This window comes from Phascolarctos cinereus, unplaced genomic scaffold, assembly GCF_003287225.1.
Source record: "Phascolarctos cinereus isolate Bilbo 61053 unplaced genomic scaffold, phaCin_HiC Scaffold_7;HRSCAF=346, whole genome shotgun sequence".
NCBI lineage: Eukaryota > Metazoa > Chordata > Mammalia > Diprotodontia > Phascolarctidae > Phascolarctos > Phascolarctos cinereus.
Genome location: NW_027556180.1, coordinates 124,000,213 through 124,072,301, shown reverse-complemented (window position 1 = coordinate 124,072,301; position 72,089 = coordinate 124,000,213). Strand labels below are relative to the sequence as shown.

General features: G+C 40.4%; 2 protein-coding genes across 2 annotated transcripts; both read left to right on the top strand.

Annotated features, from left to right (window-relative positions):
* The first annotated feature begins 12,232 nt into the window (after nt 1-12,232).
* On the top strand, nt 12,233-58,218 carry OBI1 (ORC ubiquitin ligase 1). The gene is made up of 6 exons (XM_020973304.2): nt 12,233-12,696; nt 23,151-23,286; nt 25,567-25,658; nt 27,993-28,235; nt 35,776-35,864; nt 55,378-58,218. Exons 1-6 carry the CDS (start codon nt 12,625-12,627, stop codon nt 56,921-56,923), a joined length of 2,178 nt encoding a protein of 725 aa, XP_020828963.1. The 5' UTR covers nt 12,233-12,624; the 3' UTR covers nt 56,924-58,218.
* Nucleotides 58,219-69,239: 11,021 nt separating this feature from the next.
* On the top strand, nt 69,240-71,395 carry POU4F1 (POU class 4 homeobox 1). The gene is given in 3 exon segments (XM_020973303.2): nt 69,240-69,583; nt 70,264-70,920; nt 70,922-71,395. Coding segments are annotated over 3 exon segments (1,248 nt in total). The 5' UTR covers nt 69,240-69,460; the 3' UTR covers nt 71,390-71,395.
* Nucleotides 71,396-72,089: the final 694 nt, after the last annotated feature.

Here is a 72,089-nt window from a genome sequence, read left to right as displayed (position 1 = left end):
AATTTCTCTGAATTTGTAATCTGTAAATGGTGATAGTAATACTTGTGCTACTTATCTCATAAAGTTGCTTTTAGGGAAATTTTATAAATGTCAAACACTATATGACTAGGTTTAAGTAGCAGAGCCCAGATTTAAACTCATATCCTCTGGCTCCAAATCAATTCAGTCATTCGTAACAACCATCCACTAAGGACCTATCATGAACAAAATACTGCCATATACATGAACTATACAATAACTAATGCAGAATAGAATAGGATGAAGTAGAATGGAATGGGATAGGATGGGATGGCAGATGAGATGGGATGGGATGGGATGGAACAAAATAGAATAGAATTGCTGCTATGTGAGATTTCAGGCAGAAAAAAATCATATGAGTTGAGAGAAAGGAGAAAGGGAGATTAGTGAAGATTCCATAGGGAAAGTTACTTTCGGGCTGCATTTCAACATGCAGAGATTGGGTAGGAAGGGGGCCACATAAAGCAAATAGTATAAATAAAGGTGAGGTAGTAGCAAAGGAATGAGTGTGTACAAAAGTTGGGGAATGACATAATTTGGCTGTTCAGAGTATAATTAATGCAGCTAGGGAGGAGAAATTTGAAATAGGTCTGAACAGATAGTAAAGGGCTTTGAATACCAGCAAAATGAATTCTTCATTTATTTAGTAAACAATAGGGAGCTATTTGAAGGTTCAGCCAAGTGACATAGTCATATCTGTGCATAATGAAGATGAATGTGGAAGCAAGCATGAATTGGAGTGGGGGGAAAAGAAGAGTTTGAATGTCATTGTAATCATCTAGGCCAGTGGTGTCAAACTCAAATAGAAATGGGAATCGCTAATCCACTCATAAGGATCCCTACAGGCCATATATTGACTTAGTTTAAAAATGTAATGTTATCTATGTTTCATTGTAATTTTCATTTATTTTGTTAAATATTTCCCAGTTACATTTTAATCTGGTTCAGGCAGCAGCAGGGAGTACATGTGGCCCCTTCCCATTTGACACCTTTCACGTAGGCAGGGAGTAAAAAGGACCTGTGTCCGTGTAGTAGCAATGACCACAGGGACAAAAGGGGATTGGTACTAGTTATTTTAAGTATATGGAATCCAGAAGGTCCATTTGTCAATACAGTATAGTACAACACAGGACAGAGAATGTGGCTGGGAACAGATTGCAGAGGGACGAGGAATCATCTTGCACTATGTAGGCAAGATTAACCTGAGAGGAAGGATAGTATAATGGAAAGAAAGAGCCTGGATTCAGAGTGAGGAAGAGAGCTCAAATCCCAGCTCCATCATTTCTATAGGAGGCCCTTGCCAATACTCTGACTTCCTGACACCCACTCTTGCTTCACTGTAAAGGGATAAAAGTCAGCACTAAGGGCAGAAAAGAAAGAACAGAGATGTTGAGACAACAGGGGGTAGGTTAACAGCACAGACATGCTGATATTTCTATTGCTGATTCCTAGGACCCTTCAAGCAGCATCCACTTCCAAAGGATGGGTGCCTTGGATCAGCCAGACTGATACAAGGCAGAGTCTGATTCCCTGGATAGGAGCTCCTGTGTCGAGAGTGTGCTCTGGCTCAGTCTCCCAGATCCAGGGTTGCTACATCTGCCCCTCAAGGGTCTAGGATACTCTCTTCACCACTACCTTTCTTTTTGGGCCTTGCTGGCTCCATTTCCTTCCCTGCTTCCTCTTAGGGGCCAGTGATTAGCAACTCAGTACCATTTCACCTTTTACCATCAATTACTTTTCATAAAAGGATATTTACTTAAAAGATACAGCAAGAACAAATGTATAAACATTTTCCCCAATATCTCCCCCTTAATCTCTTTAAGGAAGAAGCTCAAAACTTAGTTTAGTTCCTACATGGCATTAGTTCCACTAAGTCTGTGGCCCAAGGTGGCATCTCTGCCAGATTAGTTCTTGTCTCAGGACCCCTGTAAGTCACTCCCAAAGATTACCCCTTGCTCCCTGGGGCACTGATGTCTCTCTTGCAAAGGAAGCAAAAAGAATATAGGAACTCTTAACATCTATCCATATTTTCAACTGCTAGAGAAAAGCACTTTTTTGTCTACTGTAATTCATACAGAGTTGATGTTCAACTAGGTTTTCATTTATTTGGTAAAAATATGAAAGGGTCTTTTAATTTTTTCATTTCAATATTCTGGACCATATTAAAATTTTCAAACTTTTGTGAAACATTAAAAAAAGGTCCCAAAGATCACTCTTTGCTTCTTGGGGCAGTGATGCCTCACTGACTCTAGAATATAGATTGTAGAAAGCCTGGATGCCAGAGGGCCTTTCTGACCTTTTGAACTCACAAGATCAGAGGATCTAATCTCCTTCACCGAAAAGGGAAAAGAACAAATGAAGAAGCCAACTCCTGATGCCCATTCATCGGGTCAAATGGTCTCCCTTCAAAAGGGAGATGGTCCCATTACTTCTCCTCTCACAGCATTGTCTCTCACTAGAAGCCAAAGAGTAGAGTCCCCAAATGAAGCAAAGAAGAGGTGACTGAGATTATAAGGTCTTTTTGAATGCCTCTGCTTCCAGTGAAAGAGCCTCTTCTTCAATATGTGGCTAACCTACCAGAACCAGTTACAGAACGTCCATATATGCTGCCTAATCTCTCCAAGAGTCTTCCATTCCCCATAATCATAACTCTCCTGGAAGCAAGCTCCCTAACTTCTTCCACAGGAGAGACACCCTGTGCACATGCTGGACCCCCATTACATTTGCAATCCTGTTTGCCCATGAAGATTACCCAATGCTTCTATACTGTTCTCTAAGCCTTGTTTAAACAAGAGTGATTATCCGCCTGCTTTAAGAGGAAATGAGAAGTCTAATACAACACACAGCGTTGGAGCTTACTCTTCCCCAATCCCATGTGCAGCCAACGGGAACCAGATTCCATACATGAAAGAAGTTGTTTTTATTTTTCTTTTTTGTCTGGATTGTGGGAAAGAATAAAATTTGGTACTTTGTAATAGATGAAATTTTTTAAGTTTACTATGTTTTTTCGTAATATAACTTAGCTATTTGTTCAACTGTGCCCTTTAATAAACTGACTACTGAAACAAGACTAGTCTAGAAAGCAAAGGGTCAGGGTACGTGGATGAGAGTAGAACAATATCAGTAATAGTTCCATGGGGGGGGCAGGGAACAATTAGCAGAACACTGGGTGATTGACAGCCACCTGCCTTAGGATCCTGACTATTAAACAACACTGATTCATGTCTAACTTGTGAGACCTCAGGTGTGATTTCTCTGATTATCTCTTTCTTTCTCAGTAGAATATAAGCTGCTTAAGAACAGGAACTGTTTTGATGTGTATATTTGTTTGCCCAACTTGGTGAAGTGGATAGAGTACTGAGCCTGGAATCAGAAAGACCTGAGTTCAAATCCAACCTCCAACCCCTTATTAGTTGTACAACCCTGAGCAAGCAACTTAAGCTTTCTACCTCAGTTTCTCGCCTGTGAAATGAGTATGATAATAATTACTATCTCCCAGGGTTGTTGTAAGGACCAAATGAAATAATATTTGTAAAGCATTTAGTGTCTGGCACATAGGAATAAATTTTTGCTCTGTTCTCCCACCTAACATTTCACAGTGCACAGTACAGAATAAACACTTAATAAACATAATAAACACTTATTGATTTTGCAAAATGAGCGGGTTAGACTTAATGGTGTCAAACTCCCTGCAGGTCATATATTGACTTGGTTTTAAAGATTAAACTCATCAGGGGCAGATAGGTGGCGCAGTGGATAGAGCACTGGCCCTGAAGTCAGGAGGACCTAACACGTGACATTTACTAGCTATGTGACCCTGGGCAAGTCACTTAACCCCAATTGCCCCCCCCAAAAAAAGATAATCTCATCCATGTTTCATTGTATTGTTACTTATTTAGCTAGCTAAATATTTCCCAATTACATTTTAATCAAGTTTTGTGGGAAATAGTTGAATTAACAGGCAGATGATTCCTCCAGCACTTCTTCCAAAGTGGCCAAGGATGAAGGCCTAATGTATCAGCCTTAAAGACTTAGCCCCAAAGCCACCTTCCAGGGGGGTCTTTCCCAATTCCCATAGGTGCTAGAAACATTCCCTCTAAGATTACCTTCCATCCACTCTGTACAGATCTTGTATGTACATGTTGTCTTATTAGATTACAAGCTACTTGAAGGCAACAACTGTTTTTTTTTCCCTTATCTTTATATCCCCAGTGTCTGTCATATAGTGCTTGCCCCAGTGTCATATAGTTAGTGTTTATCAAATGCCTGTTGACTGGCTGAATATCTGGTAGTGAGAGTCAAGGGGGACATGTATAGTTCAAAGAAAAACCTAGCTGCATCTGGAAATGAGGCAAGGCTTCAGCACCTGCTGAATTTGACTCTGAATTACTCCCTGTGTTGTTGTCAGTATGATATTTGAAGGGCTTCATAAGGGTCTGAATTGGTCTGGGGTCACAACTTGTGTTGCTCCAAAACCTATATATAACATGCCCTATAATTATGGAAATAATAATGATGAAAAAGCTGTGGTTGAATTTAGAGCTTTTTTCATAAAATACGATGCATGAAACATCAAAGCCAGTGAATATGCAAACATATTCAGATCACCACCACTAAAAAAAAAAAATCTTCACTTAGCCCTGCCACCCCATTGGTCTGTAATCTTTCATTTTCCTACTTTTCACTGACTAACTTTCAGAAAGGGCCTTGGTTTGCACTTCCTTAACACCCGCTCACTTCTATACACCTTGTGATTTGGTTTCTAACCACATCATTCTACTGCAACTGCCCTCATATGTCATGTCCTAATATTGAAATCCAATGGACTTTTCTCAGTTCTCATCCTCCTTGAAAGTTTGCTTTTGCCTCCCTTCTCCTTTGGCTTCCATGACGATCATCTTTCCTGACTCGGAGATGGGAAAACAAGAGCTGAACTACTCCCTCAGACGCTTCCTGGCTTTGTGCCCCTGTCTCTTAGTCTGTTTCCTCATATACAATGTGAGGATAATAATAGTGCCTACCTTACAGTTTTGTGAGGACCAAATGAGATGATCCATGCAAAGTGCTTTACAAACCTTAAGCCAATTTGCAAATACCAGCTATTATTAGTCATTGTTATTATTTGTCCAATTGCTCTTTCTCCATGTCTTTGGCTCATCATTTGTCTCTGTTCCATTAGTGTAGATTTCCCCAAGCCTCTACTGAAGGCCCTTTTTTCTTGTCCTTTTACACTCTCCTCCTCAGTGAACTGATCTGCTCTCATGTGTCTAACTATCTCTCTTCAGATAACTTTGGGCTCTTGAAGGCCCTACATCCTCTGGCAAGCCCGAGGCTGGGAAAAGCACTGACTGGAGTCAGAGGTCCTTGATTCAAATCCTGCACCTAGTTAATTGAAGGATCAGGCCTACAACCTCAGGCTGATACACTTTTTGCGACACCAGTACCAGAAAAATTCCTTCATTCAGCAGACACACAAACCCTGCAGAAAAGAGGAGCTGAGGGAGGGAATCTCAGAAACCAAAAGGGAATTTGTTGTGTAAGCATTTGTAGCTGTGATATCACACAAAGATCCCATTTTACTACAAGACCTCTCAGAAACCTGAGATCACTGGTCAGATCACCAGCATCCTGATAGTCTATGAGGCCAAATATGATGGTGCCAGGCTGGTTACCGGCACATTCTGGGGGGCAGCTGATAAAAGTTCCCGGTTCATCGTTTGAGGGAACTGCCTTGTTCCTGCTTTCCTTAAGAGCCCCAGCTCTCTCCCACTAAGCCACTACAATGGCATAGTCTGGCAAATATAATTGCTTGGCAGGTGTGACTTTAGCCAAGTTTTTTTTTTTTAATATGGAGCTCGACAGTTTCCCTCTTGTCAACTTCAGTGAATTTGTTGACATAAAAGACTTAAGTGTGACTGCTTATCATAGAATCACTGGGTACATATAATCATACTGTGTGATTCTCCAAAATTAAAGCATGCAAGTGACAAAACAGTCCACGAAATATAACATCTAGTGTAAACACAGTTGGGATTATAGGTAAAATACTAGAAATGTTACCCACATGACCCAAAATTGTATTCATATACCCCAGACATAAACTTTGTACCAAATATATTTTTTTCAACCTGCATATGCAAGACTGCTGCATAGACTTGGACTGCTAAATGAACTGAACAAGGTACAAGAATCTCATTGCATTATGTTAAAATTATTGTTTCATAATAGGTGGGCCCTGCCCACTTGACTTGGGTTTCCATGCCAGCATGATTCAAACCCCCAAGTGAACAACTCATGTCAAAGCTACTGCATGAGTTCATTGTATCCAGGGCAACTGAACTGCTTTTGTTGACTCAGTCTGATAGTGCCATTTCACGTCTCTCATGATCATAATGCCCCCAACGTATCAGCTTAGCATTTCCCTAGAACTTTGATTGACACATTGGTGAATTTGTCTCCCCCTGCTGTCACCTTGACTTTGGATTATCTTTGGTGAATTGGAGGAAGCCAGCAAATGGCCATAAGCCCTGACACCAGGTATCCTAGGATTTTTAAACTTCTTAGATATAGCATAAAACAAATATATGGAAGTGACTAAACTGTAAATCACAGAGTGGAGGGGAAAAACAAACAAACAAACAAACAAACAAACCCAAAAGATTTGAACCCCCTGTTTAAAGAAAAAAAACTTTCCCAGGAATTTTTAGTATACTGCCTATTTCCTACCTACCCTGTCTGCGTTTATTTTGGAACAAATTGTTAACACCACCTTCTGAACCAATTAATTTCCACAGTTCTTGGTGATAACATTTTCATATTTGACTAAACTACTTAAGCTCATGCTAATTTGAGGAATGACTAATTCAACCTCATTAGAATTGCCCCTTTCTGTACCCAGCCCCACTCTCAAACCCTATTTCCACTGACGGACATATCAATTTTCACTATTTCTCACAAGTTTTCTCATCTTACTTTTGTGACTTCATTCTGTCATAGAATTAATTTGTCTTTGTCTTGTAGTATGACAATACCTTCTCAATTCAATTGAACCAGCCCTTATTAAGCTATGATCATAAGGTATACTATGCTAGACATAAGGTATACAAAGACAAAATTTTAAATAATGCCTGCCCTCAGGAAGCTTATATTCTATCTCGAGGAAAATATGATATTTAAACATATAAATGAATGCAATATAATTTAAGGAAGGAGAGGGGTTTTTTTTTTTTGCTGTTGTTGTTGTTTGTTTTTTGGTGAGGCTGTTGGAGTTAAGTGACTTGCCCAGTCACACAGCTAATGCTTGTTATGTGTCTGAGGTCATATTTGAACTCAAGTCCTCCTGACTCGAGGGCCAGTGCTCTATCTACTGTGCTTCCTAGCTGCCCCGGGAGGGCTTTTTTTTCTTTTAAGTTTTCGTGAGCTCTCAGTTTTCTTTACCCCTGCCTCTTCAATCTGATACAAAAAAAAAATTAATTTATTTGGATGAAGCAAAAGTTCTGTAGCCATTTCTGAGTAGAAGGTTAAAGAAAATACCTTTAAAGACCTCTTGCAGTCTGACCTTCTCTTCCTGTTCTAAAATGACCATTCAGGTCATTTTTTTTTAAATTAAATTCCACTTTTGCAGTGTCTAATTGTTTATAACCTTTGACTCAGAGATTCTATTGCTAGGCCTATACCCCAAGGAGGTTGTTGACAAAAAGAATTCTATATATGCCAAAATATTTATAGCAACACTTTCATTTATTTATTGGTAATGGCAAAAAAACTAGAAACAAAATGTATACCTATCTACTGCGGAATGGTTAAATAAATCCTGGTACATTGGAATATTGTGGAATTGTAAAGAAATAACAAATACAGAGAAGAATGGAAAGATGTGAACTGATGCAAAGTCAAATAAGCTGAGGTGGGTAAGTAATATATACAATGACAGCATTGTAAATGGAAGAACAACAAAATCACTCAAATTAAATACTGCAAAAATTACAGACAACAAGGTTGGCCTTAAAGGAAAAAAATGTAGAGAGGTAGAAGAGAAGATTGTTGATAGGAAACATTGAATATTGTGTTACAAAGACTAAAATAATGTAAAGAAAAACAATAAAAAAGTTAATACTATATATGAGGTATATCTGATGAAAAAGTAATATTATATCCTGGCTCCACAACCTTCTATCAGACTCTCTTATTCATTCAATAATGATAAAGATGATACTGATAACATTAATTGCAATTCATTTCTATAACGTTTTAAATGGGACAGGTAGGTGGTGAAGTGGATGGAACATTGGACTTAGAACCAGAAAGACATTTTTCTGAGTTCAAATCCGGCCTCAGACACTTATTAGCTGTCTGACCGTAGGCAAGTCACTTAACCCCGTTTTGCCTCAGTTTCTTCATCTATAAAATAAGCCAGAGAAGGAAATGACAAACTCCAGAATTCCTGCCAAGAAAACCCCAAATGGGGTCACAGACAGTAGTCCACAACTGAAAAACCACCTAACAAAAACATAACGCTTTAAAATACACAAAGACGGTAGTTATGGTTGGAGCTTCTATAAAGGACTGAGCCCCAATTAATACAAAGACAATAATGCACTGCAGTTGACCTCCAGGTGTTTACAATCTAATAACCACACCCCTAGGTAACTACTAAATGGCCTGAACAGTTTTTGGTTTTTTGTTGTTTCCTTGTTTACCAGGTATGCATCCTATTAACAAATAAACCTATTAATTGTTAACTCTGTTACAAAAACCTTCAATTGTTTATTCAACATTAGCAATTGTTCAGGTATTCAGCCCAGTATTTAGTTTACAAAGCCAATTTAGCTAAATTTCCTTAGCTTTTTCCTTTCTTTTAGCCAATTCTTTACTCCTTTGCTGTTTGGGTTTTTTTGTTTGTTTGTTTGTTTTGTTAAATTAGTCAACCAGTCATATCAGACTCTTTGCTAACCACTGGGGATGTGTATACACACACACACACACACACACACACACACACACACACATTGTTGTTTATCCTTCATTTTTTTTTTGAAGAGGACCAATGACAACAGGGCGATGATTTGGGTCCGGTGTGATTTAGAGTTAAGTAAGGCACAATTGCACAAAACTGTCATCTTCACTCTCTTCCAGGGTCATTGAAATCCAGTGGCAAGACAAAAGTCAAGATGACTGGCAGTGGCCCAGGATGCCGTGGATTACCTTGGTGTATTCAGGGCCTGCTTCAGCACCTTTCATGGCCTTGGAATAAATTATTCACATTCACCCATTCCTCGAGAAAAGTCTTTGCATGCTTGGAGCAGACATCCCGCTATCTCACCCAAGTGTCTGAGGCCTGTTGGTTATCCTCAACCTGGTTTAGCTACCTGCCTAGAAAGTTTACCTGATGCTACAGCTTCTTGAATCCACAGGTGAGAGCTGAGTGCCAGGTAGACACCAAAGGTGGAGGAGCAGCCCTGGAAAGGGCTCAGCAAGCCCTCACACAAGAGGTGCTAGTCCTCTTTGCACACTCCATACAGAAGAGTCAGACATGACTGCACAACAGCATGGCTTTCCTCTATAAACAGAGGAAAAAGTACAAACAGCCCCAATCCACAAAGAGCTTACATTCTAATGGAGAAGACAACACATACCTAAATCTTTATCTATGAGATAAATGCCGAGGAAGATAGTCTTCCTCTTAAAGCAAGTCTGGGATTGTAGATGGTGGAGATTAAGAGGGAGAGTATTCCAGGGGGGCCTGTGAGAGGATCTGCTAGAAAGCCCACGTGGATTGACCATACTGTGATTTGTTAAGCAGAAAGGCTACCCCTTCATCAGATACCAGAGTGAAGACAGTAATAGTGGCTGGGTGGGGAAGTGTGGGAGTGGGTGAAGAGGGGTAGAGGGGAGGAGTGACAGAAGGATATGAGATGAAGAGGAGTGAAGAAGATGGAGCTCTTCTCCAAGGTTTTGTCAGTGATGAGTTTCAGTCCTCAACTGAGAGGGTGGGAGGCTTGAAGAGAAAAGGGATTTGGGACAAGCAATTAAGGTAGAGTTTGTAGGACTGTAACTGCCATGAGGGCCTAGGTGAGATTACCTAGCACACATTTGTGGTGGACCAAGTCATTATTCATTATTTCTTCCTGTAAATGAAAAATTATTTTCCCCAAAGTCACTCATAGAATAAATAAAACAAAACAAACAAAAATCTTACATGAAATTAAAGAAAACATAACATAAACATAATTGCTATCAACGATTCATGCAACTATACCTGTTATTTGCCAACTGATAAAAGGGAAGACCATGTCCATTGAGTTTAACAAGCTAGCACCAATGTTGATCATTGTAATTATTATTTTGTCCATGTAGAATGTTATCTTCTTTTATAGAATTGAAATCTGTATATATTGTTATTTAGCTCTGCTTTTTTTTACCCTGAATTGCTTTTATCTCCCCATATTTCTTTATATTCTTCATATTTGTCACACCTCAATAATATTGTATTCGTTCAGACATGATTTATTTAGCCATTCTCAATATCTAAAAAATCTAAATATTAAAAGAAATGGCAATTAAAAATTAAATGAAAATGGAAGGTTATATAGTTTTCATAAGTACGGATGGAGCGGGAGAGAAAGGAATTTCAATTAGTCACTGTTATCAATGAAATAAGAAAAGGTAAAATAGAAAGCCCTATGTAAATAACAATAGAAAGTTTTCACACAAATAAAAGTGATACATATAGACCAGGAAGGAACAACATAGATTGGAAAAATCGTCGCATTAAACAACTCTGATAAAAAAGCTGACATCCCAGATCTATAGGGAATTTGACACATAACAGGGCTATTCTCTCCTAAGAGGCAGCTTCTCAGAAAGGCTGGAGGGCAGGTCTGTAAGCCATGAAGACCAAGGGACCTCTGACACCAGGAAAGTCACTTTATTTCTTATTGCTCCAGGCAAGTCTCTAAAACAACTGCTTAAATTGCAAAGCAATTGGCAATCTTCTCTGGTAGTAGGCATTACCTCAGAGGGGGTTCCCTCCACCAGCAAAATCATAGGTTTCAATCAAATACCACTCTTCCCACCACCCCAAAAAGAACTATTCTCAAACTCAGGTCTTCCTGACTTCACATCCAGCACTCAAGGTCCACTCTGTCACTTAATTGTAAACACACTCCTATCACTTTAAAGTTTGCAAAGCATTTTATTAATATTAACTCATTAAATCCCCTAAGGAACCCTGGAAGGAAGGTGCTATTTTAGCCCCATTTTACAGATGAGGAAACTGAGACAAACAGATTAAGTGACTTGGCCAGGGTCGTACACCAAGTAAATACTGGAAGCTGTATTTGAAATCAGGTCTCCCTGGAAGACAAGTGTTTTATATTATCATGGACTGACTTGAGATAGGCAAGTGCTAGGAAAATTTGAAGTAATTACAATTACGATTGACATTTATTGGATCAATTTAACAATCTGTAGGACTTCTTTCAGATGGGCATTGGAATCAGAACATATAAACTTCACAGATGATCTTGGGAACAGGTCAAAGCACGAAAGAGGTTTTTGCTTTTTGCTCATTTCTTACAATAATCCTTCCTACTACAGAGAAAGGCATAGACTGACATTTAATTGATTTGAGGGCCTATGAATCTCTCACCCCGGCATCTCACCCACTGTTAATTAGTTGCCTTTTCACACTTCTATGTGTGTGCAGATGACATTAAGCATCCAACAGCCCTTAAGACTCCGGACACTCCTGGTAGTAAGCAGTAGCCACGAGAAAGGTTGCAAAACCAAACCAACCAAACAAAAACCCTGAAGGAACCACTGTTGGAAGAACTCCCTGAATTCCTCCAGATCACCATGCATTAAGCAACTGAGAGCCTTTGGACTTTGGCCACTCCAAGGAGTAACTCGTTAGATCTCGGAAGAATTAGTCTTGGAAGAGCTCTCTCTAGGTCACCACAGAAGTGAAAGTGCTTATTGTTTAAGCTGGGGGGGGGCGCGCCGCAATTTTCAACCCTTTCCCTTCCTGCCCCACTTCAATAAATACTTATTAAGTGCCTACTACGCGCTAGGCAGTCCTAAAGAAGGGAGGAGGCAGGCATAGGAAAGGGCTTCATTCAGATTAAAACAGGAAGAAAAGTTTTCTCTTCACCTTCTGACCACCCTCAAGGGTTTATTTCCTGAGGGAAGGAGGATGCTAAAGCTTTAGCTTCTTTTAGGCTGTTAAAATCCTGTCACTCACTTTCTCTCTTCTCACTTCTCTCCCTTTCAATCTTCTCTGTAAGCTGGTGGCGTCTCCCCCACGTTCTTTACTTCTTCAGTCCCCTTCCCCCATCCCCCTGGATCTTTATCGCCTTTACATTTTCCCGGGATGGGGGGAAGGGTAGCGCGGGAAACTCCATCTCCCTCTCCTCCCTCATCCCCCCTCCCTTCTCCCGCCGGTTCCACGTTTCAAAAGCGCGTTTCGGTTCCTCGCTTGGAGAAGGCATTGGCCCCGAAGAGCCGCCGTAGCCCGAACCTTCCAGCGCTCGGGAGCCGCGGCGGCTGGAGCTCGCGGCTCGCCGCGGGCGGTGGGACTTCCGTGTTGGCTGGCTTCTAAACGCGGCCATGGCTCAGAACGTTCAGAACGTTACATTGTCTCTCACGCTGCCCATCACGTGCCACATTTGCTTGGGGAAGGTAATGGAAAGGAGGCTGTGCGGCCCGCGGACGCTCCGCGGGGGGGGGAACCTTGCTGGCGCTGGCCGGGATTTTCGCGTAGGGCAGCGGAGTTGGGGGAAATGGGGAGCCGAGCCTATGCCTACCAGCGGCGGATTTTCCGTAAGGGGATGTTTTGTGGTTATGAAGAAGAAAAGGGGGATCTGTTTGGGGGAGGCAGGGAGGGAGAACTGTGGGGGCTCTGGAATACGGGGGCCCCGGGATTGCGGACGCTGGTGGGGGGAGAGAGCGGGGGGAGCAGGCAGCGTGCTTTGCACCCTCCCGGGCCGGGTTCGCGTGGGCGGCAGCTTGTGGGGAGCCACCGAGTGCGCGGGAGGGGGGAGGCTGCAAAATGTGGTCCGCCCGGTGCAAATTCCCGGCGTGGGCGCGCGCCTGGACCGGGATTGGAGCTCGGGCTAATCAAAATGCTAATGAACGTCCGAGTGCCCGAGATAACAATGGTCAGTTGACTTCCCCCTCGACCCTTTTTTCCTCCTGGGCTGGAGGCATGGGTTTTTAACTTGGTTTTTTCTTTTCTTTTATAATTAAGGATGGATTTTGGTTGAAACAGGCCATCCAGAATAAATAAAACGAGCCCCCTAAATGGTGTACATAATCACAAGCCTAGTCCAAAATGTGAAGGAGGCTCTCTCTACTCCAGACTTGTAGATGTAAAAGGTGCAGTAAATGCACTTGTGAAACAAGGTAGAGAAAACTGTTGTGATCAGTAAGTTTTAATTTTTTTCTTAAAAAAAGTCACCTCATTTTCATATTTCTTTTCCCCTTCCGTGTTCCTCTTAAAAATTTTAAGGGCCCTATAAGCCAAATATTTATTGAGTGCTTACTGTGTACAAGGCACCACAAGTTCATGTCAGTGATTTGCAGTTCTATCTTTTTCCCCCACTCCCCAAAACCAAATAAAGACTTTATGAAACTACAGTTTAAATCACAAAGGTAGGCAATGCAAGCTTACTGACTTTTAAGTCATACAGTTATCGAATACTTACTGTGTACCAAGCACCAGTTCACGTCAGTGATTTGCACGTGTCTTTTACCCCACTCATTACCCCCAAATACAGACTTTGTGAAACTAGTTTAAACCAGAAAGTTAGACGGTGCAAGCTCACTGTCAGATTTTTTAAAGGCCATTTAAGTCATATATTTATTGAGCGCTTACTCTGTGCAAGGCACTAATTCAGGTCAATAATTTGCAGGTTTTTCATGTATCATTCCTCCCCCCCAATACAGACTTAGTGAAACTGCATTTCAAACCTCAAAATTAGGCCATGCAAGCTCACTGTCAAATTTTAAAGACCATTAAGTCATATATTTATTGAGTGCTTACTATGTGTAAAGTACCAGTTCATGTGGGTGATTTGCACGCCTATCTTTTCCCCTCCCACTCCCACATGCAGAATTTTTGAAATTACAGCTTAAACGACAGGCCATGCAAACTCACTGTCAAATTTGTAAATGCCATTTAAGCCATATAAATATAGAATGCGTGTTATGTGCAGTGCACCAGTTCATGTTGGTGATTTGTAGGTCTTTCATGTATCATTTCACCTGCCACTTCCCTCCCCTCAAATACAGACTTAGTGAAACTTCAGTTTGGAACTCACAGTTAGGCCATGCAAGCTTACTGTCAACCCAGCTTTTGGTGCTGTTCTCCTCCCCCAGATCAGTATTTCCAGAAAATCCTCTTTTTATGAGAGTTTAAGAAGTCACCTTTTGTAAAGGCTTGAGAAGTCCTCACTTCTGCTGTTAAAGATTGTCATTCATTATTAATTAGGTTAATTAAAGTCTTTAACTCTTTCATTCAGGGAACTATGATGCAAACATGTTTGTAGAGGGCTTTATGCTTTCACAAAAATGCATTTATCTTGTCAGTTTGGTCCTCACTACATCCCTTGAAGTACGATAGGGCAGGTATTTATATATCCATTCTTTAAATGAGGAAACTTTGACCCAGAGAAGTTATATAACTTCTTCAAAGTCACCCAGTTAGTGAGTGATACTACCACTGACTTGAGTCACCTTGGAATGAGTATGTGAGAAGCGCATCTAAGGCTTTTGACACTAAAGAAGGCCCCATACCGTTTAAAGGTCGTAAAAGTAGTCATAATGCAATTTCCTTACAACTGGAATTCAGGTTTAGCTGACACAACATGGGAAATACCATTTCCTTAATTTTTCATGATGTTATATCATTTTTACTCATTAGGCTGTTTTGCAGACGTGCTGAAAAACTTGCTTGTGGGCCTGTTAAGCAGGGAGCATCTGTGTGGGAGCCAGTCTCCTAATGATACCTGACTGCAGAAGCCCAGACATTGGCTTTTGCATCTTTAGTGAACTCAGATTCCCAGTTACTCTGCTGAGAACCTGTATTTTTAGTATAATTTTTTTATTAGATTTCGCTTTCAAAACAATAACAAACCAACCCTTGGTCATAGGCGTTTTCCTGTTTGTCTTTCCTGAGGAAAGTCAGGCAATAAGCATTTATTGAGTGCCTACTGTATGCCAGACACTGTGTTAAGTTCTAGGGATACAAAAAAAAGGGGCAAAAGATAGTTCCTGTCTTCAGGAGCTCACGAACTAATGGGGAAGTCCACACGTTTTTGTAACAAACATGCTACATGCAGGATAAATTGGAAATAATTAACAGAAGGAAGGCACTAGAATTAAAAGGGACTGAAGCTTTTTGTAGAAAATGGGATTTTAGTTGCGACTGGAAGAAAGCCAGAAAAAAGCTGGCTGGGCAGATGATAAAGTGGTTGGGTTTCCAAGGCAGCACAGCTTAAAACCTAAAAGCAGTCCTTCTTCCGTTATTGCTTTTCTGGACCTTAGTTAATATTGAGAGCCTGAACTTCAGAGTTGCATCCGGGTGAATTTAGATGCATTAGAACGTTCAGTCCGTGTATCCAGAGTCCTCCTAGCATAGAATCTTGGAGTTAGAAGGTGTCTCAAAGGTAATCCAGTCTCATGATAATAATAATGCACATTTATATAGCACTTTAAGGTTTATTGAACATTTTACATTATTTTGATTCTCACAGCTTGATGAGGTAGGTGCTTCTATATCTATTTTATAGATGAGAGAATGGAGGCCAAGAGAGGATAAGTTACTTGCCCGAGGTGACGTAGGTCATAAGTAGGAGAAGTGGGACCTGAATCTGAAACTTGATTTCAAAGCCAGCACTCTTTTGAAATCAGTATATACTGTGCTTTAAATGGCTAGATAGAAGCCACTCCACCCCTCTCTTAGTCCTGTGATTTCCTCTCCTTCCCCCCCCCCCCCATGATACTACTAGTCCAGTGGGTTCTGGAGTATCTATCACAGTTGTGCAGCCACCAAGCAAGTCTGGCCTCTACTACTTAGCAAACATTTGTTAATTGCCAGACACTGAGTTGAGCCCTGGAGATACAAAAAGAAGCAAAAGACAGCCCCTTCGGCATCAGGGAGCTTATGTTCCAATGGTTATCCTAACCTCAAAGAATTAACTATATTCCTCCCACCCTCCTTTTTACGTTGAAGTAATCAGGTAAATTGAGGTTGCTGCCTATGTGATGTGATCCTGACAGAGGTATCTGGCTATCTCCATATCAGCAGAATATCTCCATCGCCAGCGACACCCCAACACTCTTTTTTGAAATATCTGCAATTATCACATCCTTGGACTATACTCTAAAAGCTACTATACTGACTCTAGGTCTCTCTCTCTCTCTCTCTCTCTCTCTCTCTCTCTTTTAAAGGCAAACATTGTTATCTTAAAGCATGGAGATTTAGCATTATTTCTAGGCCTCTTCTATTACCATAGAACTACTTGTCACTTGGAAGGCATGACGTTGAAAACTTGCCCCTAAAGAGATACCAAATAGGTAAATTTCAATGAAGTGAAAAGAGAAGTCGAAAGAAATTTGGATTGATTTAGCATGTCTTGGTTCATATCTAGAATTTTGTTTGAAAGGCCTGTAAATGAATTCAGACAGTTTATTACGGCATTACTATAGTTAGCGTCATTGAACGTTTATTTAGTAACAGTTCTTCATATTTTTTAAACACTTGGATATGTTTGTTGTTTTTTGCATAGATGAGAGGAGTATAGCTTCTCTGGCAGGTGTTAGCTAAGAATTCTAATCAGTCTTAACTTAGGCTACCAAGTTCATTACCTGTTGGTAAAAATGATTAGTAGCCTCATGGCCAGTATCCAAATGTCACTTCATTCTCTTCTTTTCTCTTACTGTTATGAGAGCTATTCTACCAAACAGTTGCTAATTACCAGGAATTTTCCCCTTTCTAATGGAGGCCAATGATGTTATCTCTTTGCATAAGCTTTGGGCTTCTCAGGATAAGAATTAGAGTATATTTTGAGCTGTTGTCCTTTCATAGATGGCTTAGAGTATCAGAATTAGAATCCTAGAATCTTGTAGATTAGAGTGCCACAAACTAAACTCTTCCTTCAGATGTGGTCTTGCCTATGAAGAGTACAGTGAGCTGTTATCTCCTTTGACACTGTCATTATCATTATTATTATTATTATTTTGCTTTTTGGTGAGGCGATCAGAGTCAAGTGACTTGCCAAGGTCACACAGCTAGTAAATGGCAAGTGTCTGAGGCTGGATTTGAATTGAGGTCCTCCTGACTCCAAGGCTGGAGCTCTATCCTCTTTGCCACCTACCTACTCCGACATTATGTTTTTATTAATCCAGTCCATGAACGAATTAGCCTTTTGAACATTGTTATTGTTGAAAATAATTTATACTCTTAGTTCCAAAAGGTTTGAAGAATTTTTATCATAATAATATTCTTGATGATAAAAGGAAGATCACATTAGTAATGTTAGTAAAACAATTAGTAAAATTGAGAAACTGAAACAAAGAAGGCTTCAGTAATTTACTTGGTTATTACTCAGTTGTGAATTATATGCCTCCAAGTCTCTATAACAAAGTTCCTACTGCTGAATGAAGTGCTTTTTTTTTCAAAACAAAAGCAACTCGTATTCAAGCTGTACTGAAAGTTTATTTTGAAAAATAGGCAAATTCATGAGAATAAAGTATTAAGAACCAGATAACAGTCATTTTGGAAGTGTTAAATCCTTTTTCTTTCTGAAAAGTTCTTCATATGTCTTTTGGGAAAACTTAAAATGTGATATTTGATCAAAAACAATAAAATGAATATTTTCCAGTGTAGAGGTCAGCACAAATACACATAACAAGAGTACATGATAGGGTACAGGTAAGGTACAGTCAAAGTGCTGTGAGAGTTTTGGGAAAGGATCATTTCCAGTCAATGAAACAGTGAGATAGACAGGGAACCTATATGAAGGAAGTACTGAAGGAAGAGTAGCAAGGGTATTGTAGGCATAAAGAATGACATGAACAGTGTACAGAGATGAGATAGCAAAGGTGAAACAGACTGTAATCTGCTTTGATAGGAACAGAGACTACCTAACAAGATGAAAAAATGTGGGCTAGGTGATTATACAATTAGTTTCAGAACTGCTTAAACATTCAGACCCAAAGGATAGTTGTTAATGGTTCTCTGTCAGCTGGGAAGGTGAACTTTGTTAGAGTGACCCAGGGATCTGAGCTCGGCCTTGCGTTGTTTAACATTTGTTTTTAGTGGCTTGGATAAAGCTGTATAGGACGTCCTAATCAGATTTGAAGAGGATATGCTGCCAAGGAGGCCTGGCTAACACACTGGATGATTGAGCCAGGATCCAAAAAAGTCTTGCCCAGGCTGGAACATTGGGCGAAATCTGATAACATTAAATTCAATAGGGATAAATGTTAAAGTCTTATAGTTGGGTTTAGAATATTGACTCATAAATACAAGATGGGGAGAGATAGACAGCCTAAAAAGAGAAGCAGCTGGGCAGAATGAGTAAGAATGCTAGACTTGGAGTCAGAAAGATCAGAGTTCAGATCCCATCCCAGATACTAGTGTATGACCCTGGGGGCAAATCACTTAAGCCCTTTAAGCCTCAGTTTCCTCACCTAAAAGTTGGGGATGGTGATGATAGCACCTACCTCCCAGTTGTTATGAAGATCAAAAGAGAAGACTTCTGTAAAGTGCTTTGAAAACCTTAAAGTGCCTAATGAATATCAGACATTATCATTATTATTTTTAAAGTGCTAGGATTATAATGGATTCAGTATAAGTCACGGGTATGACAGCTAAAAAGCTTAGGTGATCTTGGGTGACATTAAGAGAGGCATAGCTTCTAGGAAAAAAGAGGTGATAGTCCTGTTGAACTGGGTTTACTTCCCACCACATTTGAGTTCTTAAGCAGTAGAGTTGGAATATTATTGTTTTTCTTAATAATAATTTTTTAGCAGAACAAATTTCCATAGGCCATTTCTGAAAATCTGTGTCTCTTTGAATTTTAATCAGCCCTCTCATTTTACAGATGAAGAAACTGAGGAAGAGTCAAGATTATGAGCCCAGGTCCCAATTTTATTATCTCTGATCACCCTAAAGATAATCAGAGCTGTGTATCAGGATTAGTCATCAGGAGGATTATTGCTCTGGAGATTAGATAAGAACACTGGAAAGGGGGTAGAGAAACCAGGCTGAAAGCTGCTATAGGAGTCTAAGGGAGAGGTATTGACGACTTGGGTCTCTGTTTGGGGGGGATTCTAAAGGTGACCTATTTGAGAGATTGCAGAGGAATAATAGATTCTATGGGGGAGAAATCAGAGATTATCCTGGGGGAAAAAATGGTGGCACCATTCAAAGAGATAGGAAAGTCAGAAGGAGTTACTGGTTTGAGAGTAAAAGCAATTTTGATTTTGTATATATTGGGCATAAGGTACTGGTGGAACATCCAGGAAGAGATACACAGTAGGCAGTTCGAAATTCTCATCTGCAGTTCAGGGCTGAAGTGGGGTTCATTGATGAAATTTTGAACCCTTAGGAGTGGATGGCATGCAGACAATGAAAAGTATTGCCTCTCCCTTCAGAATGGCACTGATGTGTTTAAGAGGTGATTATGGATTCTTTTTTTTTTCAAATTTTCAAAACTCCCAAATTTTATGAAAATTACTTTTAAATGGAAATTTTTGGCTAACTTATTTCAGGAACTTTAGATATTTCTCATTCCTGAGTTTGTACTCTTTTAAACTGTGTTTAGCAGTATAGCAGAATAAATGCATGATACAGAACATTAAGATAATGAGTAGTAGCAGTAGTGGTAGCAGTAGGTGTGCATCATTCCTTCCATCGTTAAATATGTAAATAACCTTTCACAACCATAGCAGTCTTTCTGCCTCTGTCTATTTTATGCTGATTTGACAGGTTAAGTGGAATGACTTAGACTTCATCACTGATTTAGCCATAGAAGTAACCTCTTTCAGACTGAGAATTCTTTTAAGATGTACCTCAGGCCCATGCTTAATAGAGACAGTGAGATTCAGTAGAAAAGAGAATGTGGAATCAGAGAACCTGGTTGCATATTCCATCACTGCTACCATGTGACCGTAGTCAGGTCCCCTCTCTGCGACTCAGTTTTCTTAGCTGTAAAATGGGGGTAGGAGGTTAGGTGAACTAGATGGCCTTTAAGGCCCCGTTCAGAGCACTGAGTTTGGAATCAAAACAAAGCAACCCCTTCAAACAAAAACCAAAACCTGTGCTGTATGTGTCTCTTTAAAGGGAAATTCTCTCTCCGAAGCAGTAGAAAGAAGACAATTCCTTTCTTATCTCATTTTCCCCAGGCCTGGACAATTAGAGGAGCTACTTTTGTTAGGATTATGATTTTAATGAGGAAACCCCAGATCTACCACTTGCCAAGCAATCCTTTCTGCTTTCTCTTTCTTTTGTGTTAACGGATTTGACTAAAACATTGTTACTTGAAGGTCAGAACCTCTTTCTTTTTTAAAGTAGCTGGGTAAACGGCCCTGAAAGGAGCCACATTCCAGTCTTTGGAATGTTTGTCTCCAAAGTCTGCGTGCTGTCTGTTAGGAGAGAACTTACAGCTTTAAGAATGCATTCACCTGCAAAAGAGCAGGGCATGGTTTGTGATTTCCTTATAAAATACGGGCGTGTAGCCAAGGGCAGGGCAGATGAACAGAAGCTTCTGGTTTTTTCTCTTGTGACAGGGAAATGGGTTCAGGTGCCAGGTGCTAAGGAAAAGAGGAAAGAAGCCTTGTACTTGAAAACTTTTGTCCTGGTCCTTATAGTTCCTTTTTCTCTCTTTTCCACTTTCTTTCCTCTGCTAATTTCCCATTTATTTAGGTAGTTTTCTAGTTTTCATGAGTTTGCTTTATGTATTGGAGATCTCTCTGTATGTGGATCATAAAAGTGGTGGGAAGGTTGTTTGTTGAGCAGTAATTAAATACCTCCTCTGTGTAGGGCACTGTGCTAGGCTTTAGGTAGACAAAGACCCAAAAGAAAAGGAAATATCCCCCACCCCACCCCCAAGGAGCTTTGGGCCCCAGGCCAAGCAGAACAAGTCTAAGCCCTTCTCCACAAGACAGCCTTTCAGACTCTTGACCAACTACCTAAGTCTTCTCTCCAAGCTCAGAGATTCAGACTCAGTAAAATTCCCCATAGCTTACAAATCACAGGACTCCCTTTCTATTTACTTATCCATTGCACTTGTCTGAGTAACTGAGTTCAGGTGATGGCAGTCATTTACTAGAAAGAGCCTCCTGAGTTGATTACTTATGTGATTACTAATTCCGATTACTTCTCTGACTTTGGACAAGTGACTTGGCTGTGGACTGAATTTTCTCAGCTGTAAAATTAGGAAATTGGACTAGACAGTTTCTAAAATATCTTCCTGCTCTAGCTCCAAATCCTATGAGTCTGTGTTCTTATTACTCCTGTGCATATTTTAAGAATATAAAGATCACAGGGTTTGGAAAAGACCTTAGAGATCTAGTTTATCATCTCCCTTCCCTTTCATTTTACAGATGAAGAAATTGAGGCTTAGGTAGTTTATTTGCCCAAAGCCATACAGAGAGTTAAAAAAAAAAGAGGTATCAGTCGATCAGTAAGCATTTATTAAGCGCCTGTTGTGCGCTAAGGATACAAAGAAAGGCAAAAGACAATCCCTGTTTTCTTGGAGCTCACAGACTAATGGGGGAGATTGTATGCAAACAAGTATATCCAAACAAGCTATATAAATGATGCAGTGAAAGTAATCAGCAGAAGGAAAGCACTGCCATTTAATGGGGAACAGAAGAAGCATCTCATGGAAGGTGAGATTTTAACTGGGATTTGAAGGAAACTAGAGAAGTCAAAAAGGTAGAGGTGAGAGAAAGCATTCCAGGCATGGGGGCATCCAGTGAAAATGCCTGCAGTCTGGACATGAGTGCCCTGTTTGAGGAACAAGAAGGAAGCCAGTATCGCTGGATTGAAGAGGATGTGGTGGGGTCTGAGGTGTCAGAAGATTAGAATTGGAAAGGCAGGTTAGGAAAGCCTCTGAATGCCAAATAGAAGATTTTATATTTGATCCTGGAGGCAATGTGTCAGAGAATAGAAGGGATGATAACAGCTGAAAATGTTCCAAAGGCAAAATCAACAGGACTTGATTACAGATTGGAATTGGGGGGAGGGAAGGTGAGAGTGAAGAGTTGAGGATGATAGAGTTGATGAACAGTTGAGCTTGTGAGCCTGGGTGACTGGGAAGATTGTGGTGGAAAGTCTAGAGAAATGAGGCTTTGGGGAGGAAAGATAATGAGTTCATTTTTAGACAGTTTGAGTTGAAGATTTGTCTACAGAACATCTAGTTTAGAATGTCTAATGTAATTTGAAGATGCGAGTCGGGAAGGTTAGGGCTAGACAAACAAATCTGAGACTTATCAGGATAGAGACGATAATAGAACCATGGGAGCTAATAAGATCACCGAGTTAAGTCAAATAACATAGAGAAGAGGTATGATTTGAACTCCATTGACACTCAGCCCTAAACTCTTTCTAGCATATCTCACTTGAGGAGTAAATTGTATCTTTTTAATGTGGAATGTGGCATTCTAGGTTCAGAGAGGCATTTAATGATTTGGGTATCACCTAGATCATATTAACATTTAGAAAATTGTATTTCTAATTCATATTGTTTCACACTCATTAATTCTGTAGCATATGGTTGGAAATCAGAATTGGAAATGAATTTTACTAAAGAGGAAATGGCTTTAGATAATGTTACGTATCAGTGAACAAAGAGCCACAGGCCTTATTGGCCACAGCTTTAGCCACAGAGCAAAGCTTGCAGATTGTCTGGTGGTTTCAGTCAATTTCATGTATGTAAAGAACAGCATGGTCAGTAGAAAGAGCTTCTGTATAATTCCTGAGCAGCAGCAGTGCTTGTGCTTGGACAAAAAAGTCATTTGAATAGTTCAAAACCAAATGGGGGTTTGAATGAATGAATGGAATTTGAATTGTGATTATACTTCTGACCTTAGAAATTAAAGCGATGTAACCTTTTTTTTTAAAGGTCCGCCATCCTGTCATATGCATCAACAATCATGTGTTCTGTTCTATTTGTATCGATGTATGGTTGAAGAACAATAGCCAGTGCCCCGCTTGCCGTGTCCCCATCACCCCTGAAAATCCCTGCAAGGAGATCATTGGTAAGGGCACTATATACTTGCATATACGCACATATACATATATACACATATCTATATACGTGCACATGTACAATTAAATTTTGGTTACACGTATTTTGGCTGGTGACTAAAGTGAGTAAGTTGCGGCAATGTTTTCCAGATATGGATGATTTATTCATCATTGTTGAATATCACAGGATCAACAAACATTTACTGAATACTCCTCACATATGCTAGCACTGTGGGTGATAATAGGGAATGGATATTTGATTTTAATAGTATAGGGCACTGCCGGGTGAAGAAACTTCCTTTGCCAATACAAGTCAGCACCTTCTCTGTCACTTACGGTGTTAGAGGGTTGCCTGGAGAACTGAGAAGTTAAGTGACTTGCCCAGGGTCACACAGCAAATATGTGACAGAGAGGGGACCTCAACCCAGCTCTTCTGGCTCTAAGTCCAGCTTTCTATTCCCTATACATTATTGCCTCTTATGTGTAATAATAATGGCTAATAGTTTTAGGTTTGCAAAGTGTAAAAGATAAGTTATCTTTGCAAAAGTGTGTTATCTCATTCAATCCAAAATGTTTGTAAGACAAAGCTTCTTCCCCCAAGGAATTTATGCTGTGCTTGAAGGAAAAGTGACAAAACTAGTTGTGTGTGATAAGGAAGACCTTAAAAAAAAAAGAGTTTAGTAGTTTAATAGTAGGTACAGAAAGTATTCATAGAGGAAGTAGCATTTGGTTATTCCAGGAAGAAAAAAATAGTATCGAACACAAAAAAAATGTTCAGGGAATAGTAAATAACTCCTTTTAAAGGAAATATCAGTTAAAACTCTGAAGGTAAGTATTGTCTGTGTGGTGGACTAAGGAAATTTGACTTTATTATATTTTAGGTATTGAGGAACCATTGAGAGTAATGACAAAGGGGATTCTTTTGTCATTAAAAGAAATGCACTGCTTTTAAACCAGGAGAAACGGAGACATCATTATTGGGCTCCATGGTTTTTTGTTTGTTTTTCTTACCTCAGTTTGTTGCCTATGATGAACAAATTGTGATTCTACCTCTCTTGAATAAAGTGACCTTTGAAAGGTAAAATAATTCCAGTATAGTCTTTCTAGAATTTTGTACAAATTCAGAGTAGTTTATTTCACCTTTTATATTATATAAATTATCTTATATCATAGTGTATTATCTCAGGGGAATGTTTAATTAGTACTAATAGGTCTTTGGTTATAAAGGAACCGGAGGCAGCAGGTGTTATGGAGTAAAACTTCCCTAAATAAAAGAAGTCTTCGTTTTCTTTACCATGACATAGAAAATAGCAGGACAGAATAGAACAGAAGCAAGGGGAAGCTAACATCTTTTAGAGAGTATTTATTTTGCGTTTATTTGTAACAAGTCACTCTGGGTTTACAATTAATATGGTGACTCTTAATCCATTCTAATTGGTTTGTTAGCATTCTGAGTGAAAGCAGACATTAATCTTTTCAATTGTATTACCAATAGCCAAGCAAGTTTGAGTAGCTAATTGGTTTTACTTTTATTTAACATCTGATAAGTGCTCAAGAGTGTACTGTATGTAATACATAATAAAAGCCCAGCCCCTGTCCTTGAGACAAGTACCCATGTTCACATGATGCTTCCTTTAGTATGATGCATTTTTAGAGTGATAGAGCCATTCATCATTTGCTCTAAATTTTGTTCTTCACAGCTTGGGGTGTAGGTGTTGTTGGCTTGGGAGAAGGTCAGATTTATGCTGGAGCCAGTAGCATGGGCAGAAGGGAGAGCCAGTGTGTAATAATGGTTAGAGTGCTGGACTTGGAGTTAGGAAGACCTGTCTGGGTTCAATTCTCACATCTGACAGTTGCTACTAACAACATGTTGGAGCCTCAATTTCTTCATCTGCAAGTTGGGGATAATAATACTAAAAAAAATCTGTAGAGTTAGTTACAGGATCTTGAGTTTAGAGCTGGAAGGATTTTTAGGACCCATTTAAGCCAGTTCTTTTATTTTATAGATGAGGAACTAAAGCTCAGAGATGTTAAATGATGGACCAAAGGTCAGGAAAGTGATTCATAGCAGATCTGGGATTTGAGCTCAGATCCTCTGATTCCAAACCCAGCTTTCATTCCATTGCTCCACAGAAATATTGTGAAGCTCAAGTGAGATGATGTACATGAAGTGCTTTGTAAAGGTTAAAATGTTTTGAACAATCCAATCACTACCATTATTATTATTGAGGTTTTTTTGGTTTGTTTTTTGTCATTTCTGTTAGATTCCAAATTTAAATTTTTTTTTCTAGGTGGAACAAGTGAAAGTGAACCTATGCTTAGCCACACTGTCAGAAAGCACCTCCGGAAAACTCGACTTGAGTTACTCCATCGAGAATACGAGGTAATTCAGTCCAGTCCAACACAAGGCTTTCTTTAAATATCTGCTCTGTGCCAGGTGCCGCCCTAGGCTCTGGGGACAAAAGGACAAATGTGGGCATGCTACAGAAAATGGTGGCAGCATTCTGGTTGAGACAACAGATCATGCCCTAAATGGTACAGAATACCACACATAATGAAATTGTACATTTCTCTGATAGTATCAGTAACTCCCTGATTGTAGTACTTTTCCTTTATAGACAAGAATTTCTCGGCATTCATCTACATTAGTCATTTGTTTCTCATTTTTATCGACTATTGTGAAAGAAAGTCTCCAGTGGAGGTTGAAAGACCCTGAGTATGGCAGCAAAAGAAACCATTTTTATTTGTTTATTATTATTTTAGTAGTAGTAAGAGTAATAATAGTATTTAGTTTTTATATACAGCAAAACACTTGCCAGAGTAAGTTTCTAAAGACTGCTTTTCTTTTTTAAAACATTTAATATATTTTATTTTTCCCCCAATTACATGTTAAAACAATTTAACTTTTTTTTTTTAGAGTTTTGAGTTCCAAATTCTATCCTTCCCTCCCTTCTTCCTCTTCCCCCTCCCTGAGATGGTAAGCAATCAGATAGATGTTATACATGTGCAATCATGTAAAACATTTCTATGTTAGTCATTTTGCACTAGAAGACTTGAATAAAAGAAAAAGAAAGAAAGAAAGTGGAAAAATAGCTTGCTTCAATCTGTGTTCAAACAATATCAGTTCTTTCTCTGGATGGTATACTTCATTTTTAGTCCTTTGGGATTGTCTTGGATCATCCATGCAGGCCCAGATTCAGAGGGCAGTCATTTAATGCCTGGAATATCTGAGCTGTTTATTTAAAAATGACATTAAGAAAAAATTGCGCCAGAAAAGTTAGTTATCCTATACATGTTATTTCAGAAGTGAAAATTCAGAGGCAATGATAGAAGATTTTTCCTCCTACTTCTGGTTGGAAGACATAGAGGCTTTAGAGGCAAAAATTTCAAAAACATTGGACTTAAGTGTAAATGTATAATCCTTATTAGTGAATTTCTACCCTCCTTCAGCCCAGGAAATCTATACAGCCATCTTTTCTGAGACTATTCTCTTGTATTAGAAGTTGTTGCCATGCTAGACATCTGACTTATTTTTTTTTTTTTTAACACGATTCAGTTTGATTATGCATCAACTACGGGGCAACATTGTGCTAAGTGTGCTAGGCAAGATACAGATACAAAAGTGAAAACAATCCTGTCCATGAAAGAGCTTGTTTCCTTATGTGCTTTGTACAAAGATAAGTAAATACAAACTATGTACAAGTGATTTTGGTCGTGATGGAGGAGAATTATCAGGAAAGGCCTTATGTAGAAGGGTCCCTGAGCCGAGCCTTGAATGGGGAGTTAAGATGTCAGGGGGGCCGGGATGAGGAGGCATAAGGGATGTGTGCAGAAGCAGAAGTCATAACCTCATACCCAGGAGATGACAGGGAGGACAGTTTGATTGGAATATATGTATGTGAGGGTAATGCAGAGTAAGACTAGATTAGTGCCAGATTGTGAAGGACTTTAAATGTCAGAGAGAGGCATTTATGGCAGGGAGTCAGTGAGGCTTATTGAAAAGATACTGTCGTGATAAATTTGTGTTTTAGGGGCTGAATGCAGAGTCAGTCAGCTAGCATTTGTTATATGCCTGCTGTGTGCTAGGCACTGTGCTAAGCACTGGGAATACAAAGAAAGGCAAGACAGTCCTACCCTCAGAGGGCTTTCAGTCTAATGGCAGAGACAGCATGCCAACAGCTGTGTCGGTGCAAGCTGTGTACAGGATAAACTGGAGATAATCAACAGAAGGAAGGAACTAACATTCAGGGGGATTCTGAAAGACCTCTTGCATGTGAGGTGATGAGAAAGAATGTTCCAGGCATGGGGGACAGCCAGTGACTGCTCAGAATCTGGAAAGGAATATCCTATTCAAGGAAGAGCATGGAGCCCAATGTCACTGTATTGAAGAATAATTGGGAGTTGGGTGTAAACTCAGGCTGTAGTAACAGATCGATTATTAATATTACATATAAGATCAAAGAATTGAAATCTTTATTTGTAATCACAAATTCAAAATCAGTTCAGATAATAATTTGCCAGTTCAAATTTTGCAAAGTTCAGTTGAACTTGTGGCTCCTAGCTAGGGAAAAGATTCTGAAATGTCAAGATGCTTTCTCCGCCCTTGAATCTTTTGTCTGGATCTTGCTGTGTTCTCGTGGCATTTCAGGATCACCCTGTACATCTGAACTTATGGAATGTTTTGGCTTGAATGGTCTCCCCTTTTGCCTTTTACTAGGATGAAATAGAATGCCTGCAGAAGGAAGTGGAAGAGCTTAGAGGGAAGAACCTCAGCCTGGAGTCACAGCTGAAGTCTGTTCTGGATCCTTTGACCCTGGGCAACCAGAATGAAGAAAGACGGCCAGCTTTGGAGGAGAGAAGTAAGCCTCCCCCTGAAACCATGTCAGAATGGAAAAAAAAGCTTCGAGCCGCTCATGACATCTATGAAAAAGTGAAAGACGATGTGGACAAGCTCAAGGAGGTAAGCTACGAGCAGGCTCACTGAATGCCATGATGGGGGAGATTTCCTTTCAGAAGTCATGGCAAATCTGAAGCCACAACACATGGAACTATTAAACCATTCGTGAGGTAGAAAAGTTTCCGAAAAAGCACTTAGAAGAACCCCCAAAAGAAAAACATGTTGCTCTTTTTTCTTCTTATTCCTTGTTTGTGACCTCTTCCTGTTAAATTATTGATGTGGTAATCTTCTCGTGAGGAAAGCTCTTATACAAATGCAGATCACCTGCTCTGTAAATTGAAGTCTTTGTTGCCTGAGATGTTCAGAAGTTAAATGACTTACCTAAGGTCACGCAGCTAGGGGTCAAGGAGAGGGCACTTGAATATAGGTCTTTTTTTCTCCAAGGCTAACTATTCTCTATTCCGTGCTTCCTCTGCTATTATAGTGGATAGAACAATGACCCTTGGAGTCAGGGGTGTAGCCTGGTCTCTGATATTTATTACCTGTGTGATCTTTGCCTAGTGTCAAGGTCAAAGGATCTCAGTTTTTTCATATATAAAATGAGGAAGTTAAACTAGAGGACCTCTTGGTGCCCTTCTACCTCTCAATCTGAGCCTATGAAAATCACATTTCTATTCATAGTTATTACTGGAGAAACTTCTGGCTTGTACTAGAGCTTCTTCATTTGGGAAAGTGGTGTCAGGTGAAAGGGTGGTAGCTGGATTTTGTCCCACCACTGTGACCTAAAAAAAAAACTACATGGAGCTATGTTATATATACGTAGATTCATAGATCTAAAACTAGAAGGGACCTCAGAAGCCATCTAGTTCGTGCCCCTCCTGTTTACAGATGAGAAATGAAGGCTGGGGAAGCTAAGTGACTACCAAGGTCACACAGGTCCTAAGTAGAAGAGGTAGGATTTGAACCCTCATCCTCAGACTCCTCTGACTCTTTTCACTCTACTAAGCAGTATATATGTGTATTTGTGTGTGTGTGTGTATACACACACACACATACATATATATATGTATATACAATTTTATATATTTAAAATTTTATATATAATATATATTATATATTATATATATACTCACAATAACCCCTGTGAGATGGTAGCGTAAAGTGGTGGCATTTCCACTGTACAGATGAGGAAACTCAGTCTTGAATCCAAGCAGCTTGCCTGAGGTCACAAAACTAGTGAATTTGTAGGCCAAGAATCTAACTCAGAACATGAACTTGGGTCTCAGTCTAATCCTGGTGCCTAAAGTGTAGTATTTTGTCTCTTGGAACGGGACAGACCCTGAGAGACCATCTAGTCCAAGCTCAGGATGAACAAGACACTGCTTCTGCAGTGTGTCCAGGAAGAGACTGTCCAGCTTCCCAATTTGTAGATGCCCCCCTCCTACTCAGCCTCCTACTTTTGATTAGCTTTCATTTGTTAGGTTTTTATTTTGTTTTGTTTTGGGCCCAGGATAACATAAGGCAGTTATAAGAAAGCTTGCCTTGGGGTCAGTAAACCCTGGGTTCAAGTGCTGCCTCTGCCACATGTTGTATGAGTCTGGACAAGTTATTTAACCTCTCAGCATCCCCCAGACTTTCCTCATATTCTGGTTGCTTTACTGCTGTAGATCTGTGTTGATAAAGTAGCTTTCCCCACCAGCAATTCCTTGTATCAGTGAAATCACAGGTCTAGTCTTTAAAAAAAATTTATTAGGAAGTTTTTCCAAAATCAGGCTTAAATTTCCCTCCAACTTTTACCTATTTCTTCTTGGTCTGCCTCCTGGCACCAAGCAGAACAAGTTTAATCCCTTTCCTACAGCATGACTCTTTGTCCTGGTTGTGTTCCTGTTGCTGCTGTGGTCACATCCTCACCTTTTTACCTCAGGATATTTTCCAGTCAAGTCAACAGGCATATTTATTAAGTGTCTACTATGGGCCAGTCACTGTACTGCCCGCTGGGAACACAAATGCAAGCAAGAAAGACGGCCCCTGCCTTGCAGGAACTTGGGTAGATAACACATAAAAAGGGAGATGCAAAGTGGGGGCCATTGATGAGTGGGGGGATGGGAAGGGCCCTGTGTGCAGGCTTGAGGGCAGTGTTGAGGCAGGAGCAGTGCGACCAGAGGCATGAAGGATAGCTGGCCTGGGCGTTTACTCAAAATGGACGAGTGGGCAGGAAGGTAGAATCTTCCAAAGAGGAAGCTGAGACATAATGGTGAAGTCCACATGGTCAGGAGGGAGGCCCCAGGAGAGCTGGACTTTGTGTCCATTCCAAAGTCTGCCCTGATAGATGCAGTACAGTGTGAAATGAGGCTAAAACTCAGAACTGAGCTCCAGGCTTTTGCCTCTTCCACAGAGATCTGCTCTGCTCCGATGAGCTGAAATAGTTTTGTTGGTACAGATTAGACATGTCCAGTGCTCAGACATTGTTCCCTACGTTGACTTTCTGAATCAGCTTCCTAGCCCTAAAATTACCATAGAGCTCCCGATGAAATTTTAAAGATGAGATCTTGGGGTTGTTTAGAGAGCAGGAAAGACCCCAGATCCATTAGCCTGCTTGGCCTCAGGTTGTTGTAACCAAGTTATCACCATATACCCACACACAGAATATATATGCTTTATTAGGGCGTTGGTGCGCAGGAGAGGGAAGGGACTTACCGCTTCCAGAGAAAAGTGTGCATCAGCTTTTAAGGGGGGGAAGCATGTGTTTTTAAAATTCTGCATTGACTGCACAGTTGACATCTTGGTTTTTTTTTTTCATTTTTTGTTTTTGTTTTTTGTGAGGAAAGAACAAAAAAAAAGATTAAGAAATGGCAGCTGTGGTTTTATAATCCACTGACTTGGGGCGGCTAGGTGGTGCAGTGGATAGAGCACTGGCCCTGGAGTCAGGAGGACCTGAGTTCAAATCCAGCCTCAGACCAAACACTTGACACTTACTAGCTGTGTGACCCTGGGCAAATCACTTAACCCCCAATTGCTTAAAAAAATAAAATAAATTTTAAAAAATGTTATAATCCACCGACCCGCTCACTGACCATTCCCTACTGGTGGTATCAAGCAATAAAAGTACATCTAGGCTCTCTTACTTTTTTTACCCTTCATTATGTTTCCTGCACTAAATGTTTTTGTATATAGAATACATTCAGGAAACAGAAATATCCAATATTTGTCCTTTTTAATTTAAAAAAAGCCATACATAGCATACTGGGCCCTCTCCTGTTTGTTTAATGTTCAAGCATTAAACTATTATGGACCTAAAGGCATTTTAAACATGGGAAAGACCTCAAAATTGTTTTAGGTGGTTAATGAGGACCTAAGAGACAGGCATTGTAACAGTCAGTAGTGGTCTGGCTAGCCTCAAGACTGGCATCAGGTCCTTTTTCTGATACATACTGGCTGGGTGACTTTGTTCAAGTCACTCACCTTTCAGTGCTCCAGGCCAGAGGTATCAAACACTCAGCCACAAGACTCCCAAGCGTGGCCTGAACAGATTTTAAAAAGAGCTCCTATATGATCTTAATATGTTGATGTATTAATAAAAAAAGAACTATATAAGCATGCGTGGCTTTCTGAGTTAATGTGCGGCCAACAGAGATCCTTATGAACAGTTTAGTGGCCCTCATTTCTGTTTGACACCATTGCTCCAGGCAAAAGCATAAGTTACTGAGAAGGTGCTGAGTTGCTGAGGGTTCTCTGCATCAATGAAATCACAGGCCCTTTCCCTATCCCTGTCCTAATAAAGACCTGTAGTCTATGCAAGTTACTTAAGCCCTTGTGGGGAGAGGGGAAAGTAGACCAGAGGAAATAGAAAACTAGAAAATGCAATCTCTGCCTTTTTATCAAGCTATTTACAATCAAATAAGAACAGAGGGAGAAAATGGATATAAATTGCAAAATAATATACGTGAAGATGTGAGGATTCAGAGTAAGGGCACAGAATGTTGGATGGGTAGGTGACCTTAACCCGAGATGGTCTTATGGCAGAGGCAGGTTTGGGTCTGAGAGGGAGAAGAGCAGCCCATTCTGAGAATTAACTCATTCCAAGTCACAGCATAGAGCTATAGTGAGGGGGTGGAGAAAGAAATTAAATGAGTTAGTTTCTAATTTAAGCTTGTCAGCATCATCAAAAAGCATTTGCTAAGTGCTTCTTTCCGTGGTGCTATGCTTGAGAACTTAATTCATTGTCTGTGCATATGAGGAAGTAAATGGCTTTCTCTGTATCTTTGGAGGGGCAGTAATGGTGTTTATCAGTCACTTAATGAATTAACCCTCAGTGGTCCTGATTGTTTTATAACCAGGCAAATAAACAGGTGTCCCATGCTCCAAAAAAACAAGGATAGGCCTAAGGAAAATCAGTCTTTAAGCCTAAAAGAACTATCTGTTACTTTGTCTCCCCATTCTTATCATTTGATCATTTGGGGGATTTGTATTCCTTACATAGGGGAGGGAAGAAGGAATGAGGCAGGGAAGATAGAATATTAGTAGGAGGTAGGGACTGATTAGGATAATTAGGAATATTGGGTGCAGAAGAGGACAGTGTAACTTTTGTGAGCCATAATTTTTAACACAAGCAGCTTTGGAATACTTTACTTTCATCAAGGCTTTTTTAATATGTTTTGCTGCTGGCAGAGCTATTTTCATGAATTTTGACCATATACAGTCAAAAAGAGGAATGGAGGAGGGGGAAACATGAGAAGTGTCTGTAAGTATTTGAGGAGATTTCATGTGGAAGAAGGATTGGATGTCTTCTGTTTGCCCCCACAGGATGGAGCAGGTAGCAAAGGGAGGAAGTCCAGAGGTTCATAGACTCCCAAGTTAGGGATAGAAAGGACCTCTGAAGCCCAAGGAAGGTTCAGTGACTTGCCCAAGGGAGAGATAGTCTATATAGGATGATTTCAGCTTTAGGCAAGGAAAAAAAAATTGCTAATAAAACTGTAGAAAGTGCAGGATTCTGCCTCCTGCCTTAGTGAGCTTCCCCCTCACTAGAGGTTTTCAAGCAGATGCTGAATAGTCACTTGCTGGGGCTGTTGTAGAGAGAGCCTTGTTGAGTTATAGGTGCATGTACAGTGAAGGTTCTTAACCTTGTGTCTGAGAACTTGTTATTTTTAATACTTTAATCACTATGTCAAAGTAATTGGTTTCTTTTGTGATTCTATGTATTTTATGCATTTAAAACTCATTATTCTGAGACAAAGGTCATAAGCTTTTCCAGATTGCCAAAGGAGAGTCCATAACACAGAAAAGGTTAAGGTCCAATCCCTGATCTAGATAGCCTCTGAGGGTCCTTTCAGCTCTGAGATTGAGTGAATGTATAACTCCTCCAGGGTCCAAAACTTAGTTTTCAGCTTAACAAAGGATTAGACCCCAAAAAGTCAGTTTATAGGTGTTACAAATGTCTCATTTGTTTAAAGGAAAATGTCACCGTCTTTTTCTCCATCCCTCTCCGCCCCCCACCATCATTATTTTATTGATGGAGAGAGCAACTATTGAAAACCTTTATCATTACAGATCAGTACCTTCTTTGTATTGTAGTTTAGATTTGTATTTTGTGTTTTTTTGTATTGTAGTTTAGAGAATTTCATAGGATCCTCAAAAAATTGACTTTACTAGCTCATGGTCACATAACCAGGGCCTGTCAGAGGAAGAACTTAAACCTTGGTCTTCTGCCTCAAAAGGATAATTCTTTTTCTTTTAGGCCATGCTGACTATCATACTAAAAGGAAAAAAAGTCAAAATTTGGAAAATTATCTTTTTTGTTTATTTAAAACCATACTGTTGAAAACAAGCACTGCAAAACTTGAATTTCTCCTCTTGCTGAGAGTGTTTTGTTTGGTGTTTGAAGAATATCATAAGATCGAAAGAGAAAAGTATACTAACCGAATGTTTTGTGTCATGGAATCTTAGATTTAGAATTGGAAAGAACCCCAGTGGTGATCTAATCCAGCCCTTCTTAAACTGTGGGTTGTAACCCCACATGGGGTCTCGAAAAATTTGGCAACAGTAAAAGGTTTCTGAATGTACATCGACCAAAAAATAGTTAAAAATCAAGCATGTAATGAACCTGAGGTTTCTGGTAGTGCTTGCCTGTGTTGCATCATGCACCCTCACTGCAGCCTTGGTTCTGAACACAAAGCATGCAAATCATTGTGCATGCTGTCATGCCAAGCAATGCCAGCAAATGCTGCAGAAACTCAAAACGTGGAGTGGAAAAAGTTTAAGAAACTCTGAATCCAGCGTCATTTCAGTTGAGGCCTAGGGAGACTTCAGTTTGTCCAAAGTCACATAGTAACTGTCAGATTCCAGATTTGAATATATGTCCAGTCACTCTACATCAGATGTTCTTTCTCAGTTCAACACCTTCATTTTACAGACAAGGCACCTGAGACACAGAGAGATGTGAAGAGTCACTCAGGTAGAGTCACATCCTTGTTCAGGGTTTCACAGGTAGCAGATCTTCTGACTCAAAATCCAGTGGTCTTTCTGCTTTGCCTTGCTTTCACCTCTTAGAGAGTGCCTCCTGAAGCCATTGGCTGCAGTTCATTGGGGCAGTCATAGGGTCTTAGATTGAGAGTTAAAAGGCTCTCTAGAGGCCATCTAGACCAAGGGTGGGGAACCTGTGGCCTCAAGGTCACATCTGACCTTCTAGCTCCTCAAGTGGAGCCCTTTGAGTCCCAAGGTTTTTTTTATTTTGTTTTGTTTTGGGGGGGGGGGTTTGGTTTTGTTTTTTTAAGGCAGTTGGGATTAAGTGACTTGCCCAGGGTCACACAGCTAATAAGTGTCAAGTGTTTGGTCTGAGGCTGGATTTGAACTCAGGTCCTTTTGACTTCAGGGCCACTGCTCTATCTACTATGCCACCTAGCTACCCCCCAGTCCCAAGTGTTATAGAACAGATCCTTTTATTAAGGGGATTTGTTCTGTGAAGTTTGGATTCCATCAAAGGGCAGAACTTGAGGACCTAGAGGTGCCACATGTGGCCTTGAGACCACAGGTTCCCTGCCCCTAATCTACACCAACTCTCTCCTTTTACAGATGAGGGAGAGTCATTTACCCAGTATCATACAGCTAGTTGGGCAGTAAGGAATATTGCCTATTGGATAGATCTCTGGAAAATTTTTTCTGTAAACTAATGAAAAAAAAAGATAATCTGGTTGCTTGAAGGAAGAAGAATCATTCATACTAATTTTGCTGATACATGCACATGCTAATATTGTGATGTTTTAAAGTATTAAGTCACATTGAACAACAAGAAAACAAACAAACAAGGCTTTGCCATTATGACATTCCCTTAATAACCCTGTGCTAATGAACATCACTTTGCAGTTTTCTTCTCCCTCAGTAGGAGATTTGCTCTGTATTTTGGGAATATGAATAAAATATGCCCTGTTGAATCTCCAAAAGCAACTCTCAGTGGTGATTTTACATTGATGGCTTCGTTTGTGAGGACACAGTTCTCACAGGTAGTTTTCTGATGTCTCTTTAAAAACAAAAACATCTCTTACTATAGCTGTTCCAAGAGCACTTGGTCATCACTTGTGCTTTATTATGTTTCACTTTCTTTCTTTAGGCAAATAAGAAACTAAAATTGGAAAATGGTGGCCTGATGAGGGAGAATTTGCGGTTGAAGGCTGAAGTTGATAACAGATCACCCCAAAAGTATGTATTTTTTTTTACATGACATGTTTCAGCATTTGCTGAAGACATTAACAATAGTTGCCACTTGGAGCTTTAGGGTGTATAAGGTGATCTGCACATTTTCTCACTTGATCCTCACAACAGCAAGAAGCATGACTTGAAAGGACCTGTTGAGTTTGGGGATGGCTGTACATTCCACAAACTCTGATTCATCTTAGTCCATCTCATACTCTGTTTTGTCATAGGAGATGGTCTTTTTGAATTGCTGTGAGAAAATTCATCATCTGATTGACTGACTTTGTGATGATGAAGGTACAAGTCACCGTTTTGGATAGTGAGTCTCAGGGAGATTAAATGGTTTGCCCTAGGTGTCTGAGCTAAAAGGAGTCTCACCCAGCTCTTCTCCTTGCTAATGTAGTACTCTTTTCACTCACCTCATGGAGGGCATTATGGCATATTTACAATCGTGTTTGACTATTGATTTTTAATTTGAACATGCATGTTCATCATAATATTGCTGTCTAATATCCAAATGCATGCACTCTGATTAGTAAAATCCTAGTCTCAGCCAGAGGTTTTTGGTGGGCCCATTACCACTACTTATATTTTTTAAAAAGTATAATTAACTAAAATAACCCCCGTATTGGTCATGGCTTAATATACTGCCATCATCTTTTAACAAAGAATTCCATTTTAGAGAAATATATCTTCCTTTTCTCTGATGAAGGATGGTTTCACATGGCCTACAAAGGGGTAACCATTTTTCTGTTTTATATTTTAAGTATGTGATACTTGCACAGGCAGGCACCTGCCATACTTCCTGAGACAGGATTGTAGAGGACAGTTCATCAGATTTGGGACTGATTTCACACTCTAGCTTTAGCTGCTCCTTCCTTTATAACATGCTGTCCCATTTATCATCTAACTAGATTGCATAAAATACTGTAAATAACAGAAGAATCCCTTAACGGCCCTAAATTCTCTATTTTAAATGGTGATGGAAAAATCAGTTAAAAAGTTTAGAAAGGTTTAAGAAGGGGAAGAGGGGAGAAAGAATAGAGACAGGAGGACACTTTCTGCTTCTTGTTTTCATGAGGGTCAGTCTCTTGGTGTTTTTAGGAAGGAAGTTTCAAGGGAGAGGCTACAGAGCTCCCAGAACTCAGGTGCTGTCTCTGAGGTTAGCAGGCCAGGACTCCTGACGCTCAGCTAACCACCAGCATTCACTTCTCCCCATTAGGAATAAAGACAAGGCAGTAGACGGGAGACAAAGCAAATTTATCCCGCCAGAAATAGCCCAGCTTGTCAGCTGGAGAAGAGAAAGTGTTGCCTCCAGGAAAGCCAAGTGTGGTATCAGGAAATGGCAGAAGGGAGCCGTAATTATCCACAGCCAAGCTCAATTATCAGTAGAGACAGGAGCAGAGCTTTTACTTTTAAATAGTTCCTTCCCTTCCACTCCCCATCTCCATTTTTCTTCCCCTTAGTTGGGATAATGTCCCACTTTGACAAATGAGTGAAATAAGCTTAGGCAATGTTGTTGTTGTTGTGTGGTGGCTTAGATCTCAGTGATGTTCATTGGCAGTGCTCCCCTTCAGTCAAAGTAATGGCTGTCCATTAGTGTACCACAGCACACTGAATGGAATTCAAGCCATTTTGCAGCTTTTATTCCTTGAAAAGTTTACCACCAGATATTTCAGATCTAATGCCAACCATGAGAACTGTGTCTTTTAAATACCTATGGCTCCAACTTGATAAGTTACTCAGAATCAAAAGAATCTCACCTGAAGGAAATCTGGCCGTGCCTCTTAAATAGCCAAGCAGTCATTGGAACCAAATGCAACAGAAGAACTTTGAGTTTCCATTCTCCCTCCCTTCCTTTTATGTGACATGTCTCACTAGAAATGTGACTTGAACTCTACAGTATTGCAGATCAATTTGCAATGCATTGAGGTATTAAATGCATTGCATTTGATTTATAGCCTTGTTTACTCTGCATCTCCAAACCTACTGGGATTCAGAGAAGCAGCTGACCACAGCTGAAAATACCCAGGTCTGGTTCATCTGAGGAGAGTGTTCTCTTTTTGTATGGTCAAGAACAACAAGATAAAAATGCTGTTCCTTCCTTGGGATGGATAAGAGGGTCTTTTTATAAATCAAACAGAAAATACTGACATTGTTCCTTTTATGTGTCCATTCAATGAATGTCTCCTAAGCTGTCTTCTGAGCTCTTGGTTATGGGTCTGGGTGTGAAGTCCTGTTTTTGATTGCTGATTTTGCAGCATCTTATCTGTTGAACCTTACATGTTCTTCCATTTCCAGAAGAAGGAGCTTAAGTAGATTAAAATTAGAGATGATAAATTTAAAAGGAAGATATGACCTTGAAAGATTGAGTACAAACATTCCTTTAAAGCAAGGGTTCTCGCCCTGGGATCCATACACCCCCACAGGGTCTGTTAACTTGGATGGGGGAAAAAAAAGCTCTGCATCTTTATTTCTACTTATATTTAGTTTTCTTTGTAATTCTGTGTATTTTATATATTTCAGAACATTAGTCTGAGGAGGGGTCAATAGGCTTCACGAGACTGCCAAAAAAAGATTAAGACACCAAAAATTTTAAGAATCCTTGCTTTAAAGAAAACAAAGCTAATACTGTATCACAAAAAAAGAGACCTGCTCCTCCCCCACTTTGGAAACTGTTATATGAAGAGAAATTAAAGCTTTTAATCCAGATAAATTTACTTTATTCAGGGATATGCTTTCAATAAAGTAGTTTTCTTAGGTACATCTTAAGTGAGTAGAGTGATCTTACCATTTCCTCTAGAGGAAGAGAGTCCAAGAGGAAAGAGAATGAATGAATTCCATGCGATGGAAATAGAACCAGCCTTTGTTTATCTGAATAGATGAATCAGGGTAGAGATATAGGTCATTAAAGGCAATGGGTGATTATTCCCAAATCATGGTTTTCAGGCTTTCAAGTATATGATAGACTGACTTGTGATCAAGAGGTTGTTTCATGTGCCTGTTGGTGGTTCAGGTTCAAGTTCTTCTCTGAAGTTTATTAAGGGAAGCTCTTAAGGGATAGGGAATATGCTTTAACTTTTGAGATAAATATCCAGGAAGAAGACACTGCCCTCCTAATAAGGCACCATGTTTTTGGTGCTTGTCATGTGCCAGAAATAGTACTACACTATGTGGAGAATGGGGGGAAAAAAGTGTAAGACTTGGTTCTTGATCTCAAGGAACTTAGATTCAGAAGGTGAGAGAAGTATATGTTGTTTCTCTCCAATAGAAGATCCTTGAGGTCAGGGATTGTTTCATTTTTGTCTTTGTATTCCAAACACTTAAGTGTCAAGCACATAGAAAGCACAAATAAGTGTTTGTTGATTGATTGAATACATAAAATTACTGAGAAAATTACCATTAGAAATGGTCTAGACTTTTGATTTAATAAGTATATGTGGATTCCTGGCAAATGCTTATTTTAATTCCAGTCATAATTGACAAATAAGTGCTAAATTACATAATATCAACTAGAATAGAAGGCCAGAGAAAGGAGAATATAGAATGAAAGAGTCTGAAAAGGTTTCATGGAGGGAGTAATAATTGACCTGGACCTCAAAGGTTGAGTAAAATTTGGATAAGTAGAAATGGACAGAATCATGGTCCAGAAATGAAGGTGAAGCATAAATAAACAAAGGCATAAAGGCAGGAAAGAAGCATAATGTATGTGGAGAATGATGAAGAAAGTGGAATGGTGTGGAAGGTGGGTACTAAGACACGGTCAAAATTAAGTTGGATCGGTAGAGTAAGGGCGGGTTATATATATACAGGTCCTTGAAAACCAAGCAGAAGAGCTTGGAATTTAGGTGAGGCTCATGGACACACAGATATAGGACTGGAGGGGACTTCAGAAAAAGACATATTTAGCCCCACCCCCTCATTTTACAGATAAAGAAACTGAGGCCCAAGGACATTGAATAGTTTGCCCAAAGGTTACATATTTATTAAGCATTTATTAAGAAGTGGATTTTGAACTCGGGCCTTCTGATTATAGGATCAGAGTTCTTTCTATTGTAACATGCTGCCCCTCCTCCCATAGAAAGCTGTTGTTGAAACCTATGTAGCTTATCCTTTATGTTCTTCTTCATTTGTTTGTTCTGTGCCTATTCCATGCTGGAATTCAACAGTACCGCTTCATTTTAAAAAAGTAATTTTAAAATTATTTATTTGTGTTTAACATTCTTTTCTTTTTAAATTTTGAATTCTAAATTCTCTCCCTTTTCCCTCACTTCTCTTTCACCCATTGAGAAGGCAAACAATATGATATCAGTTACACATGTAAGATCATGCAAAAGGCAGTTCTGTATTAGCCATGTTTTATTAAAAGAAAAACAAAGAAAGTGAGAAATTTATACTTCAATTTACACTCAGAGTTAATCACTTCTCTCTCTTTCTTTCTGTCTCTGTCACTCTCTCTCTCTCCTCTCTCTCTCTCTCTCTCTCTCTCTCTCTCTCTCTCTCTCTCTCTCTCTTTCTCTCTTTCTCTGGAGGTGGATAGCATTTTTTTTTCCATCATGAGTCCTTTAGAATTGTCTTAGATCATTATATTGATCAGAGTAGCCAAATCTTTCACAGTTGATCATCATTACAACATTGCTGTTACTCCTGGTTCTTGTCACTTCATTTTGCATCAGTTCATATAGGTCTTGCCATGTTTGTCTGAAACTGTACCCCTTATCATTTCTTATAGCACAGTAGTACATCATCGCAATCATGTGTCACAACTTGTTCAGCCGTTCTTTAATTGATGAGCATCTTCTCAATTTCCTATTCTTTGCCACCAAAAAAAGAGCTGCTATAAATATTTTTGTATGCATAGGTGCTTTTCCTTTTTCTTTGATCTCTTTGAGATACAAACTTAGTAGTGATATTGCTGGGTCAAAGGATATGCACAGTTTTATAGCCCTTTGGGCCTAGTTCCAGATTGTTCTCTAGAATGGTTGAATCAGTTCACTACTCCACTAGCAATTCATTAGTGTACCTATTTTTCCCTTATCTCTTCTAGCATTTGTCATTTCTGATAGATGTGAGGCAATGCCTCAGAGTTGTTTTAATTTGCATTTCTCTAATCAGTAGTGATTTAGAGCATTTTTTCATATGACTAAAGATAGCTTTGATTTCTTCTGAAAATTGTTTCTTCATATCATTTGACCATTTATCAATTGGGGAATGGTTCTTATTTTTATAAATTTGACTCAGTTTGTTATATATTTAAGAAATGAGGCCTCTATCAGAAAACTCACTGTAAAATTTTTTAATATTACTTCATTACCTTTGATATTACTTCATTGCTTGTCTGCGGTACATTTTTAGCAAAATGTAGTTTCCCTTATTATCTCTTTTAATTAAGTTTGTTTTTGCTTTTGCTTTGTGTGAGATCATGATTGCTACTCTGGTCTTTTTTACTTTAGCTGAATCATAGTAAAATCAGTTCCAGCTCTTTACTTTAACTCTCTGTGTGTCTTTCTGTTTCAAGTGTGACTATTGTTAACATGTTGTTGGACTCTGGTTTCTAATCCATTCTTCTAACCACTTCCATTTTTTGGGTGAGTTCATCCCATTCACATGCACAGTTATGATAACTAACTGTATTTCCCTCCATCCTATTTTCTTCTGTTTATCATTTTCTCTCTCTTTATACTCAAAGGTCTGTTTTGCTTCTGACCACTGCCTTCCTTAATCTGTCCTCCCTTCCCCTCCCCCAATTTCTCTTACCCCTTTCTTTCCTGTTTCCCTATTGGGTAAGGTAGACTCCTATACCCAACTGATGAGAGTAAGCTCAAGCATTGTCCATCTACCTCCCATTTTCCCCATCACTGAAAGAGCTCTTCATTGCTGGCCTCTTTTATGTGAGAAGATTTTCCCTACTCTACCTCTCCTTTTCTTCTTCTTCCCCCTACCTATTTTTTTTTGAGATTATCCCAACATAATTGACTCATACACATGTCCTTTGTCTATGTAGACTCCTTTTAACTATCGTTCTCAGGAGTTACATGTGTCAGCTTGCATATGGGAATGTAAACAGTTTAATTTTATTCAGTCCCTTATGATTACTCTTTCATGTCTCCCCTTTTTTACTTCTCTTCAGTCTTATGTTTGTCAAAATGTCAAATTTTCTATTCAGCTCTGGTCTTTTCATTAAGAATGCTTGGAAGTCCTCTGTTTCATTAATTGTCAACTTTTTTTACTCTGAAGGATTATACTTAGTTTTGCTGGGTAGGTTGTTCTTGGTTGTAATCCTAGTTCTTTGCCTTCCAGAATATCATATTCCAAGACTTCCACTCCTTTAATGTGGTAGCTGCTAAATCTTATATGTTCCTGACTGTGGCTTCACGGTATTTGAATGGTTTCTTTCTGGCTGCTTGTAATGTTTTCTCCTTCACCTGGAAGCACTGGAATTTGTCTATGATATTTCAGGGAGTTTTCATTTTGAGCTCTCTTTTAGGAGGTGATGGGTGAATTCTTTCAATTTCCATTTTACGCTTTGGATCTAAGATATCAGGGAAGTTTTTTTTTTTATAATTTCTTAAAATAGGATGTCTAGGCTCTTTTTTGATCATGGCTTTCCAACAGTCTAATAATTCTTAAATTATCTCCCCTTGATTTATTTTCTAGATCAGTTGTTTTTCTGATAACATAGTTCACATTTTTCTATTTTTTCTTTTCATTTTTTGACTTTGTTTTATTGTTGGTGTCTCATGGAGTCATTAGCTTCCACTTGCCCAATTCTAATTTTTAAGTATTTTCTTCAATGAGCTTTTGTATCTGCTTTTCCATTTGGCCTAGTTCATTTCTTCAGTGAATTTTTGTGTTTCTTTTACCAAGTTAATTCTCTTTTCATGATTTTCTTGCATCACTCTCATTTTTTTCCACAAATTTTCCTCTACTGCTCTTCTCTCTCACTCTCTCTCTCTCTCTCTCTCTCTCTCTCTCTCTCGTTACTCTTCCAGAGTATTTTGAGTTTGCTTTCAGTTTTATATATATATATATTTTAGGCTTTGCTTGTAGCTGTTTTCACCTTATTGTCTTCTTCTGAGTTGGTCTTTCTTACCACTGTAGTAGCTTTTTATGGTCAAATTCTTGTTTTGTTGTTTACTCATTTTTCCAGTCTGTTTCTTGGCTTTGAACTTTTTGTGAAAGTTGAGCTTGGCTTACCCAGGGGTGGGAAAGCACTGTCTCAAACTTCAGGCTTTTTCATGCTGCCGTTTTCAAAGCTAGTTCTGGGAAGTCTGCATATTTTGGGTGCTTCCAAAGTGTTATGATCTACAGAGAGGTATAGTCAGTGCTCTCCTGGTCTTCACCCAGGATTAGCCCCTCCACAGCCACAAGTGCTGTTACTTCTCTTGGCCCTAGAACTGGATCTTGTCCCATACTCTCCTGCAACCCCAAGTGCTAGTCTTTTTTCTGCCTTGGAACTTCAACTAAGTCCCTTGCTCCCTTGTGAACGACCAGAAGCACTCCTCTCTGCCCTGGAACTGTGACCCAGAATTTAGAGGTGGTAGAGTTGCCATTCAGCTCCATTTGCACCCAGTGCCTGCAAAGATTCCCCTGTAATCTCTTTCTGACTAGTTGTTCAATCCCCTTACTAAGTCTCTGGGAGGGCTCCAGAAGTTGCTGTTGCTGCTGCTGTTGCTATTGTCGTTTCTACTGTCATGGGTACCTTCAGTGCTGTCATTAAGCTCCAGCCAGCCCCTAGCCAGGTGTCACAGTCCTCTTAGGCCGACCTCCTAAGTTGTTTTAGGCTGGAAAAATGTCTCACGCTGCCTTTTATTGGCTCTGCCACTCCAAAATTCGAGGTATTATTTTGAAGTTGTTTGAAGGGGAATATTGGGAGAGTTCACCTGGGTTGCTGTCTCTAACTTGCCATCTTGGCTCCGCCACCACTTCCTTTTTAAAATGCGGTTTTTGAAATATTTTATTTTGATATGACAGATACTTCCCAAATAAACTCTGTAGAAACTGCATTCCCTGAAAACGGTTACACAAAACTGCCTATTAGAGCAGCACTACTCTTCCATTTGACCCTCACCTTGACAAAGCCCCTTACACTTTGCCTGGCTGGCTCTTACTTGGGGCGCTTGGGAATGTTTATCTAGCTCTGCTCCACCATATAATCCCCAGCTTAATTATTATAGGCTTTACTTTGTTATGTGTATGGCCAGGAATCTTGCATATTCAAATAATGTCTTGTCTTTGAAACGCTAATATGTGCATCTGTTAATGCCAACATCCCTGGATATATCCTGATGAGGACTGAGGGACCTTGAATACATACACAGATCATTTTACTGCTCTGCAGTCCCAAGGCTTGAAGAGGCCAAAGAGCAGTCTCAAACCAATACTGGCTTAATACCCATGCCTCCTTATGGGGTGGTTGATGGGAACAAAAGCTCCAGAAATTCCCACTGGTCAGTCAGTCTTTTCCTTTAGTTAGTGGATTAAATAGGCCTCTCAGAAGAGCATTTGAAGAAGACAATAAGTCTTCCATCTCCTCCATGGAGACCACATGCTCCTTAGTGGTTGATTAGATGATATCTAAGCCCTTTTCCGGTTCTAAAATAGATTTTTTAAAAATTCATTTTGGTTTTAACACAACAGAAACTTCCCACAAACCCCTTTACGAAGCATATTCCCCATACACCTTGACTATAAATAGGAAGGAGGAATGTGGTCTTTGCCTTTGATATTATGGTGCTAACCATTTTATCTGACCAGAGGTCCATGTTATTATAATAATAAACATAATAAACATAAACATTGATGTAGTGGTTTCACTTTTATGAAGCATTTTGCTATGTATCTTATTTGATCTTCACAAGAACCCTGTGGTAGGTGCTGTTATTTATTAGTCTCGTTTTGTAAATAAGAAAACTGAGTCTGAAGGGGGTTCAGTAATTTGCCCAGGGTCACACAATCGAATAAGTTCCAGACACAGGATTCAAACTTTGGTCTTCCTTGCTCCAAGCACGATACTTCATCCATTACATCAACACTTGTGATCATTGTATGTATTCTTTGGCTCTGCTTTCTTTACTCTGTATCAATTCATTCAAGTCTCCTATTGTATCTCTTCTCTGATTCCATCAATCTTTACAACATAGTAATATTTGATTACATTTCTACATCATAATTTGTTCAACTGTATCCTAATCAATAAGCAGATATTATATTTCTTCCCTTTTGTTGTCAAAAGTTATACATCTGTAATATTCTTTGAAGTGTCTCCTTTCTTCATTTGAACTCTGACAGGATAAAAGCTGAGTTGATCTCCAAGTATAGTTAGGGACTGTGAAGACAAATTAGTAGAGATTTTTGGTACCTTTCATCAGTGTAGAAAATTGGACCAAACAGCTTATGTTTTATAGCTTAAGCTGTAAAGATACGAATGCTAAAACCTGCCTGATTCTTGACCCTAATTTCCTGAACCAGTTAGAATCTCTGCTTTTTTTTTTTAAATCAGAAGTTGTCTTTCTGATGCAGTATTCCTGACCCATGCTAGTCTATAGGATTATAGCTATGGAGCTGCAAGGAGCCTTAGAGACAGCTCAACCCTCTCATTTTGCAGATGAAGAAACTGAGACACAGAGAAGCTATGGGACTTGACTAAGGTCCTGTAGTGAATAGTGTTTTATGGGCCCATGATTTGGACCTGTTCCACAGTTTGTGGCTCTCAGGAAGTTCTTCCTGACATCCTGCGTCCATATTCCATAATTCATGGCATTTGACCCTGGCCTGATACGATGACTGATTTTGTTATGCCCTATGGTTTCCCTGGAAGGGGATCTTGTAGACTGTCAGGGGAACCTGATGGTGCCCTGGGGCCAGACTGTGACAGCAAGGCACTAAAATGAGTTGTTTGCACAGACCCCTCAGCTGCCTAAGGGGCCCATCTCTGAAGGCACAACTAATTGGGAATGGGCAGAATGACCACAATCTCTCCTCATCTGCTTGTCCTCATTGTAATGATATAATAGTAGAGTGGTCTGTAACACATGCTAATGACCAAATAAATTAGACTGTCAAAGAGACTTTAAACTCCTAGAGAGTTGGGACTGTAGGGCTTAAAAATGGCTTTAAAACAAACAAACACCTCATTTGCCCACCGCACCCCACCCCAAGCATAGAGCAGGTGCTCAAAAAAAAAGTTAAGGATATCTAATCAATTATAGTGGATTTTGATTTTAAGTTTTTGGCAAATACATTAGTCTTCCCTGTGGCCTATTGCAGTATACAGTGTAGAACATCTAGATAGTTGTTAGTCTGCTCCAAACTTAAATTTTAGGTGTGCCCTTCTCCCTTTCCCCAAAATCTATTACAAATGTTATGTTATTGCTGGAATAATTGTACAGGAGGGTCCTTTATTTGGTATGGGCAGAGGACAAAGAAGAGGAATTGATTTCTCAGCATTTGCTTGCAGTCTCTACTAGTTTGCTGAGAGTAAATTTGGTTCACAATTAAAGGTTAGGATCCCCAGAGGACATTGGTGCACTGATCCATGAAAATGGCAAGAATGTTAGAAATTTTCTGGGCAGTTTGGTTCTAAGAATTGGGGCTCAGGCTTTCAGGATTGTGGCCCAAACATTACTTTCCCCACTTCGCACATTAGGATCACCAGATAGGTTACTGTAGTTCCAAGTGCCATCAGCTTTTGTGTTTCTGATTGGAGTTGAAGTAAAATAAATATAATTTAAAAGCAGAAAAGATACCATTACAAAGTAAACAAAATACTCCTTCCTTACCTGCAGTGCAGAGAGAAGAGCTAGGTACATTAGGTCAGGCTGCTATGGTTGGAACACATCGCTTTAGGAACAAGGCCAAGAATACGAGGACATTGGAAATTGGAAGCTTTCTGAGAGACTCCTCCTTCATCATTTCCAGAGAACACTTGAAGAAGAAGAGAGTCAATATTGAATCTAGGCTCCATTGTTACCCTTGCAGCAAGGCAATCCTGTTATACCTCCCTAATTGACTCATTATCCTACTCACCACAGCAGTGCTTCCAGACTTTTTCATCCCTCCTTAAATCTTCTATAGTTCCCCTTCCTCCCACCCTCTCAGCTGAGAACCATATCTCATATTTTACTGGAAAAATTGAGGCCACTCATCGGGAGCTTTGTCTCTTCCCCTCTTCAATTTGCATTTCCCAAATGCTTTCTATTTCTACCTAAACCCTGTCTCACATGAAGAGGAGGCCCATCTTCTTGCCAAGACTGGCTGCTCTACATCCACAAATGATCCAGTTCTATCTCATCTCCTCCAGAGATTGCTTCCTCTACCAGTCCATTTACAATCTCTCCTTATCTACTGAAGGCTTCCTGCTGCCTCTAAACATGCCCCTGTCTTTCCCATCCCCATTTGATCCTTCCACCCCTACTAGCTTTTATCTCATGTCTTTTCTCCAGTTTGTCGGTAAAATCTTTGAGAAGGCTGTCTGCAGTAGGTTTCCTCCGCTTCCTTTTTTCTCTTTCTCGTAACTCTCTCTAACTGGCTTCCAACTTCATCATTCAACCAGAGTTAATGATCTTTTACTTGTAGAATCTAATGCCTTTTCTCAGTCTTCATCCTTCTTGAATTTTCTGCAGCCTTTAGCACTATCAGTCACCTTCTTATCATGATATTCTCTTCTCTGGGTTTTTGTGACACTATTCTCCCCTGGTTCTCATTTGCTAGATTTTCATCAAGATCTATGGATGTCTCACAGAGCTCTGTCCTGGGACCTTTTTTCTTATCCTTCTATATTGTTTCATTTGGTAAGCTCATCAGCTCCTGTGGATTCAGTTATCATCTCTTTGCTGATGATTTTCATATCAGTACAGCCCTGACCTCTCTCATGACTTCCATTCTCACATTGTTAAATGCCTATTGGATGTCTCAAACTGGATATACCATAGACATCTCAAATTCAGCATGTCCAAAACAACTCATTATCTTTCCTCTCAAGCTCTCCCCTCTTCTTGCAACCTCAGTGTTATCTTCAACTCCTCACTTGTATTCACCCCACACATCAGTCTGTTGCCAAGTCTTAAAATTTCTGTCTTCACAGCATGTCTTGTGTCCTCGCCCTTCTGTTCACTTGCACAGTTAGCACCATCTCAGTCTAGACCCTCAGTGCCATGGCTGTTCTATTACAGTAGCCAGATGGCTGGTCTCCCTGCCCCAAGTCTCTCCCTTCTCCCATCTCTAGTCTCCACTCAGTTGTCAGTTTGAGCTTCCTAAAATATAGATCTGACCATCTTGCTACGCTATTCAATGAATTACAGTGGCTTCCTGTTATTTCCAGGATCAAAGTACTTTATGTTTTTAAAGCCTTCCACAACCTGGTCTCTTCTTACCTTTCCAGTCTTCTTACACCTGACTCCACTCTATGTACTCTGTTTTCCAAGACCAACATTACTGACTTTCTTGCTGCTCCTTTTTTTTTCCTATGAAAGTCCTCAGGGCCTTTTTTTATGGTTGGCCCTTATACGTGAAACGCTCTCTCTCCTCACTTCTGGTTGCTGACTCCCCTTTTTTTCTTTGGGATTCAGCTTAAATCCCACCTTCTGAAAAGGCTTTTCCCAGTTGCTACTTACTGGTGCCTTTCCACTGAGATTACCTCCCATTTAAATTATATGTAGCTTCTTTGTAGAAGAATGTTGGAGGGGTAAGGACCACAGCAGCATTCCATATTTTCTGTCAAAGTCTATCTTTTAAACTTTGTCAATGAAGTAGAAAAAATAATACTGGCGTTCCAATAAGTATCCAATGAAACACATGATAAAGTGTAAACTGAGATTGGTTTTAGTAACATAGCCTACTTTTTTGTATATCTCAAAGTTAGATCCTGAGCCCAGGAACTTTATAATATCTTTGTTTGGTTGTTTTATTTTTATTTTTTGGTCTGGACTTGGAATTTCATTAGTGTAGAGAACTCTCAGGAAACTTCCTTTACCAATACAGATCAGTTGGTGGAGTGGAGTGGTTACTTTCCCATCTTCTCACAATCAGAATGTCACAAGGACAGTACTTGAACCCAGGTGTTTCTTCACTCTGATGTCTATATTTGATCAGCTATGCCAAGTTGAAATTCTCTGATCAATGAGTGCTGAAAATATTCTGCCTTAGAAAAATCTGGCAATATCACAAGCATAGTATCTTTTTTTCTTACAATTCGAGGTGAGACTGTTGAAGCTGATTACCATCTAAGTCTTATACATGTGGCTGAAAAGACCAGTGTATGTCTTTCATGTTTAGTAAAGTTAAAGCCCACACTTGGCTTGAGGCAGCAGCACATTCCTTTCTTTCCTTTTTTTTTTTTTTTTAGGCAGTTGGTGTTAAGTGACTTGCCCAGGGTCACACAGCTAATGTCAAGGGTTTGGTCTGAGGCCAGATTCGAATTCAGATCCTCCTGACTTCAGGGCTGGTGCTCTATCTACTGCACCACCTAGCTGACCCATAGCAGCACATTCTGAATTCACATTCTTCCTACACATATGCTCAAAATATTCATTGCTCTGAGGGAATGAGATCAGGGCATGTGTAGCAGCTTTGGCCTTGTCAAGAAGAAAGGTGACCTCATCATCAAAGACTGGAAGAAAGGAAGAGAATGTAGAATGATGTCATTCTTCTAGCTTTAGCATTAAGATCTCCAAAGAAGGGAAACCTATTATCTCTCATGACAGCCCATTCCCCTTTTGGACAGCCAAATTGTTAGAAAGTTTTCCTGACATAATTTCCACCCATGGATCCTGATTCTACAGATAATAAGTAACAAAGTTAAGATTTGAACTTAAGTCTTTTGACATCAAATCCATTGGTTTTCCCATTATTCAATATTGTGCTTTGCTGACATTTATATAGCACTTTGAGGTTTACAGATGGCTGTTTTCACAAGAACTATTTAAGGTGAAGGAGTATAAAGAATATTATCCCTTGTTTTACTGCTTGGTGAACTTCCGGTTCAGAGGGGTTACAATTATCCAGCATCATTCAGCTAGTAAGTATCAGAGTCAGGACTTGGACCCAGGTCCTCCGACTTAGTGAACAATGCATTTTCCATTAACCATACCAAGGCCCACCTCTGCCTCTCACCATCCAGTAAGTTTCCCCATCTATAAAATGGGGATGATATTGTTTGTACTACCAAGTTTACATGATTATTGGAAGAGAGCAGTATATCTGTAGTGACTAGGAGGAGTTCTGCTGTTGTTAAGATTACTTGAATCAAAATATTGAGGATGAACCCAGAGTCCCCTTATGGTTGGTATGGAACAATTTGAAAGAATACAAGATTTGAAGTGATAGAATCTGCATTCATATACTGGTCCTGCCATACTTATTATCTGATGATCTTGTTCAAATTACTTTAACTTTATGGGCCTCAATTCCCTTGTCTGTCAGATGGAAGATATTCATCTTTAAGCTTCACATAAATCCTAAATCCTGTGATTTTGACATACGTCAAAATAGGCTTTATGATTGTTATTATGAAGTTGAAATTGATACATATTTTTGATGGAAAAAGTGTTTAGCAATACCAGAATTCTTTATATCTAGGGAAGATGTCAAGAGCAGAAGAATATTTTTCTTCTCCTGAATCTCCTGTGTTAATGTAGGTATGGACACATTTTAATAGAATAAAGTTATTCAGGATTCATTACTGATATGCTTTTTAAAAAATTATGTCTCACGCAATTGAAGTGAGAATTTCTTTTGTTCAAATATGCACCTTATGAGTATTTGCTACAATATGTTTTTTCTTTAATAAGTGGGAGTGGAATGGGAGGGAAAGAATAAATTTTTATTAATTAAAAAAGAAAACTTGTGTCACCACTAGTTGACTACTTGGTGATTAGCAGTCACTACCCTAATATGGTAGACAGTTGAGATTATGCCTGGATTATTATAGTAGCTTACTGATTGGTCTTCCTGGTTCGTGTCTCTCCTATCTCCAATTCATCTTCCACATAGCTGCAGAAGTGCTTTCCCTAAAGCAGAGGTATTATCATGTCACTTTCCTATTCAGTAAATTCCACTGGCTCCCTAATAACTCCAAAATAAATAGTAATAACAGTAGTGGTAGTAACAGCAGCAGTGCACATTTACATAGCTCTTTAAGTTTGCAAAGTACTTTACAAATATCCTCACAACAAACCTAGGATATAGGTGCTATCCTTATCCAAATTTTAAAGAAGAGGAAATGGAGGTAGATATTAAGTAACTTGCCCAGGGTCAGTCACATCACTGGTTAGTATCCGAATTCAGATTTGAACTAGAGTCTTCCTGATTCCATTTCCTGTGCTCTACCCATTGTACTGCCTAGTTTTCTCAATACAAATACTCTTTTTGGCATTTAAAGCCCTTCACAATCTGGCTCCAACTTAGCTTTCCAGCCTTAATATACATAACTCACCTTTATTTACTCTTTGTTGTAGGCAGAATGGCCTTTTTGCCATTTCTGATACGTAGCACAACATCTCCAACGTCCATGCCTTTTTACATGCAAGGCTGCTCCCCATCCCTTGAACATACCCTTTCCTTACCTCTGCCTCTTAGAACCTGGGTTTCTTTCAAGGCTCAGCTCAGATTCTAACTACATGAGGTCTTGACTTGGCCCAGCCCAAAAAATGCTAGTTCCACTCCCCCCAAATTGCCTTGCATATACTTACATGTATATATGTTGTGTCTCTTTGAGGATGTAAGTTTCTTGAGGGCAGGGATTGTCTTCATTTTTGTCTTTGTATTTCCAGTGTCCAGCACATAGTAGGTGTTTAACAGATAATTTTTTCATTGATTGATGCTACTGACCTTTTAATGATCTAAGTAATATTGATCCAAAGACTTGATCCCTTGAACGTGTTAGACCAGAACCATACTATCTCTGAGATAAAAAGGGCAGTAGACATCACTTGATTTATCCTCCTCATTTCATAGGTGAGAAAACTGTGCCCTAGAGGTAAGAGTGAAATAGAATGAGAGACTTAAAGGTGGAGGACAACTTCTTGTTTATGTAGTCTAACCTTCTTAATTTACAGATAGGGAAACCGAGGCACAGAGAGTTAAGTAACTTGCCCAAAGGCACACATTTATTAGCAGTGATGGAATTTGAACCTAGGACATATAACTTGCCTAATCTAGCCTTGATTAGAATTCAGGTCCACTATACCATGATATCTTTCTTGCCTGAGATAGCCAAGGGATGTTTCTTGTTTTATTTTCATTCTTTGGCTTTCTTCTCACAACATGTCAGCTTTCTGTCTCAGGATGGAAAAAATTACTCTAGGTTTCAGTTAAAATGTTGGTATTTTGACTTCCCTTCAGTAAATCGGTTGATGGACATTAAAAAAAAATAACCTGAGCATTAGAACAAATAAATGAAGAATCATAAAATTGTATCTGAACTTAAAATCTAATTATATCACAGCAGTTTATAATTATAGTTTGCTTTATTATCACAAAGCACTTCCACATTCTTCTTCTTATTTGATCCTGGCAAATACCTATCAATGGTCTTTATAGTGCCATTATTGTTCCCATTTTACAGATGAGGAAACACATTCTAAGAGATGGACTTCCAGAGTCAGAATCTGAACTCATATCTTTTGCCTCCAGCTGTACCACACAGCCACTCATGAGCTAAAATCTTCTGAGCTGGATGGGGTGGGGGGGGGGGAGGTCTTTGTTGTAATATTTCTTTATAAAATCCTCTGCTGCCTTCCCAGATATCTTTCGGGAGCAGTTCCCATATTACATATCAGTATTGCTAGGTTTTAAGCAATCTGATTTTTCACCTGAGGACACTCATGAAAATTACACTTGAGAATACAAAACTTTCTCATGGTAAGCAAATTGGATGCTGCCACTTTTCATCTTTGCATTAAACAAACATATTATGTAGTTCTTCCATTAAAAAAAAAAGAACTTATATGTAAATGTGGAAGCCTTTTCAAAAGAAAATCTCATTCTTGAAATAGTCTAAAAAATTTATTGCTGAGTTGCCTGCCAAAACTTGGTGCACATTGATCAAGGATTGACTTTTAAATATGAGGGTTTGGTGTTTCGAAGTATCTGTTAAGGGAACTGCAACATGTATTGGCATTATATTTAAATATTCCAACTAGCAAACTTTACCTTCCTTAACCATCCCACCCCCAAAATATACCCTCTTTATCAAAAAGGACAGATTGTTGGTATTCCCTTTTTAGAAGCTAAAGAGAGTATGCTTTCTCTTGGAAATATAGTTCATTTCAGAGAGCAAATCAGTATTAGGAGATCATATGTAATTCAAACCTCTCCTTTTAGGACAACACATATTGCAGCTTCTTTAACTCTTCCAAGCTCAGATGAAATAGGAACAGCAGGACACACACAGGGCCCTTGGTAACCTGGATGGCTAATGGTTGCCTTTAAATTAGAATGCAACTTAGCACGGGAGAAAAAGGAAGACTTGTTTGTTTTAATTAAGAATGGGGTAGAGAGTAACACAAATATGTATGGTTGCAACAGCAAATTCAATTCAGCAAACATGAATTAGCTGCCTCTTATATATAAGGTGCTAGAGGAACAGAGGGTGGGGGTGTGTGTGTGTGTGTGTGTGTGTGTGTGTGTGTGTGTGTGAGAGAGAGAGAGAGAGAGAGAGAGAGAAATGATAGTCTTATCATTTCACCTGCCCACCAGGAACTAACATTTTGTTTAGGCAAATGTTCTTAACCATTTTTTGTGTTATGGACACATTTGGCAGTCTGGTGAAGCCTGTGGACAAATCTCTTCTTGGAATAATGGTTTGTTGCCTAGAACAACTCTCAATTAGAGAGTTAGTGAAAAGGTCATTTTTCCTCTCCTAGTTCACAGACTTCCTAAAATGTATCCATGAACCCCAGTTTATGAATCTTTATATTAAGGGTGTTCTAATCTGTACACAGATAAGTAGTAGGGTGTGGTGGGTGCAAAGGACGGCACCAGAAAAAACGCTCCAGCAGAATGTGAGAAGGGAGTGATCAATTTTGGTTCTGTTTGAGGGGAGTGGGGGAGGCAAAGGGAGTAGGGAATGAGGAAAAGGTATATTTCAGCTATGGAAGATGGCCTTCAAAAATATATAAAGGTTAGAGATGTCATATCAAGTTCTGGGAACATCTAGCTGGCTTCATGTCTCTTATAGTTTGCCATCATAAACACATAGTGTATAATATACTGTCAGATACGTAATAGCTACTCAGTTGGTACTTGTTACCAGTTCTGATGTAGGGTTAGATTCATATCAGAGTAACATAGGAGGTGTAGGGTAGGTGGGAGTGTAGATTTATCATAGAAGCAAGTTACAGTCAAAGAAAATTATATCATGGGCTCAGAAAGTTATAAGAATTTCTGAGAAGTCACCTAAGGAGTTCACCCCCCTGCCACCAGACAAAGGTACCAGTGAGATATCCCAGACAAATAAATAGGCATCAAAGGTTTAGAAAATGTTTTGAATTGAGTGTGTTTATTTGGGAAAGGAAGTATCTTTCAATTGAAGCAGGAAAGTGGAGTGGGAGTAACCTTTTAAGCTCATACTCATTATTTCAGCAGAAAGCATTTGATTCCTGCAGGGTATATGGATTTTCCTGGTACCCTTGTCTGTGTACTCTAGTGCCTGCAGCTGACCAGTACCTGCCCTTTGTAGTCAGTGAAAACAAAATGGTGAAGGGATGATTCTCTGATGCATTCTTTTCAACCTCAATCTTAAATTCTTGTTCTCAGGAACAGTATGAAAATGTTTTTATGTGGAATGTATCTGAGCCACAAGCACAGATTTTGTATTTCAAAGTTGGAAGAAATGAGATTGATGTCCCACACAATAGTAAAATGCCAAAAATAAGTAGCTCTGGGATGAGTTAAAGCACAGGACTCGGGAAGGCTGAGTAAAAAGCTGTAGATCTAGGATGGCTGTAATTGAAAGGGACCAAATAAGTATTTAAAACCACCTCTCTCAGGACTGTTAAGATTTCTGAATTTCAAATTGGCATTTTATATTTGACAAGGTGACATTGTGTAAGAAATGTATTGTAAAACATGGCTGTACGATAGGAAAATGATTGAATGTAAATATTTCAAGATGTGGACTACTGTTCAAATGTTATCATAAATCTTTGCCATTGTTTTAGGGAATAACTCTTCGTACATATTTGAAGTGAATTGATAGGTCTAGCTTTTGGAAGGGTAATCTTCAGATAGTTTCCTCCTCAGTGCTACTAATGGTCTGATTTGATTAATAAAGAATACTGTTAGCTATTCACCGTTGTTATTTTCTATGTGTTAGTATATAGGAAAAGTCATTATTAAGTGAGAAAAAAACTAATGGAGTCTGTTTATGTCCCCATTCACTGAAGGGCCTGAAATTTCAATGTTATGTATATGGAATCAGAAGATGCAATTATTTGTGATCTTAAACTTTTTAAAAGAAAAAAAAAGTACAAAAAACTTCCTTCAGTTGGAAGATTAATTGTCCTTCCATTTTTTGCAGGTTTGGCAGGTTTACAGTTGCTGCTCTTCAGTCCAAGGTAGAACAGTATGAGCGAGAAACAAATCGCCTCAAGAAAGCCCTGGAACGAAGTGATAAATATATAGAAGAATTAGAATCTCAAATCTCACTGCTAAAAAGCTCAAGTGAAGAAACCGAAACTACAAACTCCATTAGCCAAAGAGTACTTTCTACAGAAGGCCAAGGAAACAGTCACTCTGAGGAAAGTACCACAATTTTAACAAGTCAGGTAGATGGTGTCAGAAAGCAGCCTGTTGCAGCCAACCCAACTTCTACACACCTTACACAGTCTTCAAGTAGTAGACTCTTAGATGTTAACTCTGCTAGTCAAGAAGGCTCAAGTGAGAGAGAGACAGAATGTTGTAAGAACAAAGAACTTTTCCCAGAACAGTTGAAAATCCTGTTAGATGTTACCGATACAAGGATGGATGCCTGTTTGGAAAGACAGTGGAATAATAAAACTGGGAATTGTGACCTTTACAAAGATGAGGAACTTTACGATCTCTCAGCTCCCTGTACCCCTTCTTTGTCTCTTAGTTGCCTTCATCTCAATACCCCAGATAACAAAGAAAGTTCTCTGGTCAAAACCGAGAGTATCAGAAAGCACTCACACCATCTAAGAAAACTGGTGTTTGATGATTTTTGTGGCACCTCAAGCAGTTGTGGCAAAGATTCTCTCCAGGACAATACAAATAGTTGTGAAAATGGAAAGAAATCGGAATGTTTCACTTCCCCAAAGTCAGTATTTTGGGATTGTTGCCCTACCAATTTTGTCCAGAACTTAGATTTTGAAAGTTCAGAGCAGAACACAGTTGCAAGTTCTTCTGGAGATCTGTCATTGAAATCCAGTGAGAAAACAGGCTCCTGTTTATCTAAAAGGTTAAATTCTATTAGATCTTTTGAAATGAATCGTACTAGAACATCCAGTGAAGCATCAATGGATGCAGCTTACCTTGATAAGATCTCTGAGCTGGACTCCATGATGTCTGAATCAGACAACAGTAAGAGTCCCTATAACAATTTTAAATCCACTGACATGGAAACCCCAACAAAGTTAGCACAAAGTAGCGAATTTTTGGGTGATTCTAATAAATTAGAAGAAAGAACTAAGCCAAATCTTACAAAATGTTCTCAGCTGCTTGATCAGCCAGGAAATAGAAATGAGTGGAAACCCACTTCTTTTTTCATCCTTTCGCCATCTGACCAAGAGATGAATGAACACTTTCCACTCCTTCCCTCTCCCAATTCGGGAACTAGTGAAATTAAACCCCAGAACTGTTTGTTTCAGAGAGAGTTTTCCCAGAGTTTTTTGTTTAGTAACTCACATAAGCTGTTTGATGATCAGAGGTTTGGGCCGTCTTTTTTTAAGATGTCCTCAGAGATGCACAATGTTCACAATCACCTTCAGTCCCCATGGTCTGCCTCCTTCGTGCCTGAAAAGAGGAATAAGAGTGTGAATCAGTCAGCAAAAAGAAAAATCCAGAGTAGCCTTTCTAGTGCCAGCCCATCCAAAGCAACTAAAAGTTGATTCAGTTTTGTTGAAAAGGTACTGCTTTGTCCAGAGAGGAAAATGGAGGTTTCTGAACTATTGGTCCCCCCAACCCCACCCCTGCCCGCCCAACCACCCCAGAATCCCATCTAGTTTGTATTGATCCTTTTAACCAAAAATAAGTACAAAATGAATGGGCTAGTCTTTACTTCCATACTCCTGAGAACCCCTTCTTCAATAATGCCGGGAATTTGGCTGTTTGGGTTTTTTTTTTGTTAAATCATCATCATCATCATCATCATCGTCATCATTATCATCATTATCATCATTATTTTTGTGATGTATCAGGGTGGGTATATTTTGTATTCTTGTATTTTATTTGTCAAGTGCAGTAGCCTGCTGGTAAGAAGCAGCTTGTAGATATTAAAATTCTTAGAGCTTTCTGCATTGTCCATAAACCATTTTGTTTTCATAATGCTTTTCTAAGTATGTAAATTTTCTTTTACCTGCCACTTTTATTTTATTACATTAGTGGCCTGACTTTAGGCAAGGCCACACGAATTGTGAATTAGCCCTGTGGGCTTGAGGTCAATGGAGGTATCCTACATGATTTTTGAGTTTGGGGTTTTAATTGTTTTGGTGTTTTTTATTGTCCTTTGACTAGCCAGTGTAGATATGACCTCAAAATTAGAGAAGAAGGAACCATGGTTTTTAACTTCACAGTGGTTGGTTGTTTTTTTTGGGGGGGGGGTTTGGTTTTTTTTTTTCCTCATGGCTGAGTCTGTTTACCTACCTCTTTGTGGAAAACCAGAAATTCATCCTACTCTGAGTGGGGAAATATGGTAACTTCATGGCTTGGATGTAGAGCACTCTTAAATTCTCAGTCCCAGATTCTAGCTGTGATGATGTAGCAGGGCTACTTACTGAACTGCTGGACTTGCTGTTTGCATGGCGCTGTGCTTTATCGAAACCACAGTCTTTGTGCATGCTAGCATTTTTGCTTGCTCTGTTTTCCATGCTAAAGAAAGTTAAGTTTTGGTTAGTAATAGAATGTTTCTGTTATGTAAGATACAAGTGCTTTTTTGTTTTCTGAAGAGTGGGTAAGGGGTGGGGGAGGGGAAGAGTGAAGCACAATTTTTAATTTAGGTTTGGAAAAGCATTTGTTATTCCAAACATTCAGTCTCCCTATACAGGCCTTTAAAAAATGGGTTTGTATGCTAATAACTTGTTTACCTAATGTGCACTGAACATTTTACATTAATACTGTACTGTTTTACATTAATACTGCATGCTTTTCTATGTGAATTGAATAAAGGATGTCATAAGCACTGTAATCCTTGATGTTGTCTCAGATATTGAAATAACATATGAAGAGCAGGAAAACCTCCCTTCTTATCACTTTTAATTGATCTGGAAGTCTGAAATAAGCTATCATAAATCTTTTCCCCAAAATTGGAAAGTTCTCAGTTTCCTTATGTGTAATGAGTGTTTTTTGATTGCTCAGTGTGGACCTGGGTAAGATAAAACATCTTTCCTATAAATGTTCTTAATCATTTTGCCTCAATGCCATGTTGATAGGACAGCTAGGTGGTGCAGTGGATAAAGGCACTGGGCTTGGAATCACGAAGACTCATCTTCCTGAGTTCAGATCTGGCCTCAGATACTAATTGTGTGACCCTGGGCAAGTCACTTAACCCTGTGTGCTTCCTTTTCTCATCTGTAAACTGAGCTGAGAGGGAAATGGCAAACGTCCAGTATCTCTGCCAAGAAACCCCCCACCAAAAGACTAGGATAACTCTGAAACGATGAACAATCACCACCATGTTGATGAGTGAGTATTTGAGGTAAAGCATTTGAAATTGTAGCAACAAACCTAGAATGATATTTCTAAAGCTGGCACTCAAAGGGCAAAAGTATTTTCCTAATTGTGTCCATGGTTAAAAGAAACAACATTTTATTTGCTAAAGACATGCCTATTTTTAACATGCAGACACTAAAATTGTCTCTAAAATGTTAAAACATATACATGGTGAATTAAAACATGTCCTTTCACTTCCTTTATATGTGGTGAGTTTCTGCCATCTGAATTACCATTTTCTTCTTCCCCTTCCTACCTGCCTCCCAAAAGTACTTCACAAGCATTAATTAAAACTAATACATTCATAGGCCTAGGGAAGTGCAGGACATAATTTAATGTTTTGATTATTGGCTTTTTAAAAAATTAGCAAGATCGCCATATTGTGATTTGATTATTTTAAATACATATCCATGCTTACAAAAAGAGACAAAATAGTTGAATAATTACATAATGGAAAGATGTTATATTTCTCAAAAATTCTTTTTCAAGCAACATCGATTTATTTGAGCTTTCTTCCCAAATGGTTCAGATTAGAGTACATTTGAAATGCAGAATATACTTCTAGAAGAAAACCATTTAAATCACAAAATCTACATGCTAGTACATACAGTTGCTAGTACTTGGTCTATGGTCCAAGTTTCTTTTGGCCCTTGCATGTCAATAGCTAAATTGATCTGGTTAGGTTACAAAATTGTTGGTTGTTGCTTTATAACCTCTTTAGTAGATGACATAAGTTCTTGCACACACAGGTTCCTGTAAAGTCAAGCCACTAGAATTAAAAATAGTGGAATTTTTGAAAGTCCTAAAGGTTTAATGATGCTTTTTAACTAATGCTATTTTTCAAGTAGCATTTAATTCATGCTGTTTTCCTGTTCCTTTACACCCAATTTCTATGTTGGCTTTATGTGATACAATAAGTTTGCACAAATATCCTTAAAAAGACCCCCATCAACTTTAGATCAAGGTTGTCAGGAGTATTATATTCATTCTTTGCTATTAATTTTTCAAGGACAAATAACTAGTAATAAGGAACTTTCACACCAGGAACGATATAAAAGCATACTACTAACTGAATTTTTAAAATACTGTTACAAATCCTCAGTAGGTAATTTGTCTTCAGATAGGAAGTGAGGAAATAATAGGACTTGATTTGTTTGATTTTTTTGGCCTTGGTGGAGGACATCAACCTTCATTCAGTTTAAATATATCCATAGTGTTTTCTATTTCTAGAAGTGAACTGAGAACCAAGTTAAATGTTTTTCAGGTTCACACCACTCAAAGTGTAGAGCTGCTTTGTTTTCTCGGAAACTCAATGCGTTCCAGCTTCTTGAGTATATTTGAATGCTACCCTTCATTAACTAAAGTTACTTGCTTTAATAGAAACTGGTCTGTGGTTTCATGGCTTTATGGAAATGCCGTTCACCTGATTCAGTTCAGCAACTCATCTCCAACTTACATAGTCTTAGAGAGATCCCTCAAAAAATGAAAAAGTGACTTGCCCACAATCATGCAGATAGTATGAGCCATGGCAGGACTTGAACCTAGGTCTCCCATACTTCGTGTTTCCTCATCTATTATACCACATTCCCTCTCTCGGTTTCTCCTCCGAATGCACGTAAGCTCATTGCTTACCATCTTCTGTTTTGTTGTTCAGTCGTGTACAACTCTTCGTGACCTTGTGGACCATAGCATGCCAATTCTGTCCATGGGGTTTTCTTGGCATAGACACTGGAGTGGTTTGCCACTTCCTTCTCCAGTGAATTAAGGCAAACAGATGAAGTGATTTGCCTAAGGATTACACAGCTAGCAAGTGTCTGAAATTATATTTGAACTCAGTTCTTCCTGACTCTAGGCCCAGCACTCTAGCCGCTGAGACACCTAGCTGCCCCTATCCTCTTGTAACTGACAATCACTAAGTGCCTGCTCTGTTATGTGTATGCTACTATTTAAAGTGTTACAAGCTTCTAGAGAGAAAATTGGTTCATGACCATAATAAAACATTTCAAGAGCTATTGCTACTTCTTTTTTTGTTTTGCTAATGTCATTAATTGGGATAACAGGATAATTAGGTTCTGTGGAAAGAAGTTATTAGATGAAAAGTGAGAGGGAGAAGGGGGTGAGAAGGAATAACAGCAGCAGATAGTTCCAATCACCCAATAAATGGGTGATTGATTGAACTATGATTCTTGGGGTTTCAGGGAGGCTTTGGGTAAAATGTATTAACCATTGTGCATTGATATTGGCCAAGGTACAGTTATGCAGGCTATACCTCTGTATGTATTCCCCACTCCGAAATGAGTCAGGACCCTGAAATATGCATCAAACCTTTCAAAAAAAAAAATCCTTCATCTTGGTTGGTACTTTGCAGTGATGCCTGAAATAAGTCAAACTATGGCCTATGAGTTGTAGAGTGTAACTTAGCTCTTTAGTTAGAAGGGTTTCCTAAAGCCTCCTATGAATGTCTTCTATTCCTATTTGTGGGAGTTCTACAGCTCAGCCTTTGTCCATCATGTTGAAACTCTATCCCCTTAATAATACTTGGCAGATGGAATGCCTTTTAAGCAGTGATCTCAAAGTGCATTGTGAACATTTATTGTCTAATTCTCGGAACCCCACTCTGAACTAAGAAGCATCTATTATCATCCAGATTTTTGAAAGAACCTATCTGTCTTGGAGCAGAGGTACTCTGAAGCTGTTCTGGGCCTCTGTTTAATAATGTGACTATCATTCTGGAACGCTTTGTACTGTATTTGCTTTACTTTCTATCCTAGTCCTTGCTCTTCTGGATGCACTTTACAACCCAATGCCTACTGCTGAGGAAGAAAGCCTCTGTGTCCCCCTCCCCCTCCTTCTGTCTCCTTTCCTCCAGCCTCTAACTACTGCCAATCTTTTTATAACCCTGAATATAAGTTGCTAATTGCTACCCCAACATCCTCCCCCCCTCCCAGAAAAGGTAGTATAGGAAGAGACCCCTTTACAATCGGTCCTTGTTTTGGCAATACTTAGGCCTTTATCTCCCCTTTCAAGTAGTTACCCAAGGGATTTACTCCTTGTGGGGGCAGGGGAGAGAGAGACTAAGGAGTGCTTTGGGGATGGTAATGTCACCGAGCTATAAAGTCTTCCCAGAGGCCATGACAAGGAAGAAAACTTGCTCTATTTCTCTTTTGCAGTTGAGTGTGTTTTCTGTTTCCCTTTCCCCTCAGAGCTAATGGTCCCCTGTTCACTGCCTGGGGCAGGCGGCCTGGTGGCTAGACAGCTGTTCCCTGGGCTCTAGAAAGGGTCAGGCAGTGGCCACGCTTGCAAATCACTTTCTCCATTAAGCAAAAGCCTGCTCTCCTAGGGAGTAGAAGGGGCGCCCCGCCTCGAAGAGGTTTATTATCTTCTGAGGTTCAATGTGCCTTCCCCTGAGCCAATCTGGGCCATCTCTGGGGTCAACGGTTGGAACCTTGGGCTCCTACGTCCTTTCTGGAAAGTAGCTTCGTCCACTACGAGTTCCTCTGAGATCTTTGCCTCTCCCTCAGCGCATCTACAAACTTTATTCCAAGTATTGCAGAGGAGACCGCCCTCGGACCCCCTCGCTCGCTGTCTGGCATCCTCGCTACCTGCGTTCCGTAAACAACTCTCTTGGCCACTGGGTCCTAGGATGCACCGATGTAGAACTTGCTCTTGCACCTTCCGTACCGTGCGTTCGCAAAAACTCCAAATGTCCTGCCAATGCCCCCCTACCTAGCCCACAGGCCCAGAGAAGTCCCTTCTGCGATTTATTAGTATTATTTTTACTGCTAACCAAACCTGGTGATTAAGACGAGTAACTAACAAAGAGTTTTCCTTTCACCTTAACCTTGCACACAATCCTTTAACAAATTAATTAATCCTAATGAATTAACACTTCATTTATTTAAACGCGCTACAGTCCATGAATTAAATATTCATGCAGTGATTAAAGACTGTTAAAATATGCATGATTTCGTTAAAATTTTATAATAAATCAGGGCAATGTGTTACATGACAAGGCAACTATTTCCCAGCCCCTCGGAACGGGCTTTGATTCGTGCGGGGAGAAAGGAGGGGGTTGCTAGGGGAGCGCGCAGTTGCTGGATCTTCTGGCGACGGAACTCGGCTCAGATCTCTCTTCCTCTTAACTTGCGGCGTCATTGTTCCTTTTTCGGTTTCCAGACACTTTCCCGAATCTTACTTACGGAAGGAGAAAGCATCATACGCTTCAGGGTGCTAAGCAGAGTGGGTGGGGGAGGGGAAGATGGAAAGGGTGGAGGTGCCAGGAGCGGGGCGGGAGGCAGAAGACTTCACCAAGTGCAACTCCCTGGTTAGGTGTGCTCAGTTGGTGTTTAACTAAGTCAGCTGCATATTTACCTAAGCAGCTAAGAGGCTCCACTTCAGGATCCTGGGCGCTGGCGCTTGGGGGCTCTTCCCTGTTGTTCTTTTAATTACTCCTTATCTGTGTTAGACTAGTAGTTTATTTGGGGGCAGGGAGAAAAAAGGTGAAATTTTCACAAAGATCTGCAGAATCACCATATCGTGGGTTTTCTTTATACCCCAGGATCTCTAAGTAGGTCTTCCAGGCAACTCGCTCTTTCAGCCCTGAGAAGGGGAGGGATTTCGTGGGGGAACTTCTTGCCTACCCGGGGACCTAAATCACCAATCAAGCTTTTCCATTTTTAATAGGATACCATTCTACACTTTGGCTGCAAAAGCAATTATGGCAGCGTGTACACCGGTAATTAGCAGGCCTTTGCTGATGTAAGGAAGGTCCTCATTAGGACGTGGAAATAGTTTTTTTTGCGTTCACCCATAGGGCTTTCTGAAGGTAGGTTGGTTTTGTTATACGCAGGGGAAGAGGTTTTTATATCTGTATACTTTTAATAGCTAAATAGGATATAGTGATTGTTGGTGAAGTTTACTTTGAAAAAAAAATCCCTACACGTATATTATAGGTTTTTTTGTTTTTTGTCTTTTTTTTTTAATGGTGCTACCGCTAGTAATACTTTGGAAAAGCTCAGGATATGCTTAACAGCACTGGGTGGTGTTGGGAAGTGGCAGGCAGCTGATGGAAGTTTCATTTGAACAAAATGGGAACTGGAAACAGAAAACAGCAGCGGCTTATTCCTATAGATTACTCACGAATCCCCAAATCACTCCTTTTTCCTGAGTCTTGTATGAGGTGTTAGTATTTAATATTCTAATCTGTAGTATATTCGTCTTTGGGGAACCTTAAAAGAGGAAATCAAATACAATGGGTTACAATAACATATAAATCCTTGTGCTTTGGGAATAGAGGGTAAGTGGAATGGTTACTGGTGACAGGCAGGTAGGGTACAATAGGGAAATTCGCCTCCTTGAAATTTGGAGCAGAACAAAACTAGTGGAAAAGTAGATGCTTTCTCGATGCCTGCCTCACCCTCTTTTTACTGAAACTGCTGAGACATTAAAATAGAGTTACTGCCCAGGCACTTCCCTAATGAACAAGACCCTCAAAGCTTCCGATTTACTGCGAGGAGTAAGCTGGCTCTTCTCTCCATGAATGCGAATGTTCCCGGTAGGAATACGATGAACAGCGAATTTTGGGGAGGCATTAAAAATGCACCACCAGAATTGTGAGCCGGCCAGAATGCTGCAAATTTGGGAGCCAGCTTCGGAAAAAGGAGATGAGCTACGAAGAAGAAGAGTTGAAAGGACAGTAGAAATAAAGGGAATTGGAAAGTGGGAGGAAGGGCAAGGGGAAATAAAAAGGCTGGATCAGTCTGGAAGGGAAAGCTGAGAGAGTAGGGAGCAGAAAAGTAGAAGCTTTTCCTAGAGAACCAATCAGAGGCAAACAGAAAGACGGGACGGAGGGAAAAGGGTGGAAGAGAGAGAGCGAGAGCGAGAGAGAGAGAGAGAGAGAGAGAGAGAGAGAGAGAGAGAGAGAGAGAGAGATATTGAACTAGTTTTCTCCTTTAGCTTGTCCCTCTCTTGCCAAGAGAAAGAGAGTGTTCCAATATTTAATCTCCCTCAGAGGAGTTGACCAAGACAAGAATTTCCTCCACTTCCTTCCCTTTCTTCTCTTATTCTCTCTCTCTCTCTCTCTCTCTCTCTCTCTCTCTCTCTCTCTCTCTCTCGCTCACTCGCTCTGTGTGTGTGTGTGTGTGTGTGTGTGTGTGTGTGTGTGTGAATCGCTTAAGCCTGGGATTGAAAGGATAAATTTCTTGAGTTTCAAACAAATGTAAAATGGCCCTTTAACTTTTTCCCTCTTCTAAAGGCTCCAGTTTTGTGTCAGAAAGTGATTGCTTTGAAATAAAGTGTGTTGAAGAGGCTAGTACGTTCAGACAAACCTGAGAAGCTACTAAAGGGAAAAGGTCTGAGATAACCACCCTAAATCAACTCTGCAGCATTTGCAGGATTCCACATAATTAGCAAGAGTTCTAGTCACAAAGACTTTACTGTGGTTTCTGTCACCAAAGAAGAAACCAAGTTATCTGATTGAGTTTTGTGAACTTTTTGAATGAGGGGGAAACTGTCTAGAAAGGCAGCTTCTGAATCTCCAAGGCTGAGGGAACATCCTTGTCAGATATTTCTTCTCCCCTAACCGATATAATACTGTATTGATACTAGAAAATGAGAGGAAGCCAGTTACTAATTCTTGTGGCCATATATTTTAGATCTTTCCCCTTTCAGAAATCAAACTCCATATTTATATTCTTACATTTGTCAGGTAAGAAACTTCCAAACTCTCATGAAACCCTAGAAGGAAGAACTTTTTTTTTTTAATCTGAGCTGGCCAAGAACTGAATGTAATCCAGTCCTTGTAACACAGAGAAAAAAAATCAGCACTGCAAAGAGGACAGCAGCTGTCACTCCAACTGATGACTCAGAAGATTGGGGGTGGGGGAAGAGAAGGGAGCGCACTACAGACAGGATGACAATTTGGACCCTCACCCAAACTGACTAGGATTTTTACCCCTCTGAGAATGGAAAAAAAAAAAAGGCTGCCAGAGGAAATATGGCATTTGGCCTGCCACAAGAGGAGGAGAAAATTAATTAATGAGGGGAAGAAATGTGTCTCCGATCCAGCTGATAGACTCCCTGCCCCTAGAGGCGGAAATTCCTTAGAAATCAATAGCTGGTGTTCTTCTTATCCTCCTATTGATAAGATACGAGGCCATGTGATTGTGGGTTATTTTGGTGGTATTCATTTAAAGGGGATGTTCATTAAAAGGGGTGGCGGAGAGGGCTGGAATCTGTGCCCAGTCTGAGACTCCATGCTAGCATAATTAGCACGAGCAAGGGCTATCTGAAGCAGTGCATCAATTGTAGCTTGCCCATGATTGCCAAACCAGTGGAAACAAAGCAGCAAAATATTACTAAGTCATGCTCAGGGCTACTGCCCTTTTCTTTCCCTCACTTTCCCCACCCCCACATATACATGTCCCACTTCTCCACACAACAGGAAAAACCTGAGAAAGGTGAGGCAGGGGGAAATGAAAAGACTGACACAGAAAAAGCAGATTTTTGGATTATAACTTAGCAGGTGGGTAAGTCTAGTTTCCGTTAAAGATATACACTCACCCTGAGCCCAGCTTCCAAATTAGAGGACAGCAATCCACATACTTAGGGAAAGAAGGAAAAATCTTATCTGAATTCCAGTACCTTCCCCTCTGCTCCTTCTCCTATCAACTAACCAGCAAATATTTATTGAGTGCCTGCTCACTTACTCAACACTGTATTAAGTGCTATAGATGAATAAAAAGAAGTATAAGCAAAGGTTCTTGTAACTTGAAGGTCTTACACTCTCGTACAGACAAGTGACAAACACACAGAGCCTATCAGTCACAACAAACATTAATATTAATAATAATTAACATTTCCATTTAAAAGCTTGACTCCTGATTTGAAGAGAATCCCTACCACCCCATTCCTTGTTCACCCCTCCTGCCTGGAGTTTATGGGATTTTCTGGTTAACCAAACAGAAGTGAAATGGGAGAAAGAAGGAAAGGAGATGGGACAAATGGGAAACAAAGCCACAATCTTCTCATCCTGTTGCCACTCTTCTCTCAAAAATGTTTCTCATGAGTATATGGTGATTCATAGACAAAACCTTCCTGCCTGTGTTGTGGTTGACCATAGATGTTGGTTGGAGCCCCAAGTCTTTGCTTTCTCCACAGAAGGCTATATTGTTTTGATCTCAGTCATCCAGCCCCTCTTCCCTTTCTCAAGCTTGAAATGACACCTGAAGTGTAAGCGTAGTCTACATCAGATTGAAGAGGAGTCAGTGTCCCCAAATTCCAGACTCCCAAATCCCAGGTTCCTTCATTGTAACAACTCTTCTTTTTGTCAGTTGGTATAGTTCAGATGAAATGAGAGTGGATTTCAATTAAGATTTGGTTGATCTTGTACACTCTCATAATGACGACCATGGAACTTGCTCTCCTCAGCCAGAAATGTTCTGTTTCTATTCCATTCCCTATCGAGATAAAGTTGCATTCAGTGATCCCAGGGGGCACCATAATGGATGAAAACACAGCTCCTTCTTGCCCAAGTAATTGAACATGCTTCTCAATTCCCTCTTAGGCTGGAAGGGGAAACGGAGAAAAAAGCATGATGAAGTGGACTTTAAAATTTTTAGCATATGAATGAGCAATATTAATGATACAAGTGTGCATGGGGCATAATGCAAAGGGGACAAAAGCCTATGAATAGATATTTGGTTTTGTAGAAATGCACATATACATATATATGGATTCATCTAGATTTAGAACATAAGAGATCCAGCTAGTCTTTTTGAAATAACAACAGATTTATTATCTGATCACTGCTTCTCACAACCAGTCACTTGCCCTTTCCTTTTAACACTTCTGTCACAGATGTGATAATATCTAAATTGTTATTATCACCCAGGGTAAGCATTAGCATCCCTTGGGATTCTATTCACCTAACTGTTGTTTCCCCAGGGATTCATCTGACCTGGGCCAAAGAACAGGTTGGATAATTAGAAAGGTGTTTTTGGCTGTCTTTGGTCTTAATTTATTGTTATCACTATCATCAATACAAATAATTAAAAATTGGGCCAGTGCCAGGTGTTTTTCTAATTTGTTTTAAATTAATATTTTGATTAGTGGTTTTTTTTGTAAGTAGGTTTGTTCCAATTTTCTGTTGAAGAAAAAAGTAAGCAAGCAGACAGGAAAAGGTACAGAAGTAACTAACTTGATTTAAAAGTTACATTTCCAACTGCTTATTCCTTTACTCTGCACTGTTTTCTTGGATTTCCCACTACAAGAAGGTGGTATGTATGTGTGTTTTGAGCGGGGGGGGGGGGCGGGTTAGGGAGGAATCCCAACTACATACTGTTAAGTATTTTCCCTTTTGATTACTCTACGCTTCAGATCACCTACAGCCCGTTTGAAATGTGGGTTTGTACACGGTTGAAGGAGACAAACAATAAAGAAAACGCCCAATTTCACTTCAACAGTCTTTCCCAAGTAGAAAGCACAAGCTCCTTGCTTGTGGCTCCTAAGTGGCTGTCACTGGCAGTGCCTGATACAATAATAATCGCAACAAAAGTATGTGGAGGAAATTAAATTATATGGAAATCAATAGCGTCTGACTGCTTCAAACAAATGTCTGTCACTATGATTATTCTCAAGGAGCCCATTTATAATTCTTAAAAGTAACAGGTTCTCACCGAAAAGACATCACCTTCTGCATTTATGTGTTGTTATTTATACTGTATACAAAGGAATGTGCGGGCATAATTTAGCATACAAATGCCCAGCTGTATGCATTGTATAACATCTCGTTAGACACTCAGGCATAGATGTGTACCGTTAACTAATGGGTATACGTGTGTTTAGATATCTAAAATATATATTGAAGATATATAAAAATTCGAACATATCCAGAGGTGTGCACGTGCATCTCCCCCCTTTCTTTCTTTCTTTCTTTCTTTCTTTCTTCTTTCTTCCGTTCTTTCTTTCTTTCTTTCTTTCTTTTTTTAAGAATATAAATGGTACATACAAAGAAGATAATGTTTCCTTTCTGAACCTACAGGTTTGATCTTTATAGGGCAGCTGTGGAAAAAGGTGATATGTTTAGTGCGCATGCCTTGCAGCCACAGGTGTAACACCTGCACTGTCCTTCCTGGTGGTCATTATAAGAGCAGCTCCCACGCTCCGGCACTCGCTAGACGTGCAAGTGCGCAAGAAGATGCAACAAGGCACAGGGAGAGGGAGGGAGAGGGAGTGAGTGAGAGGGCGAGAGACAGCCGATGTCTATCAAAGCGGTGGAGCAACAAGCTCTCGCGAGAGATTGCCGGGCTCTAGCAACGAGATGTGGGGGCTCAGGTGTAAGAGGAGCGCATCTCATCCCAGCACTAGGATAGAGCAGACAGAGAAGTGAGACCAAGAGGCTGGAGGGAGGCACACTGTGCGGTCCTAGGGAGCTCCAAGCTTCAGCAGCAGCAGCAGCTTCAGCAACAACAGCAGCAGCTTCAGCAACAACAGCAGCAGCAGCAACAGCAGTAGCAGCAGCATCAGTAGCAGCAACAGCAACAGCAGCAGCAGCAGCAGCAGCAGCAGCAGCAGCAGCAGTAGCAGTAGCAGCATCCACCTCCACCACTACAGAAGCTGGTTCTGCTTCTTCATCACCATCCCGAACAAGAGGAGAGTATCAACAGCACTTTCCCCCTTACTTTGGGAGTGTTTTTGGATTTACATGCAAAGCCTTCAAGATGATGTCCATGAACAGCAAACAGCCACATTTTGCCATGCATCCCACCCTACCTGAACACAAATACCCCTCTCTACATTCCAGCTCCGAAGCAATACGAAGAGCCTGTCTACCAACTCCACCGGTAAGGGAAACCCCCACCCCCACTTCCAGCCGCTACAACGCCTTTCCCTCGCTTTCTCTTTCTCTCCTTCTTCCACTCCCTCTCTCTTTCCTGTATACTGCATGTATGTATGTGTGTGCATTAATAAAAAAACCGCTGCGAGGCACATTTTGACAAGCGGCGCTTAATGTTTTTTTCATGTCTTCCTCTGCAATCATCTGAGCGCCTGTGATCTTTTTTGAAAGTGGTGTTCACACGAGTCTCCGACTTCATCCACTTTCTGTATTAATTTTTATGACTCGGCCTCTGAAAGGAATTTTCTTTATGTGCTCTTGTGTTTGACACAATTCCCCAGCTGAGAGTTACATATCCATTTCTTCCTCTTTTCTCCCCTTCTCCTCTCCCCAACCTTTCCTCCTTCTCCTTTCCCCCCTTTCTTCTCAATGTTTTCATTTTGCCCCTTCTCTGACTTGTTCTCCTCTGTCTTTGCCTCTTCTCCCTTCATCCCCTCTCCCTTTGCTCTCCTCTCTTTTAATTTGCCCCTGTTCTTCCCATCGCTCTTATTTTAACCCCCTTCTTGCTTTCATTCCTTCCCCTTGGCCTACCCTCTGCCCTCTATTATTATTTGGTTGCTTTTTGTTTTGCCTTTTTTTTTTGGTTTTGTTTTGTTTTTTGTTTGGTTTCGTTTATGTTGATTGCAGCTGCAGAGCAATATCTTCGCCAGCCTGGACGAGACCCTCCTGGCCCGGGCCGAGGCTCTGGCAGCCGTAGACATCGCCGTGTCCCAGGGCAAGAGCCACCCCTTCAAGCCCGATGCCACCTACCACACCATGAACAGCGTGCCGTGCACCTCCACCTCCACCGTGCCGCTGGCGCACCATCATCACCACCACCACCACCACCACCAGGCGCTCGAACCCGGCGACCTGCTGGACCACATCTCCTCCCCATCCCTGGCGCTCATGGCCGGCGGCGGGGCCGGCGGCGGGGGCGGCGGCGGCGGAGGGCACGAAGGGGCCGGAGCGGGCGGCGGCGGCGGCGGCGGCGGGGGCGGCGGCGGCGGGCCGGGCGGCGGCGGGGCCGGGGGCGGCGGGCCGGGCGGCGGCGGCGGCCTCTTGGGCGGCTCGGCCCACCCGCACTCGCACATGCACGGCCTGGGCCACCTGTCGCACCCGGCGGCGGCCGCCATGAACATGCCCTCGGGGCTGCCGCACCCGGGGCTGGTGGCGGCGGCGGCGCACCACGGGGCGGCGGCGGCGGCTGCGGCGGCGGCTGCGGGCCAGGTGGCCGCGGCGTCCGCGGCGGCCGCGGTGGTTGGAGCAGCGGGGCTGGCCTCCATCTGCGACTCGGACACAGACCCCCCGGGAGCTGGAGGCCTTCGCCGAGCGCTTCAAGCAGCGGCGGATCAAGCTCGGGGTGACGCAGGCCGACGTGGGCTCGGCCCTGGCCAACCTCAAGATCCCCGGGGTGGGCTCGCTGAGCCAGAGCACCATCTGCCGCTTCGAGTCGCTCACGCTGTCTCACAACAACATGATCGCACTGAAGCCCATCCTGCAGGCGTGGCTGGAGGAGGCCGAGGGCGCGCAGCGCGAGAAAATGAACAAGCCCGAGCTCTTCAACGGAGGCGAGAAGAAGCGCAAGCGGACTTCCATCGCCGCCCCGGAGAAGCGCTCCCTCGAGGCCTACTTCGCCGTGCAGCCCCGGCCCTCCTCCGAGAAGATCGCCGCCATCGCCGAGAAACTGGACCTCAAAAAGAATGTGGTGCGGGTTTGGTTTTGCAACCAGAGACAGAAGCAGAAAAGGATGAAATTCTCCGCCACCTACTGAATTTGGGGCTGGGGAAAGAGGGGGACACCTGGGGAGGGGGGGGCATGGGGAGGGTGGCTGAGGCTCGGGCGTGTTTTGTGTTGGGGGGGCTTCCCCCCCTTCCTTCTTTCCCCACGGTCTGATTTTCGTTATCCTCTCTCTTTTTTAAATTTTTTACTTTTCCCTCCCAATCCCCCTCCTCTTTCCCCACTCTCTCCTCCTCTGCGCTCCTCTCCACCCAATTTCCCAGTCCCCTCCTTCCTCCCCCCTCTTTTTTCCCTCCTCCCCCCCCTCCACCCCCTTCCCTCGCCCTCCGCCCGGAGGAAAGAGAATGCTGGGTGTGGAGAGGTGGTAGGGAAGTAGCTGTGAAGGAGGGAGCGAGGGAGGGAGGAGAGGCTTTATTGAGTGGGAAGCAGGGGTGGAGAGAGAGAACAGAGGAAAGAGGAGTTGTGAGGAACTGGTCTGGGGGCTTTTGGAGGGAGGCTAGGTTGGGAGGACTGTATGGGAAGGGAGGGGAAATTGAGTTGTTCTTGACCAGAGACACTTATAAAAATATCCTGGGGACCAAGGAACAATGTACAAAAACCAACCAACCACCAAAAAACAAAAAACGAAAAAAACAAAAAACAAAAAAAAATCTATAGAAATAAAGAAATACTATAAGCAAAAGCAAACGCTTTAGAAATCTAACTCCGGGAATCCGTCCTCTGCGGCTTGATTC

Bases quoted from the DNA above. Each gene is read 5' to 3' on its own strand.
- OBI1 (XM_020973304.2), top strand. From the start codon at position 12,625: ATGGCTCAGAACGTTCAGAACGTTACATTGTCTCTCACGCTGCCCATC. The intron at 28,236-35,775 runs GTAAGCTACGAG...TTCTTTCTTTAG, and splicing joins ATGTGGACAAGCTCAAGGAG to GCAAATAAGAAACTAAAATT. The intron at 35,865-55,377 runs GTATGTATTTTT...CATTTTTTGCAG, and splicing joins GATAACAGATCACCCCAAAA to GTTTGGCAGGTTTACAGTTG.